Source organism: Xenopus laevis, chromosome 8S (assembly GCF_017654675.1).
Source record: "Xenopus laevis strain J_2021 chromosome 8S, Xenopus_laevis_v10.1, whole genome shotgun sequence".
NCBI classification, from domain to species: Eukaryota; Metazoa; Chordata; class Amphibia; order Anura; family Pipidae; genus Xenopus; species Xenopus laevis.
In genome coordinates this window covers 8,561,727-8,633,815 of record NC_054386.1, presented here as the reverse complement: position 1 = coordinate 8,633,815, position 72,089 = coordinate 8,561,727, and the positions used below count along the sequence as shown (strand labels likewise).

Here is a 72,089-nt window from a genome sequence, read left to right as displayed (position 1 = left end):
TGAAACATGAAACCGAAATTCTTTTTTCTTTAAAACATCCATACCTTTTATAAATTAATTTAAAAGTTTCAGCTGTCAATCATATATTGCCTGCCCCTCCTCTATGCCTCAGGCATAGAAGCAGGGCAGTCACTTCCTTTCACTTTCCATTCAGTACTTCCTAGATGTCACTATACTCCTTACATTGCCCCTCCCTCCTCACACTCTATAACTGTGTAGGGTACCATGCATTATGTCCCCAATTCTGGCACATACACAAGATTTTGGGGTGATAACCTGCCTTGTCACAAAATGGCACCTGCCTGCTTACTTTGATTGTGAATTCCAAGACTAAAGTAAACAAAATGTAAGCAATAAATATAGTGTGAGTGAACTTTATTTTGCTCAACTAACATGATAAAAAAACAGGGTGACAGCCCCCCTTTAACCTCAGGAGACAATAAAACAATGGCATAACAAAGCTATGAAATAAAGCATAAACAAACTTGCTTGAGAGTCCCCTCCTTGCAGGATTGAGAATCCCGTTCTTCAATGTAAGCATGGGTAAAATCCCTCTTAAAGCAGAGGAAAGTATATTTTTATGCCGAACATCTGACTTTCTTTTCTGTAGAATCAAGGAAGAGCGCTCTCATGATGCTTGTACTAGTGACTGTGTTCCCCATACCTGTACTGACTGAATGGAACAGTTCATTTTATTCTGCTAATAATGGTTCTGTACTAACTGATATACTGGAAACAATTTCTTTAAATTAGGAATATCAGGTGAGATACCTATGCCATTATGCAGCTAGTTCCAATAAGTAATAGCATTGCATAACAGAGAAGATGTGTTTGCAGAGGATTAAACATTTCAGAAGGAACAGCTAAGAGCATACTGTTATATGAAATATAAGCTCATTCATGGCCCCTTCCAGCTATTCTAGGCAGAAATCAATACTAGCAACATCTCATTTTACTTGTGCCTCTTATTATTTCATAAGGCTGGCTCGACAGTCTTTTCTGGGAATGCTTACTTTGGGTTGCACAGCAGTATGTATACATGCAATAGTAACTTCTGCTATAGCACCTACTACAAGATTGCTTGGTGCTTAAACCTTGTTGCTTTCTGCCAATATACTGCTAGGTGGGCCCTAAGAGATCAAATCTGACTCTACTCTGCTTTAGGGGGGTGGCAGATGAGGCTACTGAGGGAAATTAGTTGCCCAGCGACAAATTGCTTCTTCTTCAGGCGACTAATCTCCTCTAAATGTCTTGTAAATCGCCAGCGGGATGGAACTCGGAACGATTTGTTTTCTGAAGTAACCGAAGTTGCCTCACAAGGAAACTTTGGGCTGCTTCGGAAAACGAAGAGTTCCAAGTGCCATTGGCGATTTACATTCTACCCGGCTGGAAGGCTTTTCGGGGAGATTAGTCGACCAAGAAGAGATTTGTCGGAATCTTAGCGTGTCACCACCCTTATAGTAACCCTGTCCTGGTACAGCAATTAACAATTTTATTGCAGTGTAGGTAACTCCTCCATTCTGGGTATCGGTTATTTGTGCATGTTTGCCCAGGGCTAAATACAAGTTTACTGTTTACTTTATTGCTGGTGAGGGTCAAATTGAAAAATTGTAATGGTCTACCATTTTGCTATGCAGATAATAACATTGGGTTTGTGTAGTTGAGTGCCATTGGTAACTGGAGCTCAAAGACCTATACAGGTATGGGACGTATCATCCAGAATGCTCGGGACCTGGGGGTTCCCGGGTAAGGGATCTTTCTGTAATTTGAATCCTCATACAATAAGTCTACTCAAAATTAATTGAAACATCAAATCAATTAGATTTTTAATAAATGTATATTGGAAATTTGCCTAAAGAAATACAATTTTAATTCTAAGCAACATCTGAATAAACACTGAAGAGGTCCCCCGATTGTTATGTCATTTTTTCATTCACGTTATTTGTAAATAAAATCGCTATTAAAAGCAGTGTCTGTTTACATTCTCTGCACTCCCTGTTCTGACTCCTGTAACAATGTTGCAAGGCAGCTGATTAACCTGACTTCTGTTTTAAAAGAGGGATAACCTCTTTGCTTTGCCCCTTTAACTTTAAACTCATTCAAAATGAACGGATTCATTTGGAAACGATGCTTAGAATCAGGCCAAGTGTCACTTATGGCTTTATTTGCAATTCAATGTGTAGATTGGTTTGATTATATTACAGGTGCCTCATGCCCACACTGTAAATTGGACCTTTAAATTACATTTCATTCATTTCCATTGCTTTTCCTGAACATTAGCTCCCAGTATCCCCACACATAATGGCTTATTTGATTACAGTTATTACAGTCCTTCCCTACCAGCACCTTCTTATCCACACACAGTGGAGCTACAAACTGAAATCAGAGTTGCCAGTTTTCATTTTCAAAACCAGCCCAGAACTAGTCAAGAGATTTCAAAAGTGGCCCAAAAATAGCACAATATGTGCAATGAAAAAAAAGCTCTAAAAAATAAATGAATATATGTGAAAATACAACTTTTTCAGATTTTCACATGGGACAGATTCACCTATCACCAGGGGTGTAACTACAGAGGGGGGGCCCAGGAGGTATAGGGGCCCCATAAGGTCCTAATACATATACAATTTCAATAAATATTGGTGAAACCGGTGTAACCGGTAATAATATTGGTGTAACCACTAGTAGGGCTGTCACCTGGCTGGTACTTTACCGGCTTGGTGCCAAAGTTATTATTAGGAAAACACAGCAAGAATATAGGAAGGCTGGTATTTTTCTTTCCAGAAAAGGTGGAAACCCTAACCTTTAGACATTTTGGTGGCCAGCAGATTTTTGCCCCAAAATTGTTTGAAATTGAGGAAAGTCACTGGAAACTGCGAGAATGCTTAAGAGGGACGGGAGACTGGGGTACAGATAGGGTTGCCACCTTTTCTGGAAAAAAATACCGGCCTTCCTATATTCTTGCAGTTTTTTCCTATTAATAATATTGACATGAAGCATCATTTTTACCGTCCAGGTGGCAACCCTAGGTACACATGCCAAAATCTGGTAACTCCTGACTTCTACTAGGGTTGCCACCTGGCCGGTATTTTACCGGCCTGGCTGATAAAAATGATGGTTGATCTCAATGTTGTTAATAGGGAAAAAAGATAAATATACAGGAACAGGGTCAGACTGGGGGGCCCAGGGCCCACCGGGACTAATGTCCAGGGCCCCCTCTGAACCCCTATATGACATGCCGATCGCGCATGGATGAAGGCGCAGCGGCTCCTAAATCAACAGGTGCTGCGCACATGGGCAGATGGTGCTGCACGGCGCCTGGAAAAAACGTTTTTTTCCCCCGAATCTGATCAGGAGAGGGGACTGGCCCATTAAGGGTCGAGGCCCACCGGGTTTTTTCCCGGTGTCCCACCAGGCCAGTCCGACACTGTATAGGAAAAGGTGGCAACTCTACTTCTACTAGGGTTGGCAGCTTTTAAAAAAAAAAATTACCTGCCATAGAGGGGGGGCAGAAAAGAAAGGGGTGGGACGTGACACAAAAAGGGACGGGGCCGACGAGGAGTGTCACAAAGGGGGCGGAGCCATGTGGAGTAGTGTCACAAAAGGGGTGGGGCCACCGCCCGAAGCCAATGAAAATGTTTTCATCGGCGGGCAGGGGATTTTGTAAATGGTATTACAAATTACCAGCAGCTACATTGCCGGTAAATTTGTAATACCGGCCCCGGCAGGTGTTTTACCGGCTAGGCCAGTAAAATACTGGCCAGGTGGCAACCCTAGCTTCTACACAAGTCAGTCCCATTGAATGCTGGGTATTGTAGTCTTACATTAAACGTGTCAGTCTGCAAAGTGTAAAACAACACTACATTACCCAACATGCATTGGGAGACACAGGCTTGGCACAAAAAAAGAACCTTGGCTGGTACAAACCAGCCAAAGGGCCCATAAAGTAGCCCAAATCCTTACCTTGGCTAGTTTGCACTTTCAAAACCCCGCCTGGCCTTTAAATTAGTAGCCCAATTTGGCTGGAAACTAACAACCTTGACTGAAACCTATATCACGCCCTAGCAACCTGCTTTACTCAATCCCACATATTCCAGCGTCCCCTTGCTACTCCCGCCCACTCTTTCCATACGGGCATTTCCCTCAGCGTCCAATCCAATCTCCCTTCCCCACCGCTCTTGCGCTCTCAACCAACGCTGTTAGGCCTGAGCCTTTACCTTCCCTTCCACTGCCGTTGCTATTCCGCAGGAAGCCCAGTGTAGCCAATCAGAGCGCGGCTTCTCTCATTCGTCATCGAAGCCCGGGCGGGGCCAGGTGTAAGCAGGTTAGACAGTCTCTGTGTTGTGTGTGTGCCATGTAGATCTTTCAGTGTGGTTGGGCTAAATCCTAGTGGAAAAAGGTACAGTAATAGAAACTAGACAATTCAGTCAGACATCGCTATTTCCAAGTTGCTAATGGTACAAAGCTACTTTACAGATTAGGAAATAGATCTTTCACTATAGTTGGCCTAAATCCAAGTGGGCAAAGGTACAATAATAGAAACTAGACAATCCAGTCAGACATAGCTAGTTCCAAGTTGCTAATGGAACAATTTTCTAGTTGGAAAATGAATAGAAACTAGACAATATAGTGCATGTAAAATGCATCCCACTTATTTTTAGTGTTTGGAAGGACTTGTGGGTATGATTTAGCTCATTTATTTGAAAGGTATACTCTCCCTTTCACTCTATATAGTATATCATGGTTCTTATAGGATAATGTCAGCAACTAGGATTTAGTGTATTTTACACAAAGAGTCTATTTCCTAGTGGGAAACACAATATGATATGCTCTTAGTGGGTTCTCTGCTCCGCTCTACTGGTATATTATAAGACACTAGAATCTAGAGTATTTTGTATATTGCTTACATACATCTTTGCTTAGCAGGGATATTATCCACTAGGATCTAGTGTTTTCTAAATGAAGCGTCTATTTCCTAGTTGCTTATATATATATATATATATATATATATATATCTTTGTTTTACAGGGATATGATTATCCACTAGGATCCACTGTTTTCTAAATGAAGTGTCTATTTCCTAGTTGCTTATATATATATCTTTGCTTATCAGGGATACGATTATCCACTAGGATCTAGTGTTTTTAGTATGAAGCGTCTATTTCCTAGTTGTTATTTTTTTATCTTCAAGTAAAACCAGGACTATACATTATTAATGAATGCCTACAAAGTTAGATTCTGCAGAATTGTCAGGATCGAGGGTTTTGCAGATAACAGGTCTTTCTGCCATTTGGACATCCATACCTTATGTCTACTAAAAAAAAAATAATTTAAACTCCAACAGGATTGTTTTGCTTCCAGCGAGGATTCATTATATCTCAATTAGGACCAAATACAAGCTACTATTTTATTATTACAAAGAAAAACAAAAAGATGCTTAAACATTTGAATTACTTGAACGAAGTCTATGGGGTACATTCACTAAAATGCAAAGTTGCGCTCAGCGATGCGAAAGGTAGCGAAGTTGTGCTTGCAAATTCGTCAGGCAAAGCAAAGTTGCGCTAGAGAAGGGGAATTTGCATATGTTACAGCAAATATATAAAACTACACAAGCACAGGGAACCTTAATAACTGCAAATAGAGATGTTTTATTGCCCTACGCATGTGCCCAGTGTGCCATATATTATGAAAAGTAGGGGGGAAGCAGGGTGCCCAAAAAAAATTGTGTCCTTTGCAACCTATAACCCATGAAAATAGAAAAGACACCAGCATTTTTTGGGACTTAGAAAACATTTATTGCTTTACATCGCTTTTTTAAATGTTACTGTTCCTGTAACTGCAGGCGACTAATCTCCCTGTGTTCCATCAGCATTAGGGCAATAACACATTGAGTTACTACAGGCAGCTACTTGTTGTCCCTACAAAACACCAAATAAATACCCTGGCATAGACAAAACTAAGAATTACCTCTGCTAAAACACACAGCATTTTAGCAAATCCAATTATCACTAATTGTCTATTTTGTGTGCGCCATTGCCTTAAAGTGTTAAAAGTCCCTGCAGAAACATCCTTGTTAGGAAAATTCTTATACTAGGCACCTCTTGGCACCAGCAATCCCTAAGTATGTTTTAACCCTTTTAAGGGCCAGCAGAATTTTATATTTCAATTGTACTCAGTGCCAGAGGTTTTTTTGAACCTCTGGGGGGGATATGTAGTTTACATAGGAAAACTATACGTTGCTTTAATTTGGGAGATCCAGAGTTTTCTAAACCAGCCTCAGTTTGCATATTTCCGCAAACTAATTTAGAGCTCTTAATAACAAAACAAAAATGGAATGAATTACCATATTTCACAAAATAGGGATTTATACCAAATTTTATGTTATGAACAAAACTCAAACGGATTTGGTATTTGTAATATACCAAATATATGTTATAATAGGTAATTATGTCTCTCTACTTCAAATTACCATACTGCAAAGCAACGCTAAAGGCAAAACATTTCTGAAAAATCACCTAAAAATATTGCAATTGGCTGCGTTTATCTCACCCAATTTTTTACAAACAATTGTAAAACACCCTAAATATTGACACCAAGGGCCTATGGAACAGTTTGATGTCCAGTATGCATAGATAAACATATAATTAAAGAAAGAACACTAGGATTGGAGTCGTGCCCCCTGCTGCTGCAGGAGCAACGTGCCCCGCCCCTCTGCAACCCAGTTCAGAACACCAGCCCCAAAGTTCTATGTTATAAGGAATAATAAAATTTAACCTTTAATGTTGCCGTTAAAAATGTAAACACATAACACGTGAACCACCAAAACGCTCCACAACCCAAATAATAACAACAACAAAATCACTGCGTGTGATGACGCAATGCAAGACCGTGTCCTTAAAAAACAATTAATTAAAAACTCGCAAAGGTGGATGGACGGTGAGACATACATCCAGTAGCACAATAGTAGCTAAATTATCTCAATGGTTTGAGAGTAAAGTGGATGGAAGTTCACAAAAATGAGGCCCCCCTCCCTTCCATTCCCATGCAGATCACCTGCCTGTCTACGTAGGGAGTATGGGAGCTTGTCTCACCGTCCTCCACCTATGCCGCCTAGCCCTACGCGTTTCGCCGCGTGAACGGCTTCCTCAGGGGCATAAGTGAGTTGCCGTCGTGGAGTGACCGTTTAAATACCCTTTCGCCGGTATTTTCAGTGTATACTTCCGCCGTCTTACGTCATTTCCGGAAGATGCGGTTCAGCTTGGTCTATTCAAGTGCGCATGCGTATATTGCGTCATTTCCGGAAGATGCGGTTCAACTTGGTCTATTCAAGTGCGCATGCGTATATTACCGCTCTACTACGTCATTTCCGGTCATTGCGGTTCAGCCTGGCTACTCTTCCAATGCGCATGTCAGTGCTGCGCTGTATCGCCAATATCTATTTGCTAGGAGATCAGTAACGCATTTGTGCCTCCAGGGGGTATAGACAATATAAACAATACCCTGTAATCTTTTTGCTACAAAGTTGCATGCACCTGCGTATGTCCTCCAGATATGGGGGATAACTTTATATTATGGATCTAGGTCGTAACACCTTATAACATAAGATCCATGTTATGTGTTTAATGAGAAGTGTTCAGCTGAAGTAAATCAAATGTGAACACGTCATACCGTATCCTTATATCGATAAATGAGTAAAATAAAACAAAATAAATTAAATAAATCAATAGATGGGGAATACTGCAAACATGTATATATTTTTATAGGAGCCCCACAATATACTGCTCCCTATTGTTATAAAAATGGAGAGAAGGTGAAACCTTCATTGAGGCCATTTGGGGATTTGCTGTTCATGGTATAAATCCATCTGGCTTCTGCCTGTAATAGTTTATTATTTACATCCCCTATTCTCGAGGTCTGTTGTAACTGCTCCACGGCAAAGAACTGCATCACTTTAGTGACATGGCTATCATCGAAAATTAAGGGCTGCCACAGATGTGGGGACTGTTCAGCGTGCCCTTACGTGGTAAGAACATTAAGAGTTAACCAATCACGGGATTATATTGAATATACTATAAAGAACTATATCAACTGTAAGAGTACTTGCGTCATATACATAATGCAATGCACATGTGGAAAAATATATGTGGGTAAAACTCTACGCGAATTCCGGAGGAGAATCCTGGAACATGTGGGTGATGTTAAAAACAGGCGAAACACGTCTGTAGCAGTACATGTATATGAACAACATAGTGGTAACACTAAAGTGATGCAGTTCTTTGCCGTGGAGACAAAAATGCGTTACTGATCTCCTAGCAAATAGATATTGGCGATACAGCGCAGCACTGACATGCGCATTGGAAGAGTAGCCAGGCTGAACCGCAATGACCGGAAATGACGTAGTAGAGCGGTAATATACGCATGCGCACTTGAATAGACCAAGTTGAACCGCATCTTCCGGAAATGACGCAATATACGCATGCGCACTTGAATAGACCAAGCTGAACCGCATCTTCCGGAAATGACGTAAGACGGCGGAAGTATACACTGAAAATACCGGCGAAAGGGTATTTAAACGGTCACTCCACGACGGCAACTCACTTATGCCCCTGAGGAAGCCGTTCACGCGGCGAAACGCGTAGGGCTAGGCGGCATAGGTGGAGGACGGTGAGACAAGCTCCCATACTCCCTACGTAGACAGGCAGGTGATCTGCATGGGAATGGAAGGGAGGGGGGCCTCATTTTTGTGAACTTCCATCCACTTTACTCTCAAACCATTGAGATAATTTAGCTACTATTGTGCTACTGGATGTATGTCTCACCGTCCATCCACCTTTGCGAGTTTTTAATTAATTGTTTTTTAAGGACACGGTCTTGCATTGCGTCATCACACGCAGTGATTTTGTTGTTGTTATTATTTGGGTTGTGGAGCGTTTTGGTGGTTCACGTGTTATGTGTTTACATTTTTAACGGCAACATTAAAGGTTAAATTTTATTATTCCTTATAACATAGAACTTTGGGGCTGGTGTTCTGAACTGGGTTGCAGAGGGGCGGGGCACGTTGCTCCTGCAGCAGCAGGGGGCACGACTCCAATCCTAGTGTTCTTTCTTTAATTATATGTAAATCTATTTACAACCCTGCGGAACATATCCATCCTATAATAATTTTTGTTACATTGGTGATGCAGTTTTCTCACTTAAGTATCTATTAGAGTTTATTCTCTTTCCTTGGCATCCACGATTGTGGGGAATACAATAATCATGACGGGCTTCCTCTCTAATCCCTCCAACTTTAGCAAATGGAGAGAAGAGGCTGAACAATTATTCAATGAGGAGGGTGGGGAAGGTAATGCGGAGAGTATTAATCCAGAAATAGGTGACTTGTTTAAAACATTGAAACGTAACATGATCAAACAGACAAAATTGTGGTGGGAAATAACCACGTTGGATAAGTATTTAAAACTAGCCATAGTTCCACGAGGACTTAGGATAAAGTTAATCCCGGCTAGTCACTTAAATAATACGACGTTTTGTGACAAATGGTGTTCTATTCTGACAAAATGTTCACTAGAATTGATGGACCTCATCAAAGTAGAGGAGGAATCTCTTCTTAAACAGATAAACACAGAGGTGGAAGTGAATCTCAAAGCCATTGATAATTATAGAGAGCATGAATTGTTCTCACAATGGGAGAGCGATTTACAGACAAATATAAACAAGTTAGCAGGGGAGTTAAAACAGAGAAAATGGAATAAATTCTGTAGAGACAAAACAGACTTTGCGTCTGAAAATGTGTATAGAATGGAACCACATATATCAAATAAAAAGAGGGGGAAAATAAATCGCTCAATGTCAGATATTTTTAGCTCTGACAGTGAAATGAGTGATACTTCAGGTCCATCGTCAGCCTCAGCCCTCAGTCCAAAGCAGCTGAAAGAAAATAAGGGTAACAAACAATACAAGAGCAGCAAATCTAACATGAGTACCCCTGCACATGTGCAACCTTTTTTAGGACCACCTTGGGAGGGCCCAAGCAGGGGGCGTTTAAGAGACAGACAGAGGTGGGGCTACCGGCTGAACAGGTAGATAGATGTGGGGATTCGCTACAAGTATTTAACCTGTCACAATACATTCTAAACTCACAACAAAATAAAGCATTAAAAAAGGGACTGTCATTCGCCCCCACAAGCACCTTTAACACTTTTAACTGGATTAAGGACTTGCATTTATTTGGGAGAAAATTATTACTCTACAAACATTTCAATAAACAAAGTAAACATGAAGAATGGTCTAAGGAAGAGCAAAATGCCTTGGGGGACCTATGTTATCTCTTAGAGGACAATGAGCAATACAGAAGTGATATAAAAGGCCCTTTTTCCTCATTGAAACCAAAAAGTACCTTTACCCCACCGTTCTCTTTGTGTCCCAAAATAGAAGTCTTTATAGAGGCATGTACAGCAGAACTTAAAACACTTCATAATAAAAATAAATTTGGATCCAGGCCACTTAATAATCTCACATGGAAAGAACGGAAAGGGTTAAAAGATTTAGAGTCTAATACAGACATCATCATAAAACCAAGTGACAAGGGTGGCAACATTGTCATCCAAGACAGGAAAGCATATGTAGCAGAGTGCCTAAGACTTCTAAATGATAAGGATTGCTACAAGAAATTATCGGCGGACCCCACCACCAAATTCCAGTCAGACTTACTTAATATCTTGAAAAAGGGCAGGGACTTAGAAGTATTGAGTAATGAGGAATATAACTTCATGACAGTTAAACATCCGATAATACCTACCTTCTATACCATTCCCAAGATTCATAAAAATTCAAAATCTCCCCCAGGTCGCCCAATTGTTTCGGGCATTGGTAGTCTTACGGAAAATTCTAGTATTTATCTGGATGAAATTTTGAAACCTTTCGTGAATAGTTTGCCCTCGTTCGTACAAGATACAACAGATGCCATTCGCCATCTAGATGGCATCGTACTAGAAGAGTCCCAATTTTTGGCCTGTCTTGATGTAGAGTCCTTGTATACCAGTATATTACATATGAGTGGACTGGAATCAGTTAGGGACACCCTCAAACAGAGGGGCCAACAATACATCAAACACAATGCCTTTATTGTCGAATTACTAGAATTCGTACTAACGCATAATTATTTTACGTTCAATAACAAATATTATCATCAAATCAGGGGTACCGCGATGGGGAGTCCGTGCGCACCCACCTATGCCAATATATTTTTGGGTTGGTGGGAAAGGAATTTCGTATTCAACGAACAACTAGCTGAATACGCACAATTAATATCGTTATGGCTCCGCTATATAGATGACGTAGTCATCATATGGTCAGGTACCAAAGAACAATTCTTTGCATTTGTTGACAATCTCAACATCAATAATATCAATCTGAAGGTTACTGCACAGATACACAAAGATATGGTTAACTTCTTGGACATCAAGATTTTCCGGGATCAACAGGGTAACCTGGCCACTACACTATATAGGAAAGAGACGGCCACCAACAGTTTACTTCACGCACGCAGCCAACATCCCCATAGAACGGTTACTGGGATTCCAGTGGGACAATATTTAAGAATTAAACGTATATGCAGTAATCAAGAGGATTTTAAAAGAGAGGCTAAACAGCTATACGAACGCTTTCGTGAGAGGGGATATAGTCACAATTGCCTAAAAAAAGCGTACAAAAGGGCCCTGGAGACTGATAGACAATCCCTGTTAACCTCCAATAACACCTCCAATAAGAACCGAATTGGCAGGAATAAAACAAAACCCTTTAGATTAATTGGTGACTTCAGTGCTGAACAAGATAAAATCAAACTTATAATAAACAAACACTGGCACATATTGCAGCAAGACTCTCAGTTAAAGGAAGTGATTGGAGATACTCCGCTTATAACTTTTAGACGGAGTAAGAACTTGAGGGACACATTAACAAGGAGCCATTATACTCAAGCCACTAAAACAACATGGCTATCATCGAAAATTAAGGGCTGCCACAGATGTGGGGACTGTTCAGCGTGCCCTTACGTGGTAAGAACATTAAGAGTTAACCAATCACGGGATTATATTGAATATACTATAAAGAACTATATCAACTGTAAGAGTACTTGCGTCATATACATAATGCAATGCACATGTGGAAAAATATATGTGGGTAAAACTCTACGCGAATTCCGGAGGAGAATCCTGGAACATGTGGGTGATGTTAAAAACAGGCGAAACACGTCTGTAGCAGTACATGTAAATGAACAACATAGTGGTAACACTAAAGTGATGCAGTTCTTTGCCGTGGAGCAGTTACAACAGACCTCGAGAATAGGGGATGTAAATAATAAACTATTACAGGCAGAAGCCAGATGGATTTATACCATGAACAGCAAATCCCCAAATGGCCTCAATGAAGGTTTCACCTTCTCTCCATTTTTATAACAATAGGGAGCAGTATATTGTGGGGCTCCTATAAAAATATATACATGTTTGCAGTATTCCCCATCTATTGATTTATTTAATTTATTTTGTTTTATTTTACTCATTTATCGATATAAGGATACGGTATGACGTGTTCACATTTGATTTACTTCAGCTGAACACTTCTCATTAAACACATAACATGGATCTTATGTTATAAGGTGTTACGACCTAGATCCATAATATAAAGTTATCCCCCATATCTGGAGGACATACGCAGGTGCATGCAACTTTGTAGCAAAAAGATTACAGGGTATTGTTTATATTGTCTATACCCCCTGGAGGCACAAATGCGTTACTGATCTCCTAGCAAATAGATATTGGCGATACAGCGCAGCACTGACATGCGCATTGGAAGAGTAGCCAGGCTGAACCGCAATGACCGGAAATGACGTAGTAGAGCGGTAATATACGCATGCGCACTTGAATAGACCAAGTTGAACCGCATCTTCCGGAAATGACGCAATATACGCATGCGCACTTGAATAGACCAAGCTGAACCGCATCTTCCGGAAATGACGTAAGACGGCGGAAGTATACACTGAAAATACCGGCGAAAGGGTATTTAAACGGTCACTCCACGACGGCAACTCACTTATGCCCCTGAGGAAGCCGTTCACGCGGCGAAACGCGTAGGGCTAGGCGGCATAGGTGGAGGACGGTGAGACAAGCTCCCATACTCCCTACGTAGACAGGCAGGTGATCTGCATGGGAATGGAAGGGAGGGGGGCCTCATTTTTGTGAACTTCCATCCACTTTACTCTCAAACCATTGAGATAATTTAGCTACTATTGTGCTACTGGATGTATGTCTCACCGTCCATCCACCTTTGCGAGTTTTTAATTAATTGTTTTTTAAGGACACGGTCTTGCATTGCGTCATCACACGCAGTGATTTTGTTGTTGTTATTATTTGGGTTGTGGAGCGTTTTGGTGGTTCACGTGTTATGTGTTTACATTTTTAACGGCAACATTAAAGGTTAAATTTTATTATTCCTTATAACATAGAACTTTGGGGCTGGTGTTCTGAACTGGGTTGCAGAGGGGCGGGGCACGTTGCTCCTGCAGCAGCAGGGGGCACGACTCCAATCCTAGTGTTCTTTCTTTAATTATATGTAAATCTATTTACAACCCTGCGGAACATATCCATCCTATAATAATTTTTGTTACATTGGTGATGCAGTTTTCTCACTTATGCATAGATAAACCAAACAGCTGGCATGTGTGGACCCCAAATAAAAACAGTACATATGAATTTTCTCCGCTGCCTATCCGCCTTCTATGGCACACAGAGGGTGCATAGGGCAGGCAGGGAAGAGAGGGTGCAGAGGGCAGCCAGGGCATGGAACACGGAGGGGGCAGAGGGCAGGCATGGAACACAGAGGGGGCAGAGGGCAGGCAGGGCATGGAACACAGAGGGGGCATAGGGATGGCAGGGCATGGAACACGGAGGGGCAGAGGGCAGGCAGGGCATGGAACACAGAGGGGGCATAGGACAGGCATGGAACACAGAGGGGGCAGAGGGCAGGCAGGGCATGGAACACAGAGGGGGCATAGGGATGGCAGGGCATGGAACACGGAGGGGCAGAGGGCAAGGAACACAGAGGGGGTAGAGGGCAGGCAGGGCATGGAACACAGAGGGGGCATAGGACAGGCATGGAACACAGAGGGGGCAGAGGGCAGGCAGGGCATGGAACACAGAGGGGGCATAGGACAGGCAGGGCATGGAACACAGAGGGGGCATAGGGCAGGCAGGGCATGGAACACAGAGGGGGCAGAAGGCAGGCAGGGCATGGAACACAGAGGGGGCATAGGACAGGCAGGGCATGGAACACAGAATGGGCAGAGGGCAGGCAGGGCATGGAACACCGAGGGGGCAGAGGACAGGCAGGTGACACAGAAAGGGAGCATAGGGCAGGGAGGAAGTAAACAAAAGTCAACACCCTCCCTTAAAAAAAACCATAAAACTCATCAGCGCAACCACCCACAAATTAAATACACGTCACTGGCTGTATTAACCCCCTAATATTAGGAACACAACAAGCCACCAAGTATGTAAAAGATTAGCAGCCTGCACTGAATAGCAGACGCCCCCGTACGCCACAAGCGCCCCCATATTACAGTAATAGAGTAAAATCCTGCCCCAAGACAAAAAAAAAACCTAATGCTGCCCAGCTCAGCGCCATACTCATTCAGAGGAGCACTGTAGCAGGGTTCTTCTCCACCATTTGAAGATGGCGCCGAATATGCGTCGAATGTCACGTGACGGAGGCGTTGCCCGAGACGTTCGCGTGTGCGTGACGTCATCCACGGCCTGTTATCAACTTGGAACTAGCAGCTACCGTGTGCCATGGACTCAGCCCAGTGATATTGACAATAGAGAGAAAAAGGAAAGTGACCCGGGGGGAGGCCAGAGAGACCCGTTAGGAGCAGAGGTTTAGAGCCACCAGTATCTCTCCGAAAGACGCCGGCTCCCCCCTCACAACTCACACAACACAGTCCCTCCCTCCTCCTCCCGGTTCGCCGGGATATCCTTAGCCAAGGCCGCTTGGGGAATGTGAATGATTTGTGTATGTGAGAGAGATCTGAGGTAATTGCAAAGGGAACTTATCCCCAGACTCGCGGGAAAAAAAGGAACCGGTTGGGATCGGTGTGTGTAAGGCCTGTATTCCGCTCAGCATTCACTGGTCACCAGGGGAAAATACTCCACATCTCTAATCCCTCTAATCAGGAGCTGCAAGGTAATCCAGTCACATTAATTCCTTCCTCAGCTCGGCCTGAGCCACGAACACTCATTCTGTTGTATCCTCCTCTTTCTATTCTCTATTTAATGCTCATCTTTATACCTACACATCTGCATTTACTACTTGTTATTCTTTAGCATTATATTAGCCATGGCAGGCTCTCCAATATCTCCAAATCAGGCCTACCTCCTCCCACTCCTTTAAAGGAAAACTATACCCCTCACACAATATACGTCTCTATAAAAAGATATCGCATAAAACAGCTCATGTGTAAAACCCGGCTTCATGTAAATAAACCATTTTCATAACAATATACTTTTTTAGTAGTATGTGCCATTGGGTAATCATAAATAGAAAATTAACATTTTAAAAAATAAGGGCCGCCCCCTGGGATCGTACGATTCACGGTGCACACAAACAGACCAAACATGTTAGGTCACATGAGCCAATTAACAGACAGAGTTGTGTCTTTTGCTTCCACACTTCTTCCTGTTACAGTTAGAGCTGCAGTATTTCTGGTCAGGTGATCTCTGAGGCAGCACACAGACCATCATGATATGGGGGTTCAAGGCAAGAGATGTAAAAGGGCAATATTTACTTAAATATATATTCCAGTGTGATAAGATTCTTTAATATGTCACTAAATTTGATATAAACTATTTGTTGCTTTAATTATAAATAGTTTTCCTTTAATATGAATTGTACTACATATAATGATGTATATAAAGTGGTTGGAAGCAGGTTATGCACGTCTATATGTAATACAATTTAAATTTTAAATGGTGTGTGGGTACCCCTGAATTTCCTCAGTTTGATCCATATTTCCATTTGACCGGGTCTCAGAGCCCTTTAAAGGGGAAGGAAACCTAGTAGGCGCAAACCCCCCCTCCCATTTGTTGCCCACCCTCCCTCCTCCCCCCTGTCCTACCCATCCCGCTGGGCAAATGCCCCTAACTTGTTACTTACCCTTCTGCGCAGGTCCAGTCCAGGGAGTTCACAGACGACATCTTCTTCCACGCGATCTTCTTCCTGCTTTGAACGGCGTTTTGGCGCATGCGCAGTAGGATCATTTCGCCGGTACGGATCTACTGCGCATGCGCCAAAAGTCATGCCTATGCGCAGTAGATCGTACCGGCGAAATGATCCTACTGCGCATGCGCCGTTCAAAGCAGGAAGAAGATCGCGTGGAAGAAGATGTCGTCTGTGAACTCCCTGGACTGGACCTGCGCAGAAGGGTAAGTAACAAGTTAGGGGCATTCGCCCAGCGGGACGGGTGGGCAACAAACGGGAGGGGGGTGGGGGGTTTGCGCCGACTAGGTTTCCTTCCCCTTTAAGCACCCAAACTGCAAGCCACTTGGAGGCTGTGAGTGAGAAATGTTTCTATGTATCACTAACCTAGGGGCAGATTTATCACGGGTCGAAGTGAATTAGAGGAATTTTCAAAGTAAAAAAACTTCCAATTTCAAAGTAATTTTTTGGATGCGCGACCATCGAATAGGCTACTACGAGTTCGAATTCTATTCGAAGTAAAAATACTTGGATTATTCGACCATTCAACAGTCGAAGTACTGTCTCTTTAAAAAACGTTTACTTCAATGCTTCGCCAAATGAAACCTGCCGAAGTGCTATGTTAGCCTATGGGGACCTTCTAGAGCATTTTTCTACGTTTTTTGTAGTCTAAGTAAAATCGATCGCTTCAACCCTTCGAATCGTTTGAATCTAAGGATTTAATCATTCCGTCGAACGATTTTACTTCGACCGCAGGATAGCCAAATTCGATGGGAAAAAAACTTCGACTTCGATAGTCGAAGTATTTTAATTCGATGGTCGAATTTCGAAGTATAGTCGGGTTTGCGCCGACTAGGTTTCCTTCCCCTTTAAGCACCCAAACTGCAAGCCACTTGGAGGCTGTGAGTGAGAAATGTTTCTACGTATCACTAACCTAGGGGCAGATTTATCAAGGGTCGAAGTGAATTAGAGGAATTTTCGGAGTAAAAAAACTTCAAATTCTGAAGTAATTTTTTGGATGCTGCGACCATCGAATAGGCAACTACGAGTTCAACTTCGATTCGAAGTAAAAATACTTCTATTATTTGACAATTGAAGTACTGTCTCTTTAAAAAACCTTGACTTCAATGCTTCGCCAAATGAAACCTGCCGAAGTGCTATGTTAGCCTATGGGGACCTTCTAGAGCATTTTTCTACGTTTTTTGTAGTCTAAGTAAAATCGTTCGATCGATCGCTTCAACCCTTCGAATCATTTGAATCTAAGGATTTAATCGTTCCATCGAACGATTTTACTTCGACCGCAGGATAGCCAAATTCGATGGGAAAAAAACTTCGACTTCGATAGTCGAAGTATTTTAATTCGATGGTCGAATTTCGAAGTATTTTTATCTTCGAAATTCGACCCTTGATAAATCTGCCCCGTAGTGTCCTATCTTTCATTGTTATGTTTAATATGCCCTGATGACATAATTGGATTAACTAGTATGTCAGTCACTTTGTTTCCATGCCTTGTCACTTTAAAGCAGGGGGTGTCCAACCTTTTGGCTTCTCTGGGCCACATTGGAAAAAGACAAATTGTATGGGGCCACACATGAAATACACAAACACTTTTGATTTGTAAACGTAAAGAAAATACACAGAATAACTACAATACCAGTTGGATAACCAGACGGAGCTATACATTGGAATATGGAACACCTGGATATTAAACAGACTTATTATATTATTATTATTACTAACTTGGCACTGGGCAGAGTCCCCCATCCTTCATACTCCATAGGTCACCACATTGTAACAACCTGGCTTAGTAAGCCTGTTCCTAACAAGACTGAGGTGGTTAATGTGTCTGGACTTAGAGAACCCAAAGTGTTATTTCACTCTCGTTTTCTCTGTATTTCCATACATTTATTTCTTAATTTCTTACTTTTTTTTTCCCCCTTGTCTTCCTTTTATCTCTCCTTCAAGCTGGGCCGCAGGTTGGACACCCCTGCTTTAAAGGGTTGTTCACCTTTGAGTTAACGGTTAGTATGATGTAGATTGGGATTTTCTGAGACAATTTGCTATTGGTTTTTATTTTTTAATATTTGTGGTTTTTGAGTTATTTCGCTTTTTATGCAACAGCTCTCCCGTTTGCAATTTTATCAGTCTGCTTTCTAGCTTCCAAAGTAACCTAGCAAACCATGCATTGATTTCAATATCAGACTGGAATATGAATAGGAGAGGACTGAATAGAAAGAGGAGTAATAAAACGTAGCAATAACAATAGATTTGCAGGCTTAGCGAGCATTTGTTTTTTAGATGGCGTCGGTGACCCCTATTTGAAAGCTGATGAAGAAGGCACATAATTAAAAAATGACACAAAATAAAAAATGAAGATCAATTGAAAGTTTGCTTAGAATTAGCCATTCTATTACATACTAAAAGTTAACTTTAAGGTGAACCACCCCTTTAATTACCAAAGTTTTTTGTTTTTTCAAATATGAATATGTCTCAGAATGTACACATCATATAGCCCTTTAAATTGTGTTCAGCTTCCAGGCCAACTTTGCTGTAGACAGGTTTCTGGTAGATCAGCAGCAGCAGCTAGATGGGCCCAGATTGGAATTCTCGGATAGGAATCTTTGCTTTAAAGCGGAGACGTTTAACCTGCGACTGTTAAAGTGCAATTCCCAGAGAACCTCATCATAGTGGGAGTCATAATTGTATGCCTGCAGAGCAATATGAAGAGGAACCCCGATATGGTCATGGAATATTTTATCAGCATTTGATTTTCTTTAGTCATACAAGATTTGCTATAGTTCTTATGTTTGCATTATACTGGTTAAAATGAATGATCTATGTATTATTTCCGTCTATGCCGCTTACCTGTTAAAGGGGAACTATCGCGAAAATTTAATATAAGCTTCATCATACTGAAATAAGAAACACAATCAATTAAATATTCTGCATTGTTTTTGAAATAATCAAGTTTATCTTCACTATTCCTCTCTCAGCATCTGTTTCTCTTCATTCTCTCTTCATGCAGCAGTTGGCTGTCAGATATTCATTGACAGTTAGATCCAATGTATCTTATGGGGGGGGCTCCTTTCCTAGCAGATGTATTAGCACTCACTCAAATAACTGATTCCAGTACAAACAAAAAACATCAAAATAACTGCCTTTTGCACAAATTCTGCATGTAGAGAGACAGGATTTCTGGTGATTTTAATATTGATCTCTAATGCATCTTCCAGGCAAAAGGATCCCCTCTCCTTCTATTTTGGACTGTTATAGAATACAATATTTCAGAATTTTTGGGAGCAGACTGTTTGTTTTAGTAAGTAAAACTTACAGATTACATAGGCAGCTTCTTCTAGATTTCTGCATATTTCTTAAAAAAATACAGATGATGGAAAGGAGTCTACCATAGTTATAATTCATAAAGAGACTGGTGTGATTCGATATATTTGTGTTGTGTCAGTAAGTTTGGCTAGATCAGGGGTGTCCAAAAGGTAGATCAGTAGACCTTTAGCTGATGATCAGCAGATCTCAAGACACTGTCAACAAACAGCTTGTCTAAAATCACCCTACTGTTTCATGCTTTACATTCAGATAATTATTCTGTTAAGGTTACATAAGATTAGGGTCGCCACCCGGCCGGTATTTTACCGGCCTAGCCGGTAAAATACCTGCCAAGGCCGGTATTACAAATTTACCGGCTATGTAGCTGCCGGTAAATTTGTAATACGATTAAAAGGAGCCCTCGGCCTGCCCCCAATCCCCTGGAACTTACATTTTCTTATGCTTCTTCTAGCGTCCGTGGCGCGGCCCCGCCCCTTTTGACGTCACGGCGCTGCCATTTTGACGTCACAGCCCGCTCCTTTGTGTTCCCGCCCCCCACCAGCCGGTAAAGCATTTTAAAAAAGGTGGCAACCCTACATAAGATATGTAAGATAGATTGCTAAATATAGCAATATAAATTTCCCATTAATCAGTATTTGTTATATTTTCCATACAACAGAATGCTAACAATACTTTCATGGATTAAGATTGTAATGGGACGACGTCACTTAAAGTAGACCTCACTATGGGCACTCCTGGGCTAGATCGATCACTAATGCATCCGTTCAGTTTGAGATTCAGATAATTACACTGTGATTACACCGACTGACCCTGAGTTATGTCTAAGGGGCAAATTCACTAACCTCCGAAAATTCGCCAGCAATGGCTTCGATCGCATTGCGAAAATTTGCCAGGACAACGATAATTCACTAAAATGCGAAGTTGCGTCCAGGGCGCTGAACGATGTAGAATTTTCTCTAGCATTAATTTGGCAAGCAAAGCTAAGTTGCGCTAGCGTTGGCTAATTTGCATACGTCGGGAAGTTAAATTTAAATTGACGTATATGTTGCAGGAAATATATGCACTACATAAGCCCAGGGAACCTTAATAAAATAAAATAAAGTTGTTATATTGCCCTACACATGAGCCCAGTGTATAGTTTATGTTCCATATGTTAGGAAATGTAGGGGAGAAGCCGGGTACCCCAGAAAAAATTTACTCTCTTTTGCTGCCCCTCACCCTGAAAAACTGAAAAGTCGGCAGCGCTTTATGGGAATTCCTATCTACTCTTTTCCACTTCGCCTGGTCTGAGGTGTGAAGCCAAGTCTGGCGCAAGAGTTAATGTTCAATTAGATCCGCATCTTAGTGAATTTGCGTAGTTGCGTCCATTCGCCAGAGTGAAACTTCGCCTGGTGTAAGAGTGCGAAGTAGCGCTATAGTCTATCTCCTTCGCTAGCGATTTTACGCCAGCGCCCGTTCGTAAATCGGCGAAGTACTGAAATTACGTAACACTGGCGAATTTTTGCCAGCTTTAGTCACCTATCCCTTAAGTTAATTTTCCCCTTAATTGTTAATCCGTACCTGATCATAGCCCTCCTGCTCCCAACCCATGCCAGCTTATTGGGCAAGAGCTGTACCTAATTTAGGCATTAATACAATCAAAGTCAAATTGCTTCCACTAAACCTGCTCTTTTTGTAGCATCGGGTGCAATCTGCTTTCCCACTGCCAAGGGAACCAATTACTGTAGAAAAATCCACGCTGCAGCATTCTGAAAAGGTTAAATTCTGTGTTTATTAGTGCCAAAGATTAGGCAACGTTTCGGGCTTCTGCCCTTTCTCAAGCAATTTTGGGTTTTAGGGGGAGCTTTTATCTGTCCTTTAAGCTTTTTATGTCCGCTTTCATGCTACTGCTCGTGAACATTGAAATTTGTTTAATTCAAAATTTGCAAAATACTTTGATTTATTCATTTTTTTTATGTAGAGGGAATTGGTTTTGGAAGTTGTGAACAATTCTTACAATTCTGTACTGATAGTGGTGTATTTATAATATATAGTGAATAAAGTACCCCCTCTTGTAAAATATAAGGATATTATTAATTACCGAGGAGTTTCATGACCATATAAAAACACGAGGCCGAAGGCCGAGTGTTTTTATACAGGTCATGGAACTCCAAGGTAACTTCTAATATCCTTATATTTTACAACTGGGGGTACTTTATTTATTATAATACACAAATTTTAGTAAGTCATGTGACAGAAATGACATCACTACTCTCCGTTTATAACTGATGACATCACTACTCACCGTTTATAAGGATATAATTTACAGGATATTCATGGCTTTTGTGTATTATATTAATATAATAATTAGACAGTGTTGTAAATGGCCTTTATGCGAGTATATCGGATGAAATAGATTGGTAACATTTGAGTTTAGTTTATTTTTTTGAACCCTGTACAAAGACATGGATAAACATAGCTTGTAATGATGTAAAGGTTATCACTTCCTATTTTTTGATTTCTGTAAATGTCGCATTTGTAGATATATTGTAAGGTAATGTAAAGTTACGAGAGAAATACTTAAACCTCTAGTCCCAGTGTCACAACCTATAATAGGTGGTTGTCAGACCATTTTAGTTCAAGTCCTTTGTCCAAGACCTTCCTTAACTATTAAAAAAATAACAAACATGAGAATACATAGATTTATTAGACCTAGTTCCAGGACTGTCTAGAACACATATTTATTTACAGTTATATCTGGAAAACGGAGGAATTCTTCCCATATAGCAATCCAACGTACCTTTCAGACGGAGCCCCACCAGTAGGGATAGGCCCACATTTAGGGAGCCTCTGCCTAAAAGGATAAATACAGCTCATTTGAAAATTAAAAGTATTACAGGTATGGGACCCGTTATCCAGAATGCTCGGGACTTGGGGTTTTCCGGATAATGGATCTTTCCGTAATTTGGGTCTTCATGCCTTAAGTCTACTAGAAATTCATTTAAACATTAAATAAACCCAATAGGCTGGATTTGCTTCCAATAAGGATTATTTATATCTCAGTTGGGATCAAGTACAAGCTACTGTTTTATTATTACAGCGAAAAATTAAATAATTTTAAAAAATTTGGATAAAATGGAGTCTATTTGGTGCTTTCTGGATATCTGGTTTCCAGATAAGGGATCCTATACCTGTACAGTGAAACCTCACTTAATTTTTTTCTTGGAACAACAAAAACTCAATGTGCTGTACTACAAAAAAATCAACGTAATATCTAGGGACGTTCTGTTAAAGTGGGCTCCCACTGTACTTGTATAATAATTGTATATATAAATATGGAGAGCTACTGCACCCCAAAAATGCATCAAATGGGAAGGGCATATGTGGGCTTTTGGTAATGTTTAAATGCACTGCATACTTTACCAATGAAAAATAAAGTCTTCAATGAAGCAGTGCCCCAGGGCCAAATAATCTTATCCCTGGCAGATCATCATTTTGCCATTAGTCTTGTTTTTGAGTGTCCAATCAAGCAAGCCTAGCTATCTTAAAGGGGTGGTTCACCTTTGAGTTAACTTTTAGTGTGTTCTACAATGGCAAATTCTAAGCAACCTTTCATTTGGTCTTCATTAATTATTTATTTTTATATCGTTTCTTTTAAATATCTGACTCTTTCCAGCTTTCAAATGGGGGTCACTGACCCCTTCTAAAAACAAATGCTCTGTAAAGCTACAAATATTTTGTTATTGTTACTATATATTACGCCTATGTCTATTCAGGCCCTCTTTTATTCATGCTCCAGTCTCTTGTTCAAATCAGTGCAGGGTTGCTAGGGTAATTTGGACCCTAGCAACTAAATTGCTGAAACTGCAAACTGGAGAACTGCTGAATAAAAAGCTAAATAACTCAAAAAACCACAGATAACAAAAATGAGGACCAATTGCAAATAGTCTCCGAAGATCACTCGCTACATCATATTAAAAAGGTTCACAACCCCTTTAACTGTAACAGCGTATTCAACATTTACACTGATGATCCCATTTTGTTTATGGGTTATTTGTAAGTTGATGTACCATACTGAGAAGTATATATGGAGTCTGGCAATAAAAATGCATGATGCATTTTGTCGCCTGTGATTATCTATGTACGACTGCGGGCAACAAGTCTCCCAAAAACGCGTCTCCACTGGAACCAACTGAAATCACTGGCGGTAAAACCAAACACATTGCTTCATTCTTCCAAGGTTTCCCCGGGAGAAAACTTTAGGCGACTTTGGGATATGAAGGTTAACGGGTGGCAATTTCTGTTATTTCCAATGGAGACGCATTTTCGGGAGACTTGTTGCCCGCAGTCGTGCATAGATAATCACAGGCGACAAATCTCCCCGTCGGCCACTGCTGTTTACAAATATAATTTATAGTTGTTCATTACAGCCGTTATATGTTTGTAGCTAGCAAATGAGTAGGAAGTCTTCCTGATATAACATCCAGTCATTTTGTTGTCAGTAAAGCATTGTATACACAAAATATTTCTTCATATTGGCTTTTATAAATGAGTTTGAACTGCAATATTGCTAGTGGAAGTATATAACCAGATCAACATGCATATAACAAATGCGCTTCAGTAATTATTGCATATGCTAACATCTTGCTTATCTCGTATCTTTCTCTTCAGGGATATGTCCTCAGCACCAACCACTCCTCCATCAGTGGATAAAGTAGACGGATTTTCTCGGAAGTCCGTCAGAAAAGCCAGGCAGAAGAGGTCACAAAGCTCTTCCCAGTTCAGATCTCAGGGCAAGCCAATAGAGCTAACACCTCTGCCGCTGCTTAAAGGTAACAACTGAATACCACGCTGTGTTGAAGGCATTGGTAAAACATGGCAGCATTGTACTGTTTAACTTTCTTTTACAGAACAAGCAGATTTAGTAGGCAACACCCAGGGAATATAATCACTAACCTTAGACTTCGGCACCCCTCTTCCCTGAAAAATGCACTGACCTGAGGAAACTTGAATTTCAAACTGAACTGCTGGCAAAAAAAAAAAGTCTTATCCATGTGATGCTGTGTTTTTTTTTTAATTATTATTGAATTTCATCATGGCATATTTGCAATTCAAAGCAGTATTTGTTTATCCCTTTCTGGTTCTGACAAAAAAAATGAGAAATCTGTTCTCCTCCAGGTCTGTTAATAAGCTGGCTTCTCATATATTGTTGCACAAATCAGAACCAGCAGTGCATAAAATATAGTCAGCCAGGCTGATACTACTAGTATTTGCATTCACAAAGCTTTGAAATTGCTTTTTCTTTCATTATGCAAAAATCCGTTTTTGTGTGGACACGCCTTGCCCTTTTTATTTTAATTTCTGAAAAGTGTAAAATTCAGTTTTCAGGTGTAACATCTCGGCCTTTTGGCTAAGATCAAGTGTAGAACCTTTGGAAACACTTGGTGCTCTGGCTGGCAAGATCAAGGAGGAGTATCTGTTCTTATGATCCTATGTGAAGAACGGAGAAACACTTGGTCCTCTGGACTAGGCTAGCAAGCGGAAGCTTGATGAAAGCTGGGTTGCTGTGCTCCCATGAGGGAGGCACCTGATTTGCTTTTGAGTCAGGGGCAATGCACATGCACCTATGCCTAATCATGCTTCACTTCCTTTGCCCCGGCCATTAGGCTGGCTGGAAGTTTTTTCTTTTTCCAGCTGCCAGCTGGAGCCTTACTAAAGGCGATCAATGGCCTTGCACCGCACACTCCAGCACCTTTTTTTGTGTTTGGTTTGAGCACTCTGGATGGGGTCATAGTCCTTTGGCTGGACCCCAGGCCATGACACGCCCTGAGGGAAGCTTCAGCAGAACCCAGGGTAGACGGGACTCCCCCTAGCTTCGGCAAACAACTTGACAAAGGGCTCCGCCCGAAACATGTTGTGTAACTCTACCTCCCAATAAAGAGTATTGCAGTCAACTTGCTGCCTTGGGTTTGTTCCACAACTAACTGCATTATTGATACATTGATTTGGGATATCGAACACAGGATAACCCGTGGAATTAAACCAACAAAGACTTTTGGTGAGCCGCACCCATTCCTTTATTTGAAAGAGTCCAAACGACCCCAAACCCCTTCGGGGGGGGCGAAATGGTGGGCCCTCCCTAGCTTCGGCGAAGGGGGACCCATCCGTCCAAGCTGTCCGCGGGCGGTAGCCTGGGACACTTGGGCAACTGAACCCATGCCTTCGGGTAGGACTCGGAAGAATGATTCAATATCATAATTTTTTTTCTGTTGTATGAGACTTGCCATGGTTTGTGTAGACAGGACCATAAAGGCAATAAACGTCAACTTTTATTATGGTATAGGCAACTACCTGTATAAGTTCCTGAACTGTGGGAAGGTTGAGAAGCAGTGGTCTGCGTGATGCTTGCTTTTAGGAATAAAATAATAATTTGTAATATTACATCCAGGAGTAACCAGGGGCTTAATTCTTAAGGGATACTGTCATGGGAATGTTTTGTTTTTGTTTTTTTTGTTTTTTTCAAAACGCATCAGTTAATAGTGCTTCTCCAGCAGAATTCTGCACTGAAAAGAGCAAACTGATTTTTTTTTTATACTTAATTTTAAAATCTGACATGGGGCTTGACATATTGTCAGTTTCCCGGCTGTCCCCAGTCAAGTGACTTGTGCTACTGATAAATTTCAGTCACTCTTTACTGCTGTACTGCAAGTTGGAGTGATATCACCCCCTCCCCAATATAATAATCTGACAGTGGCAGCAGAAGGGAGTCCGGTAGGTCTGTTCAACCAAAAGGCAATGATATGCTGCCCACTGCAATAACAAAAATATGTTTGATTTCCCAAAATACCCTAAAAGTATCCTGGATCTTCAATGTGCAGTTAAGACATAGATGAGACAATATTGCATTTATTACATTTTATTTAGCATTGAACAGATGGCGATGTCTTTGGTGATGAGCTAACACTAGTGAAATGGAAATTCTAACATTTTAATGACAACTGAGTCATTTTGCCTGGTCATGTGCTTTCAGAAAGAGCCAGCACTTTAAGATGTAAGAAGTGTAGAAGCAAAAGACACAACTCTGTCTGTTAATTGGCTGATGTGACCTAACAGAAGACGACCCTTATTTTTTAAAATGGCAATTTTCTATTTAGGATTGCCCAATGGCACATACTACTAAAAAAAAAAATGATTTATTTACATGAAGCAGCGTTTTACACATGAGCTGTTTTATGCAATATATTTTTATATAGACCCACATTGTTTGAGGGGTATAGTTTTCCTTTAAATGGATTTGCAAACTTTCATTACTTGTTTGTTACTGTGGCTGGTATAGTGGCATTTGTCAGGCAGTGCATTTCTTCTGCAGCCAGAAGTGGATGAAAAGTCTTTATTGCTATTGGATAACAGCGATCGAAATGCTCAAGACCTGTTTGTAGTTCTACATTTCAAAGATGTTAGTGTTGTGTATGGACATTAGTACAAGGGAACACAACCATAAAACTATTAGGCTTGCAGTGACATTCTGACAAGAAGTCTGAAGAAGTGATGGCTAAGACACACTGAGGGGCACATTTACTAAGCTCGAGTGAAGGATTCAAAGTAAAAAAACTTTGAATTTCGAAGTATTTTTTTGGGTACTTCGACCATCGAATAGGCTACTACGACCTTCGACTTCGATTCAAACTAAAAATCGCTCGACCATTCGATAGTCGAAGTACTGTCTCTTTAAAAAAAACTTCGACTACATACTTCGGCAGTATAAACCTACCGAGGTGCAATGTTAGCCTATGGGGACCTTCCCCATCAGTTTTCTAAGGTTTTTTTGATCTAAGAAAAATCCTTCGATCGATTGATTAAAATCCTTTGAATCATTCACACGATTGCAGGATTTGCAGTAAATCCTTCGAATTCGATATTCGAATTCGTAGGATTTTACTTCGAGGGTCGAATTTGAGGCTTTATTAACCCTCAATATTCGACCCTTAGTAAATGTGCCCCCAAGAGTGTTCTATATTTTACATTACATTTTAACATGTTAGGCAGTGACAGGCATGTTTTGACCACTGCTGTTTTTTCCCTCATAGAGCAGCACCGGTTAACACGATGGGGGAAATTCGTAAAAGTGGTGGTAAACTGCTGTAAAATACTTTCTCCATATTCACAAACCAAAATCCGCCTAAATTCCGATTTGACTGCCACATTCGATTTTTAAGTGAAAGAAAGACAGTTTACAGACACTTATATGAATTTGTCTTTCAAAACTACATTTTAAACGACATTTTAAAAATGGAGTAAAGCTTCAGCCAATCTTCATTTCACACCTCTTGTAGGTGCCCAGGGAGTAGCATTTTAAAGTCGGGGCACAAGTTTCTGTCTAACGCTATACAGGTGTAAAAGCTTCATTAATAAAACAAGTAAAACGCTGATTAAATTAAAAAATAGTGTATTTTATACAATTTTATATGTAAAGCTTTTTAACACACACTTGCGATTTTTTTTTTTTTAGTCGTTTCAGCTTAATGAATGTGGCAATATTTGCAATTTGAATGACTATATATCATAAAAATCTAAAGGAAAAGTAAAGTTTCCCACCCCAATTTTTTAGTTTTAGCAGCAGAGACACTTGACTTAAAGGAGAAGGAAAGCCCCAGGGCGCAAAACCCCTCCCCCCCTCCCCTGTGTTGCCCCCCTCCCTCCTCCCCCCTGGCCTACCTGTCCCCCTGGGCAAATGCCCCTAACTTGTTACTCACCCCTCTGCGCAGGTCCTGTCCACGGAGTTCACAGTCGCCATCTTCTCCCACGCGTGTCTTCTTCCTGCTCTGACCGGCGTCTTCTGGCGCATGCGCAGTAGGAACAGGTACCGGTACAGCTCTATTGCGCATGCGCCGAATGTCACGAAGTGAAATCGGAAAACTTCGGGACATTCGGCGCATGCGCAGTAGAGCTGTACCGGTACCTGTTCCTACTGCGCATGCGCCAGAAGACGCCGGTCAGAGCAGGAAGAAGACGCGCGTGGGAGAAGATGGCGACTGTGAACTCCGTGGACAGGACCTGCGCAGAGGGGTGAGTAACAAGTTAGGGGCATTTGCCCAGGGGGACAGGTAGGCCAGGGGGGAGGAGGGAGGGGGGGCAACACAGGGGGGAGGGGTTTTGCATCCTGGGGCTTTCCTTCTCCTTTAAGATCATAAAACATATTTCTGAGACAAATCCCTTTATTATGTGTGTTTTGTATTTTGTCCCTTCTATCTTGTTACAGAAGGGAAATGAGACAAACATGCAGATTTAGAAAGCCCAGGTTATACTGAAAAAAAAATTATGTATAATTTTCCTAGGTAAAATAAACCCCCTCCCTGGAAATTGCAATTTGATGGCTGACTGACTGGTTTAGTAATTGCTAAAGACAAATTCAGAAGCAATGTTGTGAAAAAGACAAAATGTGAAAAAAGTTTAAAAAACAAATTCACAAAAGTGGAGATAGAGATTCTTTAATTTGGTGTGAAATCCCACATTTATATTTCCACGTTTATTTTGTCTTAATATCGCCACTTTAGTGAATTCCCCACGTGTCATACACTAAGTACTGGAGATGCATTACAGCATATTCTTGATGCATATGCAGTGGGAAGAAATGTTTGCATCCTAAAGAGAAATAGAATGCCTTGAGTGTATGTCGCCTTGCTGAACGAGCAGTGTCACGAGAAGGATTTAGCCTTGCATGACACCACGACACCACATCGAAAAATAAAACCCTTGTAAAATGTTGAAGTGGGTGCAGTATGTCAAATCTTGGCACAAATCACTTTCTTCTTTTTCAACAATTCAGTCGTGATTAGAATTCTAGATGAACAGGGAATTCATCCATGTACTTATGCCTGTATATTCTCATTAATTAAAGGAAACCTGTCGCCCAAAAAAAAAAAATATTCCAAATCCTATTTAATCACATTTGTCAAGCAAGATACATTTTAATTACACTGTATAAATTATTTGAATCTTTTCCATCAGTCTGGGAACTCATAATTAAAGCAAGTAGGCAGGAGCCATGTTGTGGACACTGTTATTAAGACAAGACTTGTATCATCTCAGAATCTTGTTTGTGCACCAGAATGGGGGACCTGATGTCCATCCCCATGCCCTGGATACACAATTAAATGGTGAAGAGTACTGGGGGAAAGTGGGGAGAGCAGTGACATGTAGGAAGTGCTGAATGGAAAGTGAAAGTAATTGCCTAAGGCATAGAGGAGGGGCAGACAATATTTGATTGACAGCTGAGATTTTTAAATTAGATTACAACAGCTATGAATGCTTTAATAAAAAAAAAAGAATTTGGATTTCATGTTTAACTTGAAAAGGACTTTTATTATACAGCTTTTTATGTCTGGGCGACAGATCTGCTTTAATATGACTGTGTTACTTGTAGCCCTCGGCTCAATGGCTGATCACTGCAGAATGAGCCCTGGAATCTAGGAGCAGATTGGCCTGGCACCTAAAGTGACACGGCAAAACATGCTGACTGCCAGCTCTTCTGTGCAGCTTTGTGTTTTTCAGGCTGCTACTGGCAAAAGGCAGTTTTTGTGAAAGGTAAAAGGCACAGTACAGGACCCAAACTGGTGTGATTATGGGGCCGATTCACTAACTCGAGTGAAGGATTCGAAGTAAAAAAACTTCGAATTTCGAAGTGTTTTTTAGGCTACTTCGACTATCGAATGGGCTACTACGACCTTCGACTACGACTTCGAATCGAACTATTCGAACTAAAAATCGTTCGACCATTCGATAGTCGAAGTACTGTCTCTTTAAGAAAAAACTTCGACCCCCTAGTTCGCCATCTAAAAGCTACCGAACTCAATGTTAGCCTATGGGGAAGGTCCCCATAGGCTTGGCAAACTTTTTTTGATCGAAGGATATTCCTTCGATCGTTGGATTAAAATCCTTTGAATTGTTCGATTCGAAGGATTTTATCGTTCGATCGAAGGAATAATCGTTCGATCGCACTATTTGCACTATAATCCTTCGACTTCGATATTCAAAGTTGAAGGATTTTAATTCCCAGTCGAATATCGAGGGTTAATTAACCCTCGATATTCGACCCTTTGTGAATCGGCCCCCATGTGTCAAAGCCAAACTATTTCCTTAACTAAATCTGTGTAACCAAGTATTCCTAAATAATTACATATACAGGTATGAAATCCCTTATCCGGAAACCCATTATCCAGAAAGCTCCGAATTACGGAATGGCTGTCTCCATTTTATCCAAATAATCCACATTTTCAAAAATGATTTTCTTTTTCTCTGTATTAATAAAACCATATCTTGTAATTGATCCCAGCTAAGATTTAATTAATCCTTATTGGAAACAATGGCTTTATTTAATGTTTAAATTCTTTTTCAGTAGGCTATGGAACCCCTTATCTGGAAAACCCCAGGTCCCAAGCATTCTGGATAACAGTTCCCATACCTGAACTTTACTGCCCACTTGTGTTTTATAGGAACCAGTTTGTCAAACCTTGAATGACTTTACATTGAAGTTAAAAAATAAAGGGCAAGTCTAACCATAAAAAAGACGTTTTTGCATAACCAAAGAGTAATTCTAAGCCACTTTAATATATATATATATATATATATATATATATATATATATATATATATATATATATATATTCAAAATCAATAGTTGTAGTTGTTTGTAAATAAATTTGCAATTCAACAGTTTATATCCATATATATCCAAGAACAAAACCATTAATTAACCCCAGTTAGAATAACATTTCCTTCATTAGAGTGAATTCTAATTGTGAATGTGTACAACATACTAAATTACAAATGAAAATGTTTCTTTTTCTGAATTACTGATAAAATTCTGCTTTGGCAGACATGTTTTGTATTCCCCAAGTAAAAATTACTTTTGATTTTTTCATTTTAACCTCCAAAAGTATCTGTAAATTGTAAACATGAATGCTTTATAGGCCATTTTTGTCCACTGATTTTTAATATAATTAAGGGATGTATGGAATCCAGGATTTGGTTCGGGATTAGGCCTTTTTCAGCAGGATTCGAATTCTGTGTAATCCTTCTGCCGAGCCGAATCGAATCTGAATCCTCATTTGCATATGCAAATTAGGGACAGGGAGGGAATTTGCGTGACTTTTTGATCATGCTTGAAAAAGTGCTTTCCTTTAAAGGAAATAACTTGAATAAGCCTGTTGCCTGTATGTATTTTTTTGTACCCCTTTTAAAGGAACAGTAACACCAAAAAATGAAAATGTTTTAAAGTAATGAAAATATAATGTACTGTTGTATGGCACTGGTAAAAACTGGTGTGTTTGTTTCAGAAACTCTGCTACAGTTTATATAAACAAACTGCAGACAGGCAGCTGTTAGACTTGATACAATAGTTGCTAATACTCCACAGATGCTGCTGAGAAATGGATCAACTAAATGTTGCAAAATTTTAACATTTTAGAGTCTGCGCCTGAATTACTGAGCTGCCAGACTGAAACACCAGAGACACGAACATCCAACTTTAAACTTTTGGGAAAAACAGTAAAACATAAAAGATGGAAAGTAATTGAAAAAAAAGTCTTTATTTCTGGGGAACAACCTAAAAACAACTGAATTAAAAAAAAGCGTTTGGAAGGTGAACATTCCCTTTAAGCAAGCACACCTGTTTTAGCAATGCAGGGCAATAATACATTATATCCTCATTTCTTGAAAACACTTTCATTTTTTGGTATTACTGTTCCTTTAAACACAGTGACTAAGGTGATTGTGTATATGTAGAAGCATTGTGACAAAAGCACACCCTTCTCAAAGCTCTCCCTTTTGTCTCCAACAAGAATATTAATTTTTAGGGGTTTTTTTTGCTCGTCTTTTTGAATACTAATGTGTTGATCATCTAACAAGCTGTTGGTTGGCTTCTTTCATTACAGTGCTGATATACTGGTTAACCCGGTTATAACTAGCTATGCAGAAATAAGCCCGAGAGAAACAAGCAACCTGTATTTCCAAAACTGCCGCCACCAAAAACAATTAGTAGTGAGTGTAGTAATGGCTCATGTGTGGCTTTTGTATGACATTCCCCTTCTCAGTGTGTGCGCTCTCGAGGCACTACATGGAGTACCCATTTCTCTCTCTGTCTCTTTCTCTCTGTGTCTCTCTGTCTGTCTGTCTGTCTCTGTCTGTCTGTCTCTCTCTCTCTCTCTCTCTCTCTCTCTCTCTCTCATATATTTTTTTCTCTTAATTCAGGTGTATTGCTATGTTTGCCAAGCAGCTATTGTGGTGCATGGGAGCTACAGTGGCTTTATTTATTAACAAGGTGCACTAATCTAGCAGTCAGCATGTGTTACTGATCGCTAAAACACTGCAGCAGTAAAACATCCAATAAATAATGCACACATCATTGTACAGTTGGACTGACTTTGGCTTCGTATTGAGAATCCGCTGACCTCTTGGACTTTCTTGTTCAGATTCCAAGAATTTAATGCTGCCTGATGTTTTGTAACGGATTGCCGAACTGGCCTTTCACTGAAAGTGAAATAAAGTGTAGATAATTAATACACAGCTGTTATGTGTTCCAGAGGCAGAAAACAAATTACAAACCACTAGTCGTTTAAATGTTTTACTACTGGTGATTATTTTAATCCGTTCGTATCTCAACAGGTGCTGAAGTAGTGGGAAACTGCCAGAAAAAGTTTTACTTATCAATATAGGATGGACAAGTAGCACTTTTAGTGCATAAACTACTTCCCATGTGGTTTCAAACTATACCTTTATTTTCACATAAACACTTGGATCTAAGAGATTATTGCAAAAAAATACACAAGCTGTACATTTTAAAGGAATTGTTCAGTATAAAAACTGGGTAAATAGGCTGTGCAAAATAAAATAAAAAAATTCTAATTATACTTAGTTAGCCAAAAATGTAATTTATAAAGGCTGGAGTGACTGGACGTGTAACAGAACAGATCACTACTTCCTGCTTTTCAGCTCTCTTGGTTTCTTGATAGAGTGGAGGGGTGATATCACTGATGCAACAGTAAAGAGAGACTGAATTTTATCACAGCATAAAGGTGGCCATACATGGATAGATCCGCTCGTTTGGCGATGTCGCCAAACGAGCGGATATCCCTCCGATATGCCCACCTTGAGGTGGGCAATATTGGGCAGATCCGATCGTGGTCCCTAGGGCCCAACGATCGGATCCTAGCATTCGGCAAACGGGCGGTCGGATCGCGGGACCGCATAAACGAACAGATGCGGCCGCGATCCGACGGGATTTTTAAACCCATCCGATCGAGATCTGGCCGACTTTCGGCCAGATCTCGATCGGGGAAGCCGTCGGGGGCCCCCATACACGGGCCAATAAGCTGCCGACACAGTCTGTCTGCAGCTTTTATCGGCCTGTGTATGGCCACCTTAAGTCACATGACTGGGAGCATCTGGGAAACTGACCATATGTGTAGCCCCATGTCAGATTTCAAAATTAAATAATAAAAAAGAAAATCTGTTTGCTCTTTTGAAAAATGGATTTCAATACAGAAGTCTGCTGTAGCAGCATTATTAACTGGGAAAAAAAAACTATGTTCTGATGACCGTATCGCTTTAAAGGTGAATCACCCCTTAAAAAAAAAACCCAACTGGAGTTCAAGCTCTATTAGTCCGCACCTTTGGTAGGAAAAATATTTTACGGCAACAGGTGCCCTTTAATCATAGACTGCGATAGTTAAGTACTCTTACCATAAAACTTGTAGGGCCATCTGATGTTTTTTCAGTAAATATTTTTTCTGCTTTATTTGACCTAAATGTAGAGATCACGAGTCCTCACCTCTGTTTTTACTTAATGCAACGTTACGTTTTCCCAAAGATGAAATTTAAAAAGGATGCCTGCATGATCTGAGCTATGACATGGTAGAAACAAGTTCCACGGGGTTTTTATTCTGCAACTAGCAATATGAAGGAGCATAAAATAAACCACATTTACTGTTTTCTCTTGCAGACGTCCCAACCTTAGAGCAACCTGAGCTGTTCCTAAAAAAGCTTCAACAGTGCGGTGTCATTTTTGATTTCATGGATACACTGTCTGATCTTAAAATGAAAGAATACAAGCGCTCTACTCTGAATGAACTGGTGGATTACGTAGCAATAAGCAGAGGATGCTTGACAGAACAGACTTATCCTGAAGCAGTTAGAATGGTGAGTTTCCCAAATGCATTCTCCACTGTATTTGAAGATTTTGTTATTCTGCAGTGTAATTATGAATTCTGTGGCTACTAAAGCAAATAAAGCTCTGTCTTGCATAAAAAATTAGGGATGCACCGCATCCACTATTTTGGATTCGGCCGAATCCCTGACTCTTTTGCAAAAGATTCGGCCGAATCCCAATTTGCATTTGCAAATCAGGGGTGGAAAGGGGAAAACATTTTTTGCTTCATTGTTTGGTGACACAAAGTTACATATGCAAATTAGGATTCAAGTTCGGCCGGGCAAAAATATTCAGCTAAATCTGAATCCTGCTGACATAAGTTTGGTTTTTTTATAGGTCCCTGGTTAGACCTCACCTGGAATATGTTAGTGCAGGTTTGGGCTCCAGTCCTTAATGGAACAGTAACAGCAAAAAATAAAATATCATTCAGTGTTGCTCTGCACTAGTAAAACTGCTGTGTTTGCTTCAGAAACACTACTATTGTTTATATAAATACAGTGGTGTGAAAAACTATTTGCCCCCTTCCTGATTTCTTATTCTTTTGCATGTTTGTCACACTTAAATGTTTCTGCTCATCAAAAACCGTTAACTATTAGTCAAAGATAAGATAATTGAACACAAAATGCAGTTTTTAAATGAAGGTTTACATTATTAAGGGAGAAAAAAAACTCCAAATCTACATGGGCCTGTGTGAAAAAGTGATTGCCCCCCTTGTTAAAAAATAACTTAACTGTGGTTTATCACACCTGAGTTCAATTTCAAAGGTTATAAAGCCATTTCTAAAGCTTTGGGACTCCAGCGAACCACAGTGAGAGCCATTATCCACAAATGGCAAAAACATGGAACAGTGGTGAACCTTCCCAGGAGTGGCCGGCCGACCAAAATGACCCCAAGAGCGCAGAGACAACTCATCCGAGAGGCCACAAAAGACTCCAGGACAACATCTAAAGAACTGCAGGCCTCACTTGCCTCAATTAAGGTCAGTGTTCACGACTCCACCATAAGAAAGAGACTGGGCAAAAACGGCCTGCATGGCAGATTTCCAAGGCGCAAACCACTTTTAAGCAAAAAGAACATTAAGGCTCGTCTCAATTTTGCTAAAAAACATCTCAATGATTGCCAAGACTTTTGGGAAAATACCTTGTGGACCGACGAGACAAAAGTTGAACTTTTTGGAAGGTGCGCGTCCCGTTACATCTGGCGTAAAAGTAACACAGCATTTCAGAAAAAGAACATCATACCAACAGTAAAATATGGTGGTGGTAGTGTGATGGTCTGGGGTTGTTTTGCTGCTTCAGGACCTGGAAGACTTGCTGTGATAGATGGAACCATGAATTCTACTGTCTACCAAAAATCCTGAAGGAGAATGTCCGGCCATCTGTTCGTCAACTCAAGCTGAAGCGATCTTGGGTGCTGCAGCAGGACAATGACCCAAAACACACCAGCAAATCCACCTCTGAATGGCTGAAGAAAAACAAAATGAAGACTTTGGAGTGGCCTAGTCAAAGTCCTGACCTGAATCCTATTGAGATGTTGTAGCATGACCTTAAAAAGGCGGTTCATGCTAGAAAACCCTCAAATAAAGCTGAATTACAACAATTCTGCAAAGATGAGTGGGCCAAAATTCCTCCAGAGCGCTGTAAAAGACTCGTTGCAAGTTATCGTAAACGCTTGATTGCAGTTATTGCTGCTAAGGGTGGCCCAACCAGTTATTAGGTTCAGGGGCAATTACTTTTTCACACAGGTTTGGATTTCTTTTCTCCCTAAATAATAAAAACCCTCATTTAAAAACTGCATTTTGTGTTTACTTGTGTTATCTTTGACTAATAGTTAAATGTGTTTGATGATCAGAAACATTTTGTGTGACAAACATGCAAAAGAATAAGAAATCAGGAAGAGGGCAAATAGTTTTTCACACCACTGTAAGCTGCTGTGTAGCAATGGGGGCAGCCATTCAAAGGAGAAAAGGCTCGCGTTACACAGCAGATAGTAGATAAGCTCTGAAGAACACAATGGTGTTATCCACTATTTAGGGTAAGGGCACATGCTAAGTTTCTGGGGGAGATGTAGTCGCCCGGCGACAAATCGCCGCTTCTTGGGGCGACTAGTCTCCCTGAAAAGCCTTCCCGCCGGCTAGAATCAAAATAACTGGCGGGCTGGCACTTCGCTTTCCTAAGTTGCCCGAATTTTCCTCGTCATCCTTGATCCCATCTAAAAAAACAAATGCTCTGTAAGGCTACAATTGTATTGTTATTGCTACCTCTTATTTAGACCCTCTCCTATATTCCAGTCTCTTTAGGTCTGTGTATGGTTGCTAGGGTAATGTGGACCATAGCAACCAGATTGCTGAAATTGCGAACTGGAGAGCTGCTAAATATATCAAAGCCTGTAAATAAAAAAAAAATAAAACTAATTGCAAATTGTCTCAGAATATCACTGTACATCATACTAAAAGGTCAACAACCCCTTTTAAGAGCAGCTAATGGCTTTTTTTTTTTTTTTCAGTGATGTGATAGTTGACTGTTCTCTCCGTAACAGACACTAAGCGGCACATTTATCAAAGGTTGAATTTCGAATTCATGAGTATTTAAAAACTCCCATAAACTCTAAATTCAACCAACAGAAATTTATTTAAAAAATCAAATTTTTTTTAAACTCAGATGAATGGAATCGACTCAAAAACTCGAATCGAATTACAATCAAAGTCGATTCGAATTTTAAAAACGATTCAAGTTTTTTTTTATCCATAAAAAACCTCAATTATCAGGAAGGCTGCAAACAACTCAAAATTGATCCCTGGGCCACTCTTATTGACTTAAACAGCAATTCGGCAGGTTTTATATGGCGAATAGTCAAAGTCGAGTTCTTAAAGGGCCAGAGTATGATAAATATCTAAAATCTAATTTGAATAACTCCCTAGTTGAATTTGACAGTTTTGACCATAAAAAAAAAACCTTGAATTTTTGAATTTCGAATTTGAATTTTCAATTCATGCCACCCTTCCCTCAAGTAGGCGCGCATGCGCACGAGGAACAAGACTCCAGACCCGACTGAGATAGGCAGCAGTTAGGGTCAGGGCACACGCTCAAATTCGGGGAGATTAGTCGCCCTGCGACAAATCTCCACTTCTTCGGGGCAACTAATCTCCCCAAACTGCCTCCCGCCGGCTAGAATGTAAATTGCCAGCGGGATGGCACTTGGAGCGATTCGTTTTTGTCCAACTTCGGAAAACGAATCGCCCTGAGTGCCATCCCGACGGGAGGCAGTTCAGGGAGATTATTCACCATCAAATTTAACTGAACTGGAGATATTTTGTATGGACGAATGGCCAAAAATACAACCATCCAGAATCCAGACACTCATCAAAGGCTATAGGAGGCGTTATATTTGCAAAAGGAGCTCAATTAAGTATTGATGTAACATCTCTATTGGGGTGCCCAAATTTATGCACCTGTCTAATTTTAAGATGCATGTTGCATATTTTGTGTTAATCCAATAAACTTTGTCACTAATGAAATACTAATGTTTCCATAAGGCATGTTATATATTAAAAGGAAAGCTCAGCCAATGATAAACAAAACTCCAAAGAATTAAGAGGGGTTCCCAAACTTTTTCATATGACTGTACACCCACTCGAGATTTGTGTGGACTTACATATTGTTTGAATGCCAGTGGTTTCACATCCTCACTCAAATGAAAGCTTCTATGTGAAGGCTATATGCCTATGAATTCCTTTATTATACTTACAAAGAATAATTATGTCCATTTGCAAGTGCCTCCACAGAAAACAACCCCAACTTTTATTTCCTCATAGTTTAGTTGTTCCATTCCCTTTACTAGTTTAGTTTCACGTCTCTACAATATTTCTGCCTTACTAATACCTGGAGCTCAAAATGGCACTGAAGGAAAGGATTGTTTGTTCTCATAAACATAATAGTTTTCATTGCTTTTGTTCATAGCCTTTTGTTATGTAACATATATACTTTTAGTAGCCACTGACTGACACTGCCTACAATTATACAGTCTGTTATCCACAAAAAACCCAAACTTTATGAATTTAGAAGGATGCCCACGGCACTACTAATTAGTGTGTTTCTAGCAATTCTGCCTTAATATGTATTTTGTATCTTTTATTTTTGTTGATTGGTTGCTTTAGGTAAATAGACCTGTAGTAAATTTCTTTTTTTACATAACCCTTTTGCAATTATTTTTTTCCCCAGCAGGGCTGTAGAGGTTTATGTACATAACCTACGGGCAAATGTCCCTGGTTGTTTAACTGCACACCAAACTTAAAGGTGTAGTACACCAATTTCTTCAACATGAGTGTAATGGCTAGGGCTTGTGCTGATCATAATTTTCGCCTTTTTTTTAATCATGGAAAAGGTATAGTTTTTGTTATTTTTGGAGCCAAACCCGTGCAAAAGGGGAAACCTGAAACTACTCAGTGTTTGGTGCTTGAAAGGTAGATAATTAGATTCCCAAAGCACAGACAATCCCCTGCATAATGGATTCCTGAATTAATATGAGTTCATTTGTACTTTTGCTGCTACAATAAATGCTAATATGTTCTTTTATACTCTAGGTATCCTGCAATATATTTAGAACCCTTCCCCCAAGTGACAGCAATGAATTTGATCCTGAGGAAGATGAACCCACGCTTGAAGCATCATGGCCACACTTACAGGTACTGTTGTGCATTCATTTGTCCACTCCATTATCCATAGATATGCTGTGCACTCAGGATAATAGTTGTAATGCTATTTGGGTAAGTTTAGTCTAAAAATAGTAGCATACCTCCCAACATTTTGGAAATAAAGAGGGACAACAATTTTTTCACACGTAGCGCAGCAAAAATTTTTGACCACGCCCTTTGTGTGACCACACCCCCTAATTAACATGTTCATTTTACAAAATTTGGCAGGTTATGAAAGTTTGAAAATAATTCTCCTTATCCAAACTGTTTTTTTGTGTCTCAAAATTGTTACAAAGTATCTTATTTGCACCTGGTGGCTGTTCTGGGCTCTCTGCCAAAAGCCAATTAAGTTAGAAACTTTGTTTCTTTTTCTGGCTGTTCAGTGCAGAGAAAATAGGGACTTTCCAGTACAAATGAGGGACTGCGGGTTGAGCTGTCAAAAGTGGGACTGTCCCTCCGAAAAAGGGACAGTTGAGAGGTATGATAGTAGGGATGCACCGAATCCAGGATTCCTTCTGGCCGAACCGAATCCGAATCCTAATTTGCATATGCAAATTAGTTGCTGGGAGGGAAATTTTGACTTTTTGTCACAAAACTAGGAAGTAAAAAAAATGTTTTCCCCCTTCCCACCCCTAATTTGCATATGCAAATTAGGATTCTGTTTGGTATTCGTCCGAATCTTTCGAGAAGGATTCGGGGGCTCAGCCGAATCCAAAATAGAGGATTCGGTGCATCCCTAAAAAATAGTCTTGGCGCTCCCACTTATGGCAACCGATTTTGCTGTTTTAGAAACAGATTGTTGGAACTTTGAATTGAAATGTTGTTTTGTATATTCACCGCCAAAAGTAGTAGTCATGACAAGTTGAAACGTAATTATAAAGTTTACTGCTCAATGTGAGTATCTTAGCTAGCACAAAAGTGACTGGAATCTCCCCTTGCCTTCTGAAAGTGCATAAAACTAGGTTTTTAAAGTAATTTCAGGCTAAAAAGAGCAAGGTGAGACGAATTAGAAGACTGAAATCGAGAGTTTCCAATGTAAATTCATACTGTGGTGGTTTTATTTCCCTATATTACTGACTTCGCTTCTTGTCCTATACAAGTACCTCCTAAAGGGCAAATCAACCTCAAAATAAAAATTTTCCTAATAAAAAGAAAACCCATAATTCTAAGAACTTTAAAATATACATTCATTGCAAATTTTCAGTGTTTTTAAAGTTATTTGTAAAACCAATTTATATTAAACGCAGCATTTGCTTAACTTCCAGTTGCTACTTTTTAAACAATGCTGCAACAGTCTTGGTTCCCCAGCAAAGTCAGGTCTGTTAATCAGCTGCCTTATCTTACATTGTATCAACAGTCTTAGGGTCAGGCCACACTGGGTGTTTTGGGGAGATTTGGCCGCCTGGTGACTAATCGCCTTGTTTTTGCCGCGACCAATCTCCCCAAACGCCTTCCTTCACTCTGCGCCGGCTAAAATGAAAAAAAAAACAAAAAAAACGCAGCGCTAATCACACACCGCGATTAGTTTTCCGAAGTTGCCCTTTAAATGAAAGTGTAATATAAACTTTAGCTTGCTGGAATAAGAAACTTTCTAAACTTTATACATACAATCAATAAAATATTCTGCATCGTTTCTGAAATAATCAAGTTGATCTTCCCTATCCCTCTCTCGGCATCTGTTTCTCTTCATTCTCTCTTCATGCAGCAGTTGGGTGTCAGATATTCATTGACAGTTAGATCAAATATATCCTATAAGGGAGCGTCCTTTTCCTAGCAGAGCTCATTCAAATAATGGATTCCAGTACAAATAAAGTCTAACAAAATAACTGCCTTTTGCACAAATTCTGCATGTAGAGAGACATAATTTCAGGTGATTTTAATAGAGTGAGCTCTAATACATCTTCTAATTCAAAAAGAGCCCCCCTATAAGATATCTTGGATCTAACTGTCAATGAATATCTGACACCCAACTGCTGCATGAAGACAGAATGAAGAGAAACAGATTCTGAGAGAGGAATAGTGAAGATTAACTTGATTATTTCAGAAACGCTGAAAATGTTTTAATTGGTTGTATTTAGAAAGTTTATTATTGCAATATGCTGAATCTAATATTACATTTTTTTCTTGCTATAGTTCCCCTTTAAGTTTGAAGTTTATAAGAGAGTTTTTTTTTGTGGAGACTGATTCATATGCCAAAGGTTCTGTAATGAAATGCACATAGCTGTACAGGTACAGTGTTTCTGAAAATTACAGACATGATGATAATGGTTCCCCCTCCATCGCTGTCACCTGATGATGTTGCTTTCTGACTTGAACTTGTTCTGCACTAGTGGGAATGATTTTTGCTTTCTCCTCTAATACACATGCAAAGCACTAGACCACACCTTGACCTGTCAAGTTTTCAGCTCTGAGATGGTCACTGAAATCAATTAAGGTGTCAGGATCACTTAAACTGTGATCTTGTTGACTATTTATGTCCATGTCCTGGAAAGTAGTACACTGTATTACTATGTGCTACATAGTAGTACAGGAAGTAGTATACAACATATTTAAAGGGAAACTAAAGCCGAGAAGTAGCTAGAAATGTTGTACATTATGTTTTGTGCTTCTGTACCAGCCCAAGGCAACCACAGTCCTTTAGCAGTAAAGATCTGTGTCTCCAAAGATGCCCCAGTAGCTCCCCATCTTCTTTTCTGCTGATTCACTGCACATGCCCTGTGCTGCTGTCACTTACTGAGCTTAGGGAGCCACTCACAATATGCAGTACACATAGAATAGAAATGTCACAATATAAGGCTTATTATTAGTAATTAATACAGATAATTACTACATGGCAGCACAGAAACCAGTGCATTTAGCATCAGAATTTAATAATCAGCAAACCTGTAGCATCAGCTTATATTACAGGGGAAGCTCATTTTCTGCTGGATAATTAGTGACGAGCCCTAAGCTTAGCTTCTCAACAGCTGCTCAGAGCCCACTGAGCATGTGAGTGTCACAGACACTTTCCAAGATGGTGACCCCCTGTGACAAGTTTGAAGTCCTGGATCATTGCTGCTATTGACAAGCTGAAACTTTAGCCTCGTGCAATAAGTTCACTATATAAAATATGGCATTTTTAGCCACATTCATTTTTAAGGTTTAGTTCTCCTTTAATGTTGGGCTTTAAAACATTGGTAAGTTGAATTATTTTACCAAAAAATATCGAAACTGGGCACCCTACACTCGCAGGGTCTGCTTCCTTTGTACGTTTGCCCCTAGGAGTAAGATCAGTGGAGCGGAACTGCTCTTGTTAATTTACTAATGTGGGTTCAGGTTTGTCAAAGCTATTCTTGTAAAGTGTATATTCATGGCTTGAAACACGTCTCCTTGTTCATCTGTCTTTCAGCTTATATATGAATTTTTCATACGATTTTTGGAAAGTCAAGAATTTCAACCCAGTATTGCCAAAAAGTATATAGATCAAAAATTTGTATTACAGGTAAGCATAAACATTTTAAACATTTTCTATAAAATGACTTTAGTGTCTGAAAAATATCAATCCTTGCACTATAGCGTAAATTATAGTATGGGATACGTTATCCAGAAAGTTCCGAATTACAGAAATGCTGTCTCCCATAGACCAAATAATTATAAAATAATCCAGATTTTTAAAAATGATTTCCTTTTTCTCTGTAATAATAAAAGAGTACCTTATACTTAAAGGGGTTGTTCACCTTTGAGAAGCTTTAGTATGACGTAGAGAGCGATATTCTGAGACAATTTGCAATTGGTTTTCATTTTTTATTATTGAAGGTTTTTGAGTTATTTAGCTTTTTATTCAGCAGATCTTCAGTTTGCATCTTAACCAATCTGGTAACTAGGGTCCAATTTACCCTAGCAACCATGCATTGATTTGAATAAGAGACTGGAATATAAATAGGAGATCAGGATCAGTATTAAAAAGTAACAATAACAATAAATTTGTAGCTTAAGGGTAGGACTACATGGACGTTTTTGGCGCGATCCGAAGCGCTGCAACAAAACGCCGGCGTCAAATCGTATGCGACGGAAATAAGGTAAGTAATGGAAGTGTAGGATGAAGTCGCAGCGTTGATCCGACACAACGCGACTGTCGGATGCAGATGCGGCGTCCTACCCGTACAGAGCATTTGTTTTTTGGAAAGGAGACGGGGACGCCCATTTGAAAGCTCAGAAGAAAAAGGAAAATAATAATTATAAAACAAATAAATAATGAAATCCAATTGAAAAGTTGCTTAGAATTGGTCGTTCTATGACATAATAAAAGTTACCTTAAAGGTTAACCACCCCTTTAATCCAAACTAAGATATAATTAATCCTTATTGGAAGCAAAACCAGCCTATTGGGCTAATTTAATATTTACATGATTTTCTAGTAGATTTAAGGTATGAAGAACCAAATTACGGAAAGATCCGTTACCAGGAAAACCCCAGGTCTGGAGAATTCTGGATTACAGGTCCTATACCTGTACCTACATATGAACACTGATACTTCCACTGTACAAATTGAGCCTGAAGACATAAAAAGTGAAATACATCCACTTAGACTTTAATATCTGCAGGCTCTCTTGTAATTTTTGTAACGTGGGACCCTAATTGTGTGTGTCTCTCTCACTCTCACTCTCTCTCTCTCTCTCTCTCTCTCTCTCTCTCTCTCTCTCTCTCTCTCTCTCTCTCTCTCTCTCTCTCTCTCTCTCTCTCTCTCTCTCTCTCTCTCTCTCTCTCTCTCTCTCTCTCTCTCTCATATATGCTAGAAGTGTTTAATTAAAATGTTGAAAATTAAGGAACCTACGATTAATACATTTATAAATAGAATCCAATATAAATGGCTCTCGTGCTGTGCATATTTATATTTACACTTGTTTCACTTGACGGGTTTTTACTGTAATAAGAGAAACCAGTCCTTTTCTTTGCAGTGTCTCCCTGCTATTAAATAACTGTTTTGCTTTCTCTTGTAAGTTTTCGTGTAGATTTTAAAAGTGCTGCAGCTTACTGTGCCTCCACCTTTCTCTTAACAGAATGTTCTATAAATGGCATGTAAGTTATGCAGATGCCTCAGCCAACATTAGAAACAATAATCTTTCCATGAATATTTAACTTGAGTTTTCTCTACACTGGCTCCCCTGATTCGTTAAAAACAAAACATGAAAGATTGTGGTAGTAGGACTTGTCCATGCCTCATTCGTAAATGCCTGACCAGTTGCTGATGTTTTAGTACTGCATATTGTTATTGGGGATGCACCGAATCCACTATTTTGGATTCGGCCGTACCCCCGTATCCGTCACAAAATATATACCCAATATAATGGGGTATATTTATCACAGAGTGACGTTAGAGGTCACCACAGTCCTCTAGAGTGAAATTCCGCCACTCTATTCATTCCTTTGGGATTTGTAAAAGAGTATTTATTAGTAGGTGAAATAAATATGCCTTTCTAAATCCCATAGAAATGAATGGAGAGTGGCGGAATTTCACTCAAAAGGACCTAACTTCACTCTTTGATAAATATACCCTATTGAGTTAAAAAAACAAAAAAAAAAGCCAAAAAGACATTTCTTACAAAGTGGTACTGATGGTGCTAAAGAGTGGCTTCACAGATCAGCATTGCAAGCATATCCAATATCGTGTACAATTGGCTCCCTCTAAATTTGACGTGCGTCAACAATTTTTTGCAGCCCGTCAAAATGTTTTTGACGCCCATAGACTTTTATGGCCACCGGCGTCATTTCGCCAGCGTCAATTTTTGATGAAACGCGTCTAATTCGCCCAAGCCTAGTTATGTCCTGTAGATTCCATTTCAAACAAATAATTCACATATACAAAATGATTTCCTTTTTTCTGTAATAATACAACAGCACCATGTACAGGTATGGGCTCCGTTATCCAGAAACCCGTTATCCCAGTATTGCCCAGTATTCTAAAGATTCCTCTTTGTATGCATTCAGTTACTCCCTTTCATCTCTTGTATTCTGGTTTCAACACTAAGAAATATTGTCTGGTTCCATTTATACTAGAGCAAGGGTCCCCAACCTTTGTTACCCGTGAGCCACATTCAAGGATAAAAAAAGTTAGGGAGCAACACAGGCATTTAAAAACTTTCTGGCAAACCAAAAAAGGGCTGTGATTGGCTATTTGGTAGCCCCTATGTGGACTGGCAGCCTATAGGAGGCTCGAATTTAAAAATAAGCTCCTGCTTTGAGGCCACTGGGAGCAACATGCAAGGGGTTGGTGAGCAACATGTTACTCACGAGCTACTGGTTGGGGATCACTGTACTAGAGCAATAAATTGCTGCATTGTAACTAGATCAGTCTGCTTTGTATTTATTTATTAATTTTGGAATAGAATGTAGCAGATATGAAATTCTTCAATGCCCTAACTGCCTCTACAAATACATTCCATTATCAACCACTAGATGTTACTGATCCTATTCTGTGCTAGGCATGTGATGATGGTCTGTGCATTGTCTGAATAGCTTAATACATTCCATGAATATTTAAAGCTGATAACGTAATCACCAATCAGCCACTGTAAGGCTACACATGGGGGGTAAATTTACTAAGCGGCGAAAATTCGCCGGTGATGACTTCGCAGGCATCGCAACACTTCGCCAGGCAAAAATTAGCTCAGACAACGCTAATTTACTAAAATGCGAAGTTGCATCCAGGGCGCCAAACGCTGGCGAATTTTCGTTAGTGTTACTTCAAATGAAGTCGCGCTAGCGTTCAATTATGCCTAGCGCAACTTTGTTGGATGTCTTCGCTCAGGCTAATTTGCAAACGGCGAAAAATTATTAAGTTTGAATGGAGGTATATGTTATAGCAAATACATTACATTACACAAGTCCAGGGAACCTTAATAAAGACAATAGAGTTGTTATATTGCCCTACACATGAGCCCACTGTATAGTTAATGTGCCATATATTAGAAAATGTATGGGGGAACCCGGTTACACAAAAAAAATTTCAAGGGCTTTTGCAGCCTATCCCTCTTGAAAAATTAAAAAAACGCCAGTGCTTTTTGGGCCTTTTTTTGGGAAACTTTTTCCACTAAAAATATGATGTAAGTAACAGAAGATTGAGGAATATCTATGCACTACACTTGGTCTGAGCTGGCGAAGGCGAGTTTGGTGAAAGAGAAGAACGTTCAGTAAAATCAGCATCTTAGTGAATTTGCGGAGTAACGTCCATTCGCCAGAGTGAAAATTCGGCCTGGTGTTAAGAGTGCGAAGCAACGATAGCGTCTATCTCCTTCGATAGCGCAGTTATGCCCGAGCCCGTTAGTAAATCGGCCTGAAAGCAGTAACGCTGGCGAATTGTCGCCAGCGATAGGGTAAAACTCCACCGGTGATTTCAACGTGATCCGACGCATTGCGCTAAAAAGCAGGCATCAGGTCGGATGCAACGAAAGTAAGGTAAGAGATGGAAATGTCGGATGAAATCTCAGCGTTCATCCGGCGCAACATGACTGTTGGATGCAGACGCAGCACACAGCGTCTGCTTCAGACAGTCGTGACGCGTAGGACAAACGCTGCGACACCATCCGACGTTCCTGTTGCTTACCTTATTTCCGTCGCATCCGACTTGACATCTGCGTTTTTGCACAGCGTGTTGGATCGCGTCGAAATTGTCCGTGGAGTTCCTCCCTTAGTCACTTCGCCTTTAGTATATCTGCCCCTTGGTTCTAATGCCTGTTGAAATTTGGTGAATTTGATGCTGCCGTCAAAGTTAATTTTATTTCTTTAGAAATATTGACTTGATTTGGTCATACTTTCACTGAAGCAATTCTAGAACAAATTAGTAATGATTCTTATTCCCCTTTTTTTAGCTTTTAGAGCTATTTGACAGTGAAGACCCTCGTGAAAGGGACTATTTAAAAACAGTCTTACACAGAATTTATGGCAAGTTTCTGGGACTCCGAGCATTTATTCGAAAACAGATTAACAATATTTTTCTACGGTAAGTAGATCTTTACTGTATAAATATGTAATACATAAGTGTGCAAATATGACTGAAGATTAAGTGCTTCAGTAAAGGCCTCATTGGACATCAATCTGTGTGCCTTATGAAAGATGTTTTTTGGTAACTTTAGTGTGAAAGAAATATGTAGTGTATCCTAAATTTACCAACAAACCTCTTTAATAAAAGTATGGCTGATCACCTAATGACCGTTAATTCAAAAATACTGTCTAGAAGCGTGCAGACTAACTATTAAGTGGCTATATACTGTTCTGTTTTCTGACCCCTTTTCTTATTTTTTATTTTAATTTTCTAGATTTGTTTATGAAACTGAACACTTTAATGGAGTAGCAGAATTGCTGGAAATATTAGGAAGGTAAGCTGTAATAATGTATGGAATGTGGGTGGGAAAACATTGTGGCCTTACATGATAACTAAATTAAAGTGAATTATATTGTTCCTGTGGCTAAAAAGTGTTATAATAATGATATTACCATCCCCTCATTCGTATCATACTTTATGCTTGAGGCCACAGACTGGAAAGTTCTTTACACCTGAGCTCAGACTGACCAGCAGTCATATTAAAGGACCAGTAACAGCAAAAAGCAAAAAAATTCTAAAAAAAAAAATCGTTATTTTGCTACAAAAAAAAAAATTCCAACACATATTAAACTTTAAAATCGCTAAAACTTTATTAAAGGGATACTGTCATGGGAAAAAAAAATGTTTACAAAATGAATCAGTTAATAGTGCTGCTCCAGCAGAATTCTGCACTGAAATCCATTTCTCAAAAGAGCAAACAGATTTTTTGATATTCAGTTTTGAAATCTGACATGGGGCTAGACATATTGTCTATTTCCCAGCTGCCCCAAGTCATGTGACTTGTGCTCTGATAAACTTCAATCACTCTGTAGTGCTGTACTGCAAGTTGGAGTGATATCACCCCCCTCCCTTTTCCCCCCAGCAGCCAAACAAAAGAACAATGGGAAGGTAACCAGATAGCAGCTCCCTAACACAAGATAACGGCTGCCTGGTAGATCTAAGAACAACACTCAATAGTAAAAACCCATGTCCCACTGAGACACATTCAGTTACATTGAGAAGGAAAAACAGCAGCCTGCCGCAAAGCATTTCTCTCCTAAAGTGCAGGCACAAGTCACATGACCAGGTGCAGCTGGGAAATTGACAAAATGTCTAGCCCCATGCCAGATTTCAAAATTGAATATAAAAAAATCTGTTTGCTCTTTTGAGAAATGGATTTCAGTGCAGAATTCTGCTGGAGTAGCACTATTAACACTCATTTTGAAAAAAAAAAATTTCCCATGACAGTATCCCTTTAAAAAATAACTTGTCGAAACTTCGCTTGCGCTCCTCTTCAGAAACGGCTGCAGGGCGACGATCCATTGTGCAGCACTCGATTTCTCCTACCTGGCTGGCTATCTCCTATAAGGAAGGCAGGGAGGAGAAATGGAGAGCCGCATGATGGATCACCTTTTCTGAAGAGGAGCGCAAGCGGAGTTTTGGTAATTTATTTCTTAATAAGGACTTAGCGACTTTAAAATTTAATATGTGTTGGTGTCTTTTTTTCGTAGCATACCAACTAATTTTTTTTTTCTGTTACTGGTCCTTTAAAGATGTCATATTTTGTATCTCTCTAATCACAAATAGCATATGATCTGTGAACAAAACCCGGTAATAAAGTTTTAATGAGAATTATGTTTCTGTTTTATTTTTGTTTTCCAGTATTATCAATGGCTTTGCATTGCCTCTCAAAGCAGAGCATAAACAGTTTCTTGTTAAGGTGCTGATACCTCTGCATACTGTACGGAGCTTATCCCTCTTCCATGCACAGGTAAGCTTTCTGAAAACTAAACCATCAGTCTAAATTACAAAAGCAATTAAGCTGCTGTCATGGGGCCAAAATTGCTGGTGAGAAAAGCACAGCTGAGCACAGCAATATTCCAGTGGAGATCACGGATTGCCAATAGGGTATGAAGTGATTTTATTACTTTTTAGAAATCCTTAGTTACCTTTGTACACATTTGAAAATGGAAATTCATCCATCACTATTAGCAAGTACAGTTAGGCCTATAAATCTTTGGACAGAGACAACTTTTTTCTAATTTGGGTTCTGTACATGACCACAATGAATTCTAAATGAAACAACTCTGATGCAGTTGAACTGCAGACTTTCAGCTTTAATTCAGTGGGTTGAACAAAAAGATTGCATAAAAATATGAGGAACCAAAGCCTTTTTTTAAGACAATCGCTTCATTTCAGGGGCTCAAAAGTAATTGGACAATTGACTCAAAGGCTATTTCATGGGCAGGTGGGGGCAATTCCTTCGTTATGTCATTATCAATGAAGCAGATAAAAGCCCTGGAGTTGATTTGAGGGGGGGGGGGTGCTTGTATGTGAAACAGACAACATGTGGTCAAAGGAGCTCTCTATGCAGGTGAAACAAGCCATCCTTAAGCTGCAAAAACAGAAAAAAACCCATCCCAGAAATTGCTACAATATTAGAAGTGGCAAAATCTACAGTTTGGTACAACCTGAGAAAGAAAGAGAAATCACTGGTGAACTCAGCAACGCAAAAAGACCTGGATGTCCACGGAAGACAACAGTGATGGATGATCTCAGAATCATTTCCATGGTGAAGAGAAACCCCTTCACAACAGCCAAACAAGTGAACAACAGTCTCCAGGAGGTAGAGTCTCCATATCCAAGTCTACCATAAAGAGAAGACTGCATGAAAGTAAATACAGAGGGTGCACTGCAAGGTACACGCCACTCATAAGCATCAAGAATAGAAAGACTAGATTGGACTTTGCTAAAAAAACATCTAAAAAAAGTCAGCACAGTTCTGGAAAAATATTCTTTGGACAGATGAAACCAAGATCAACCTCTACCAGAATGATGGCAAGAAAAAAGTATGGAGAAGACGTGGAACAGCTCATGATCCAAAGCATAGCATGTGATGTATAAAACATTTGGGGGGCAGTGTGATGGCTTGGGCGTGCGTGGCTGCCAGTGGCACTGGGACACTAGTGTTTATCCATCATGTGACACAGGACAGAAGCACAAGAATGAATTGTCAGCTGTTCAGAGACACTGCTCAAATCCAGCTAAATGCAGTCACATTGATTGGGAGGTGTTTCATAATGACCCAAAACATACAGCCAAAGCAACCCAGGAGTTTATTAAAGCAAAGAAGTGGAATATTCTTGAATAACCAAGTCAGTCACCTGATCTGAACCCAATTGAGCTGCATTTCACTTGTTGATGACTAAACTTGGGCCAGAAAGGCCACAAACAAACAGCAAGTGAAAGCCGCTGCAGTAAAGGCCTGGCAGAGGATTAAACAGGAGGAAACCCAGAATGTGGTGATGGCCATGAGTTCAAGACTTCAGGCTGTCATTGCCAGCAAAGGAGTTTCAAGTATAAGAAATGAACATTTTATTTCCAGTTTTTTAATTTGTCCATTTACTTTTGAGCCCCTGAAATGAAGTGATTGTGTTAAAAAAGGCTTTAGTTCCTCACATTTTTATGCAATCTTTTTGTTCAACCCACTGAATTAAAGCTGAAAATCTGCAGTTCAACTGCACCTGAGTTGTTTTATTTCAAATTCATTGTCTCTGTCCAAAGATTTATGGGCCTAACTGTATTACCAATTAAGAATCCCTGGAGATTGATTTGTTGGCATAGGTGCCTAATTGCAATATTGCAGATACCCAAGCTATCGGCAATTCATTTGGATTAGTCTGTTAGCGTTTAGACATACAGGTATGGGACCTGTTATCCAGAATGCTCGGGACCTGGGGATTTCCGGATAACGGATCTTTCCGTAATTTGGGTCTTCATGTTTAAGTCTACTAGAAATGAATTTAAACATTAAATAAACCAAGGATTAATTATATCTTGGTTGAGATCAAGTACAAGCTACTGTTTTATTATTACAGAGAAAAAGGAAATCATTTTTAAAAATTTGGATTATTTGGATAAAATGGAGTCTATGGGAGAAAGCCATTTCGTAATTCGGAGCTTTCTGGATATCGGGTTTCCAGATAAGGGATCCTATACCTGTAGAAGCAAACATCTGATAATTTGCTATGGCCAAATTCATGAGTGCTGTTTTGCCGGTATTTTCATACAATACCCCAGTATATGACTATGGAATTTAAAACTGTATAGCATTCCCATTTATAATTGTTTTTTTTTCCCTTTATTACTTTTGTTAGCTGGCATATTGTATAGTACAGTTTCTGGAGAAAGATCCTACACTCACAGAACCAGTAAGTGCTGCCAATCAATTTAGAACTAGAATGTTTTGTCTGTATTTGCGCTGAAGGGTGAGAGTAAAAAAAAATTTGCATTTTCAACTTTCAATAGGTCATTAGAGGGCTGATGAAATTTTGGCCGAAAACATGCAGCCAGAAAGAGGTAAGCAGCTTGATGAAATGTAATTGTGAATCACTGTAAAACACTAGGGGCTTTGCATGAAACCTTTATAGATGTCCTTGTAAGATAATAAAAATATTTTCCTGTAACCTTTTGAATCCCAGTTTCTGTGTGTAGTTGGAACGTGCTGTGTGATTCACAGATAAATAACGGAGAGTTGCATTAGCAGTAGGGATCCACCGAATCCATTATTTTGGTTCGGCCGAACCCCCGAATCCTTCATGAAAGATTCAGCCGAATACCGAACCGAATCCTGGATTTGGGGCATCTCTAATTAGCAGGTTAATTAGATTCCTGGTTAAAAAGTGATGAGTAATGCTCATGTGCATTTTACATTCATTTCTATTGTTGTTTATAGCCAATTAATATTGCCACAAAGTTGTACGGCTTAAAGGAACAGTAACACCCAAAAATTTGTGTTTTAAAGTAATTAAAATATCATGTAGTGTTGCCCTGCACTGGTAAAACTGATGTTTGGTTCAGAAACACTACTATAGTTCATAAACAAGCTGCTGTGTAGCAATGGTGGAATTTGAAAAAAGGTTAAATGGCACAGGTTAAATAGTGGATAACAGATAACTCCATTATGTTCTATGGAGCTTATCTGCTGTCACCTGAACCTTTTCTCCTTTGGCTACACAGCAGTTTATTTATATAAACAATAGAAGTATTTCTGAAGCAAACACAGCAGTTTTACCAGTGCAGGGCAACACTGCATTCTATTTTTATTCCTTAAAACACTTTCATTTTCTAAGTTACTGTTCCTTTAATCACAAAACCAGACCAACCAATGAGCTTGATTTGGCACAAAAATACACAGATCTCGTTTTCCCCACCCACTCAACCACGTGATATTGGCTCATGGGCTGATGTGTCGGATCTAGGGATGCAACAAATCCAAGATTCGGTTCCGGATTCAGCCAGAATTTGGCCGAATCCTTCTGCCAGGCCGACCCGAATCCTAATTTGCATATGTAAATTAGGGCCGGGTATGAAAATCATGTGACCATCACAAAAGTCTTTTTCCACTTTTTCCTTTCCTACCCTTAATTTGCATATGCAGTTCAGTATTCAGCTGAATCTTTCACCAAGGATTCGGTAATTCGGCCGAATCCCAATTAGTGGATTCGGTGCATCCCTAGTCAGATCAGAGCAGTTTGGTCTTTCATGTTTTAGCCACATTTCTGTAATGTCTGCCAATTCACCAGGCTCTATAAATTACTCATGAATATCCTGCTCTGTTCTATTGCTCAATTTGACAGGAGCTGTTGAACTGAACAGGAAAGCGTCAGGACTTCCTCCTGCGTCAATACATTATGTTTTACATTCTGTCCAGCTCCCACCTGTAGAGAACAAGTTGCATCTGTTACACATTGATGATATTTGCAATTTAATTGCAGAAGTGCTCATAAGAGTGCTCTGACTTATGCCCCCTTTATGGCATATGGCACAGGAAGCATTTTGACGGGTGATGACATCGCAACGGGGAAAAAAGGGGTGGTCAAAACACTCGTGTCCATCACCACTCCTAATTTAATGGAAAGCGCCCAGGCTGCTGAACACTGCTCCATGTTAAATAACATTAGGAGCGGTGACATGATGGGTTTTGTCCTCCGCTACTGCAACTGCTTTCCACTGGATGGCAATGGCATTCAAAATGCTTCATGAGCCAATAAACTTAAAGGGATACTGTAATGGGAAAAATGCTGCTCCAGCATAATTCTGCACTGAAATCCATTTCTCAAAAGAGCAAACAGATTTTTTTATATTCAATTTTGAAATCTGACACGGGGCTAGACATATTGTCAATTTTTCAGCTGCCCCAAGTCATGTGACTTGTGCTCTGATAAACTTCAATCACTCTTTACTGCTGTACTGCAAGTTGGAGTGATTATCACCCCCTCCCTTTTCCCCCCCAGCAGCCAAACAAAAGAACAATGGGAAGGTAACCAGATAGCAGCTCCCTAACACAAGATAACAGCTGCCTGGTAGATCTAAGAACAACACTCACTAGTAAAAACCCATGTCCCACTGAGACACATTCAGTTACATTGAGAAGGAAAAACCGCAGCCTGCCAGAAAGCATTTCTCTCCTAAAGTGCAGGCACAAGTCACATGACCAGGGGCAGCTGGGAAATTGACAAAATGTCTAGCCCCATGTCAGAATTCAGAATTGAATATAAAATAATCTGTTTGCTCTTTTGAGAAATGGATTTCTGTGCAGTATTCTGCTGGAGTAGCACTATTAACTGATGCATTTTGGGGAAAAAAACATGTTTTCTGATGACAAGATCCCTTTAACGTAATCTTACAATCAACTGTTTGGATTAAACATGACTTTATTGGAAAGCACTATATATGCTTCCAAGTGTTTGAGGATGTTAAATAAAGCTAAATAATTGCTAATAATGATATTTTTAGAGATTTTATTGGTGCGTGTGGGTTCTTTTGCTTTATTGCAATGTGTTTAGGAACCAGAGCTTGCCAATTTCTCATATATGTGCCTAAAAGACAGTTTAAAGGACCAGTAACTTTTTTTTTTTTTTTTTAAATGTTAGTATACAAGGAAAAAAACAAAAACAAACCACAGACAAATGAAACCTTGAAATCGCTAAGTCTTTATTAAGAAATAACTTACTGAAACTCTTCGGAAAAGGCGATCCATCATGTGGCGCTCGATTTCTTCTCCCTGCCTTCCTTATAGGAGATAGCCAGGGAGGAGAAATCAAGTGCCGCACGATGGATCATCACCTTTTCTGAAGAGGAGCGCAAGCGGAGTTTCGGTAAGTTATTTCTTAATAAAGACTTGCCGATTTCAAAGTTTCATTTATCTTTTTTTCGTTGCATACTAACAAATTTTTTTTTTTTTTTTTTTTTTTTTTTTAAATTGCCTACATTCTGAATTGTTCAAAAATTTCTGCTTTATTTTGCTTCAGGTTATGTTCCTAGGAGAGTTAGAGGAGATTCTCGATGTGATTGAACCCTCACAATTTGTTAAAATTCAGGAACCTTTGTTTAAACAGATTTCCAAGTGTGTATCAAGCCCTCACTTCCAGGTGAGTGATTGTGTGAGTGACAGCTGAACGCCAGTGCTAATATTATGTGATTGCCAGTAAAGAAGTATGTTGTAGTGAGTGATATTCTGAGACAATTTGCAATTCGTTTTCATTTTATTGTGGTTTTTGTGTTATTTAGCTTTTTATTCAACAGCTCTCCAGTTTCAACAGTCTGGTTGGTAGGGTACAAATGATATAGTGGTAGGGTTTGTGCCAATGCCACACAGAAAAGTATGTAAATAAATATAATAGGTACTACTCAAAAATGAATCAAATATAGTTCAAATATTAAATCTAAGAGGATTTACTCGCAGTTCACCCCAGTCCCAGGGTGCAAAACCAAGTCAACATTTCAAAAAAAGATGTGAGGACCTCCAATAATAATGAAACAATCAGTTAAAAGTATTAGGACATAAAAAAACCTAACGCGTTTCATGCCTGTTGGGGCACTTACTCATAGGCTGATAAGTGCCCCAACAGGCACGAAACGCGTTAGGTTTTTTTTATGTCCTAATACATTTTTTAACTGATTGTTTCATTATTATTGGAGGTCCTCACATCTTTTTTTTTTTTTTTTTTGAAAGGGTACAAATTACCCTAGCAACCTTACACTGATATAAATAAGAGACTCTGATATGAATAGGAGAGACCTAAATAGAAAGATGAGTAATAAAAGGTAGTAATAACAATAAATATGTAGCCTTACAGAGCATTTGCTTTTATATGGGGTCAATTTTAAAGCTGGAAAGAATCAGAAGGAGAAGGCATATATTCATAAACTATAAGAAATAAACAATGAAAACCAATTGATAAGCCATTAAGCATTCTGTAACATACTAAAAGTAAGTTAAAGGTGAACCACCCCTTTAAGTTACTTGGGTTAGTGAGCAGGAGCATTGGTCAGTAGTTTCAGATAAAGGATTATAGTCACTGGACGGGATCTTAACATTTAAAAATCCCTTCTCCTTTAAAAGCCTTAAATAGCCTTCTGCTGTTGTGCTAACTGAATAAAACAGGTTTTAAATTCCTGTCCAATTCTTATCATTTGAATGGTGGATAGGCATATTATACATGTTATATTACGCCAAGTATGCACACGATTTCCACTTGCCTGCCTCAGGAGTGTAGCAGTTTATGGAAGGTGGAGCTGAAGGATTCTCATTGTATAAATTCTTAAAGGAGAATTCAACCCGTAATAAAAAAAAAAACCCTGCCCCCCCCCTAAAGTTTCAGCTTGTCAATAGCAGCAATGATCCAGGACTTCAAACTTGTCACAGGGGGTCACCATCTTGGAAAGTGTCTGTGACACTCACATGCTCAGTGGGCTCTGATTGGCTGTTGAGAAGCTAAGCTTAGGGGTCGTCACTAATTATCCAGCAGAAAATGAGCTTCCCCTGTAATATAAGCTGATGCTACAGGTTTGCTGATTATTAAATTCTGATGCTAATTGCACTGGTTTCTGTGCTGCCATGTAGTAATTATGTATATTAATTACTAATCGGCCTTATATTGTGACATTTCAATTCTATGTGTACTGAATATTGTGAGTGGGTCCCTAACTCAGTAAGTGACAGCAGCACAGAGCATGTGCAGTGAATCCACAGAAAAAAAGATGGGGAGCTACTGGGGCATCTTTGGAGACACAGATCTTTACTGCTTAAGGGATTTGGTTGCCTTGGGCTGGTACAGAAGCACAAAACATAATGTACAACATTTCTAGCTACTTCTTTAGTTTAACTTTCCTTGTCCTTTAAACCAGTTTCCGGACATAAACCTGAACATTCCACTTGCTTGGTATTAAAAGGACCAGTGACATCAAAAAATGTAAAAAAAACAATTGTTGGTATACATTGAAAAAAAAAAACACCAAGACAGTAATTAAACTTTAAAATCGTAAAGTCTTTATTAAGAAATAACTTACCAAAACTCTGCTTCCGCTTCTCTTCAGAAAAGGCGACAGGGCGACATTCCATCATGCAGCGCTCGATTTCTCCTCCCTGGCTATTTCCTATAAGGAAGGCAGGGAGGAGAAATCGAGCGCTGCATGATGGATCACTTTCTCAAAAGGAGCACAAGCGGAATTTCGGTAAGTTATTTCTCAATAAAGACTTTGCTATTTTAAAGTTTAATTTGGCTTAGTGGGTTTTTTTTCCCAGTGTATGCTAATGAATTTAAAAGAATTTGATGTTACTGGTCCTTTAAACGACCTGTAACATAAAAATTTCGTTGCTACATAACGAAAAATACACAAAGGCACATTTAACTTTAAATTTGCAAAGTCTTTATTAAGAAATAACTCACCGATACTTCGCTTGCGCTCCTCTTCAGAAAAGGTGACAGGGCGACAATCCATTATGCGTAGCTCGATTTCTCCTCCCTTCCTTGTATTGGAGATAGCCAGGGAGGAGAAATCGAGTGCCGCACGATGGATCGTCACCCTGTCGCCTTTTCTGAAGAGGAGCGCAAGCAAAGTATCTAAGTTTTTTCTTAATAAAGACTGTGAATTCAAAGTTAAAGGAGAAGGAAAGGTTAAAACTAAGTAAGCTTTATCAGAAAGGTCTATATAAATATACCAGTAAACCCTCAAAGAAATGCTGCTCTGAGTCCTCTGTCAAAATAAACAGCACATTTCTTTCCTTCTATTGTGTACTCATGGGCTTCTCTATCAGACTTCCTGTTTTCATCTTAAACCTCCAGGGCTAGGGCTTGACCATGCTCAGTTTGCTTCTCTCTCCCCTCTCCTCTCTGCTGTAATCTAAACCCAGAGCTATGTGTAAGCAGGGAGAGACTCCGGAAGGAAGTGATGTCACAATAAGCTAATGTGGCAGCTAATATCCAAAAAAAACCAAGAGCTTCTAGAGCTGTTTACTCGGGTATGGTAAAACATTCTACAGAATAAATATAGTGTTATAGCTTGCACTATTGTGGCTAATCTATTGGCAATAAACTGGTTTGGTAGCTTTCCTTCTCCTTTTTTCCGTTATGTAGAAATGAATTTAAAAAAAAATTACTAGTCCTTTAAGGGCTTTTACGAACGGGCACAAGTATACAAATGCTGCTGCTTTTATCCCCCTGAATTTTCATTTTGAATTGGCAAATATGACCTGAAACTGTTTTTCTCTCGTAAGTGCAGTTTGTATGGTGGAAAGTTCACAAGGCGCTGTCTGTCGGGGGGAGGTCAGGAATAGCTGTGGTCCGCACAGAAAGTTTTTCATGTTAACTTCGCCTTTGAAAGATATAAATTATTGAATTTAAATCTTTAGTTGGTTATAGTTATTTTATTATTTTTTTTCTTTAAATGTTTTTTTTCTTTCTGTTCAAGGTGGCCGAACGAGCGCTTTACTATTGGAACAATGAATACATCATGAGCCTAATAGAGGAGAATTCAAACGTCGTCCTTCCCATAATGTTTGCAAGTCTGTACAGGATTTCCAAAGAACACTGGAATCCGTAAGTGTAAATTTAAGCTGCTGTTCTTATTCCCGCTCCCTGATGTGCAGCGTTTGCTGTCGTTGTCTGACCTCTGCTGGATACAGCACAACCGTACAAACATATCCAACAGTGTAGTTACGTCAATTTCGTTGCCAGCATGAAATATAAAAATTCTGTCCTGTTTAGCCCAATAAGAATAAACATAGGTAGATATTTGGTTTTTTTTAATTCAATTGGCTAGTGGTTTCTCTACACTGCCCCAACTTCCTTAGGGCAGGGCAGATTCGGGGAGATTTAGTCGCCTGGCGACTAATCGCCTCTTCTGCGGGGTGACAATCTCCCCGAACTGCCTTCTGTCTGCACTTCAATTTCCGAAGTCGCCCGAAGTTTCCTGAGGCAACTTTGGGCGACTCCGGAAATCGAAGTGCTGCGAGTGACATTGCTCTGGCATTTTCTCATTGTATCAGGGGGAAGGCAGTTCAAGGAAATTGTCGCCCCGCAGAAGAGGCGATTAGTCGACAGGCGACTAAATCTCCCCGAATCTGCCCGTGTGCCCCTGCCCTTATATCACTGAGTGATCATCAGTTGTTATCTCCTGATGCCAGTCTATTATTTAGCAGTTATTTATCTAATGCTGCTGTTACTACAGTTGGCAACAGCTAATAGATGTATTTGTCAGCTGGGAATTGTAGTTTGGCAGTGTTTAAAGGAGAACTAAACCCTAAAGTTAAAAAAACTCCTCCCCAGCCTAGCTGTTACCCCTGGTTAATGCCCCTAAGTCTTTACTTACCCCTCTGTGCAGATTTTGTGCAGCGGAGTTCACAGCAACCATCTTCTTCTCTTCAGTAATCTTCAGAATGAGATCGGCGCATGCGCAGTTGGAGCAATTTTCTGTTTCATAACAACTGCGCATGCGCCTGAACTCACGAAAATTGCCGAAGCGCCAGTCTCATTCCATGAACTCCGCTGGGCAGAATCTGCACGGTAAGAATCTGCACTGCTAAGTAAAGACTTAGGGGCATTTGCCGGGGCTAGCAGCTAGGCTGGGGGCCAGTAGGGAGGCGGGTCTATGTAGGGTAGAAGGGTAGGGTTTTTCTAACTTTCGGGTTTAGTTTTCCTTAATTTAACACACATACTAGTTAATCTGCTCATTGGGTGAAAAATTATGATTATATTATTATAGGTATGGGATCAGTTGTTCCGAAATCCTTTGTCCAGAAAGCGGAAAGGCCGTCTCCCATAGACTCTATTTAATCCAAATAATCCAGATTTTTCTCTGCTATAATAAAACAGTATCTTGTACTTGATCAAAACTAAGATAAAATGAATCCTTATTGGAGGCAAAACCAGCCTATTTGGTTTATTTAATGTTTATATGATTTTCTAGTAGACTTAAGGTATGAAGATCCAAATTACGGAAAGATCAGTTATCCGGGAAAACCCCAGGTCCTGAGCATTCTGAATAACAGGTCCTATACCTGTACTATCATTTTTATACTTAGGTTTAGGGATCCACTATTTTGGATTCGGCAGAACCCCCGAATCCTTCACGAAAGATTTGGCCAAATACCAATCCGAATCCTAATTTGCATATGCAAATTAGGGGTGGGAAGGGCAAAACTTTTTTACTTTCTTTTGTGACAAAAAGTCACGCAATTTCCCTCCCTGAGCCTAATTTGCATATGCAAATTCGGATTCAGTTAGGCCGGGCAGAAGGATTCGTCCGAATCAGAATCCTGCTGAAAAAGCCCGAATCCCGAACTGAATCCTGGATTCTGTTCATCACTACTTAGGTTCAATGGAATGAAGTGCTAAAATCACTGAAAGTAGTTACTTTAGGTCCCTTATGGACCAATAATTAGACATTTAACCAGTTGATGTGCAGGTATCATCCCAGACTGACTCCCATTTCTCTTCTTTTCGTCCCTCCAGGGCAATCGTGGCTCTCGTGTACAACGTATTGAAGGCCTTCATGGAGATGAACAGCACATTATTCGATGAGCTGACAGCCACTTACAAGTCAGATCGCCAGCGGTAACTCTTAATAGTTTGTTTTGTTTTCGGGCAGCAGTTTGGAAAGCTTCTAACTGGCTTCCTTGGCTGTGACGTCGTCCCTTGCTGCTTCGACCTCTACTGCACTTTTATTGTATTGTTATATTATGCATAGACATTGCTCTGCTTTCATTTAGCAAACAGGAACAATTATTGTTTAATCTGAATTAAAGCAGGGGGATACATTAGATAGCTTTATGCTTAAAGGGATACTGTCATGGGGAAAAAATGCATAAGTTAATAGGGCTGCTCCAGCAGAATTCTACACTGAAATCAGTTTCTCAAAAGAGCAAACCGAAGTATGTAAGAACTTATAACATCTTCAACAATACAACAACTCAAAAATAAATTAAATTCGATCCTTATTGATGAGAAATAAACAAGTATTTTACAAGACACACAAATACAACTTCAAAAAACCTGGCACCCATGGATACAATATACCACCCCATCTGGCACAGCCATGCAATCCTCTCCAGCTGAATAGTTCGACTAAAATGGGTGCTACAAAAACACAGGCATGAGAAGGTGACAAGACATAAATGTTCAATGAGAAGGAAAAGAAAGGTTATAGGGCAAAAGAGAAGGCAAACTAAGAATCAACAAATACATAGACAAACGTCATACCTACCATATATAGTAGAGCCAGGGGTAGAGTTCAAGGAGGCACTATTTTGTTTAATTTTGTTTGGTTTTGGCATGCATAGATCCATAACTGGTAGAATTGAGGAACATGCATTAACATAACATTCTGTTATGTACAAATGACCTTAAATAAAAAAAACAACTATAAAAAAGAGCAAACAGATTTTTTGATATCTAATCTTGGAATCTGACATGGGGCTAGACATATTGTCAGTTTCCCAGCTGCCCAAAGTTATGTGACTTGTGCTCTTATAAACTTCACTCTTTACTGCTGTACTGCAAGTTGGAGTGTTACCACCCCCTCCCTTTCCCCCAGCAGTTGTAACAACAGAACAATAGGAAGGTAACCAGATAGCAGCTCCCTAACACAAGATAACGGCTCCCTGTAGATCTAAGAACAGCACTCAATAGTAAAATCCAGGTCCCACTGAGACACATTCAGTTAGATTGAGTAGGAGAAACAACAGCCTGTCAGAAAGCAATTCCATCCTAAAGTGCTGGCTTTTTCTGAAATGACCTGAGATGCACCTATACACCAATATTGTAACTAAATAAAATACACTTGCTGGTTCAGGAATGAAATTTTATATTGTATTGAGTGAATTATTATTGGCAGTGTAATTTAGAAATGAAAGCAACATCATAAAAAATCATGACAGAATCCCTTTAAGTATAGGATCAGAACATATGTCTCCTGTCTTTGTCAGGATAAGTTGCCCTTTTTATGATTGCCTCTTCCACGGGCCACAAAGTGTCTGAAAATCCATTGAATGCAGAAGAATGGGGAAAGCCACATTGGGCAATCAGGCCTAATCACTGGTTAAATGTGGACTTTGTAACAAAATTTGCCTCCCAGTACATATCAAAATGGCTATGAAGATTTTCATTCATCCAGGTCATGGTATATCTAATATAAGTAATTCAAAAAACAACTGGACTTGCTGAGTAATCATTGAAGATGTTTCACTACTCATCCGAGCAGCTTCTTCAGTTCAACTGACTGGTGTGGGAAGTTCTCGTCATATAAACTCTTCCACTAATCCAATCACAATGGCACATTGTAACTCTGAATTTGATTCTGTGTAGTTACTGTGATGGGATTATCCAATTTTTCCCCTTGATAAAGCTAATCAGCGAAACGCGCGTTGGTGAATCTATAGCATATCTTTGTTTTATACCTAATTTATCCTTTTAAGATTAATCCGTTATGGTCTAATTGCAGATGGGGGGGTTCTAGTGACCGGTTTGCTCTTCTCAATCCTTTTTCTTCTCGAAATACTTCTTTCCTTTATAAGGGACAGAGGACTTGTGTTTTTTCATTATAGTTCAGCCTCTCTTCAGAATAGGGCAAGTTAAATTACGAGACCACAGTCCCGGTTACCCTGCCTACTCCAACCTTTGTGATGTCCCAGGTCTTGAAAATAAGTAGGCAGCTAGTTTTTGGGACAACTCCACCATCTGACATTTCCTATTTCTCTGAATCCTTATCTATGAACTTGAGCATAATGTCATATAATTAATCCTATTTATTGGTCTTATCCTAATAATTTATAGCCTTTTAAATCAAATCAACTGATCATTGCATCACTCATTAATTCGCTAATTATTTAATGTTTATTGCACTGCACTTTTATCTATTCTATCCTTATTAATTCATGAATTGTGGATGAATTCATTACTATTTCTAAAGATAATGAATTGATTTGAAATTAAAGTAGCACTTTATTAATATAGAACACTTGAGTGTTTAATCAGCTATTAATATTTATCAATTGGAGTATAAGCACTGCACTTTACTTTTAATTATCAGGGAATTAGAATTCGAGGCTGTATTCATTTGACATAGAGACTAATTGATTATATTTTTGGCTACAAGCGGGCTACTTTTATCTCTTAACAAATCAGGATTATCCAATGTGTCATGCAACTCCTAGAAACGGGTGTTACTTGTGAGAGTTGCATGGTTGTGTGAACTGTTCTGAAACTTCGGGGTACAGACCAGCATTGTATGTAGCAGACAGGTGGTGTCGAAGGCCCCCGCCTCTGTTTAGGGATGGTTTCTCCACCTTGAGAATCGCCTCTTTCAAACCAACGGTCTTCTTGATCCAAGATGTTGACATTACTATCTTCAAAGGCATAGGAGGGCGAACTCTACAGGGCAAGACTTGTCTGTCATTCTACACAAGGGACACTCCTTTGAAGATTGCAATGTCCAAATCTTGGATAAAGAAGACGCTGGTTTGAACGAGGCGTGAAAGAGGTGATTCATGTCAAGGTGGAGAAACCATCCCTGAACAGAGGCGGGGACCTTCAACACCACCTGTCTGCTACATACAATGCTGTTCTAACATCTGTACCCCGGCGGATTCAGAACACTTCACACATCCATTCATGCAACTCTCACAAGTAACACCTGTTTCTAGGAGTTCCATGACACATTGGATAATCCTATCACAGTAACTACACAGAATCAACACCTCTGTGAATTTCAGATGTCACCTCTTTGAAGAGTTACAATGTGCCATTGTGATTGGATTAGTGGAAGAGTTTATATGTCGAGAACTTCCCACACCAGTCAGTTGAACTGAAGAAGCTGCTCGGATGAGTAGTGAAACATCTTCATTGATTACTCAGCAAGTCCAGTTGTTTTTTTGAATTACTTATATTAGATATAAGTTATAGCAAGCTTTTATTTACTGAGAATATAAATCTGGTTTCCAATTCTATCAGGTCTTTGGTATATACACAACCAAGATACACCATCTAGTGTTAAGTCTGTTATTGTTTTATATAAAGCCAGAAATTTTCCACTGATGCTCAGGCTCCTACTGAATTTGAGTTGAAATAGCGTGATTTTTATTACTACTCTGTATCATCAAAAAGTATTTTAGGCTTTTAAAGTATGATAGAAATAAATATTTGCTATATATACAGTATAGGCTTCGATTAATGTATACTGACTTGTGTAGGCTGGTTAACCACAACCTTTATCACCTCCCTGGAACTTGGGTATCAAATGGCTTTTTCCCTTTAAAAGTAAATATTAAAGAAGGATCCATTCTGTACCCACGTCCCCCGCTTTTCTATTCATATTTCTTTTACGTTGTATCTTCTAGACTGTAAACTCAAAGCATTTATAGAAAATAAGTTATTTGTTTGATGTTAACCATTTACTTTCTATTCATTAGTGAGAAGAAGAAGGAAAAGGAAAGAGAAGAACTATGGAAGAAACTTGAGGACCTGGAATTAAAGAGAGGTCTTAGGAGTGATGGAATTATCCCAACTTAACAGAGGGACCATCTTCACCCTTCCCTGTGGAGTCCCATTTATGTAGTAGAAGATGGAGCAACAGTTTCTGTATTGTGCAACTTTACAGTAGATCACATTTGTTTCATTATTACAGCGGCACTGTATATACTGTAACTGTCTAAAAAGAAAAATTATACGGACTTCAATCCAAAGTTTGGACAGTAGACAAACTCTTCAGAACTTTGCAAGCATAATACATTGTTTTAAACTTTCTTTAAACCTCTGGATTTCTTGATAAAAAAACAAAACAAATTGACAGTTTCGAATTCCCATTTTAAGGCACTTGGGTATGTATCTATGGCTTGAAGTATGTCGGCGTTTCTGATCAGGCGTTAAAATTAATGTCTCTTTCTGCTCAACAGGTTAAATATATTTGTATAGAAACAAACCCACAAACATTTAATAGCTGAGTCCTCTTCTGGAAAAAAAGAAAAAAAACATTCTCCTTGTTCTCCATGACTTTCTTTGCACATCTTCAAGAGCTGAATGTCTGCAGAACTGTTCCTGGCAATGGTTTTGTATGCTGGTGTTTGTTTTTTTGGCAATGCCAGTGTAGCTCTGGTGCTTTTTTTTTTAATTGCAGATTGGGCATGTAAGAGAAGTGTATGGATAGGTGGAGATGAATATAAGATTGCATCCCATGTACAAGTGTATCTCACTACAGACCACAAGTACCCAACCAGTATTAGTATTTGCACCATCCTTAAGACATAGGGCAGTTTTAGGAACTCCTATATTTTAGCAATTATTATCCTTTGACATTTTATTGGAACATTTTGAAATAAAGAGTTTTTAAAAAAAAAAAGAAATAAAAAAAAAAACACTAAACATTAAGAACAGGATGAGTCCTTAAGTGGATAGGATTGTATTCAGAGAAGGCAAAAGGAAACGGTTTACACTGTTTGGGGGCAATGCCTTATTTTGGAGCATAATAAGCTTGAGAACACTCGCATGTAGGGAGGTTCTGCAGTACCCGTTTAGTGGCTTCCCGTCGACTGGACTCTGCTCCAGCCCAAATCAGTAGCATTCAATAGAGTAGGGCAGGGGTCCCCAACCTTTTCCACCCGTGAGCAAAATTCAGATGTAAAAAGAGTTGGGGAGCAACACAAGCATCAAAAATGTTCCTGGGTGGTGCCAAATAAGGGTTGTGATTGACTATTGGTAGCCCCTATGTGGACTGGTAGCCTACAGGAGGCTCTGTTTGGCAGTACATCTGGTTTTTATGCAACCAAAACTTGCCTCCAAGCCTGGAATTAAAAAATAAGCACCTTCTTTGAGGCCACTGGGAGCAACATCCAAGGGGTTGGAGAGCAACATGTTGCTCACGAGCTACTGGTTGGGGATCACTGGAGTAGGGGATAGACTGGAGCCTTGCCAAACCACTGGTAAAGTTCGAAGAAAAAACTTTATTATATAAAGTTAACATTAAAAACATGAACAGGTATCCATCTTGAGACCTTTAATTAAACCATGACGTGTCTAGTCACTTGACGCGTTCCATTCTGAAGTGCCAGAATGAGGCATGAAACGCGTCCGGTTTCATTAACGGTCTCAAGATGGATACCTGTTCATGTTTTTAATGTTAACTTGGCAATAAAGTTTTTTCATTGAACTATACAAGTGGTTTGGCAGGGCTCCTGTCTATCTACTACTCTATTGAATGCACATAATATGCTGTCACCAAGTATTCCCACAAAAACATAGGAAGGTGCGGAGGTATAGTTTCTGAAAACCCGTAACCTTGTTTCTGTGGCTCTAGAGCTTCTCTCACCTCACAGTGCCAGCCCTCCGGGAAGGGTCCTCCATCGCACCCGTCTCCATTCTCACCTGGATGCACAGTCTTTACTACTGTATTTATCACCGAAAGTGGTTCTGCAAATGCTACTGACCGAAATCCTGGAATTCCTGTTGTCCTGAGTATTAATAATAAAGTTTAAAAATGCTTTTATATCAAAGGTGCATTGTGACCAAATTGTTTAAAACAAGAGAGAGGGATCTGCAATAATTCATCTTTCATTCTGCATTGGACAAAGGAGAAGGAAAAAAACACACACATATCATCTTGGTGGGTAAAGTGCCGTCCACATTTGTCTACAGAATATATAAATATGTATATTTTGCTGATGTTGTCATGGTATATACCTTTGGGTATGTCGCTCGAGATTTTCGTAATTTCAGGATGCTATTAGAAACTAGTCTTAATATGTCTGTACATCTATATAACTATATACAGTAGATCTATAGATATACAGTTAGGTCCATAAATATTTGACAGCTTTTTTTTCCCTAATTCTGGTTCTGTACATTACCACAATGACCTTTAAATAAAACAGTTGCAGTTGAACTGCAGACTTTCAGCTTTAATTCAGTGAGTGGAACAAAACGATTGCATAAAAATGTGAGGAATTCAAACTTTTTTTTTTTTAACACAATCCCTTCATTTAAGGCGCTAAAAAATTAATCGGACAAATAAAAAAACTGAAAATATAATGTTAATTTCTAATACTTGGTTGAAAAGCCTTTGCTGGCAATGACAGCCTGAAGTCTTGAACTCATGGACATCACCAGATTCTGGGTTTCCTCCTGTTTAATGCTCTGCCAGGCCTTTACTGCAGCCGCTTTCATTTGCTGTTTGTTTGTGGCCTTTCTGCCCCAAGTTTTGTCTTCAACAAGTGAAATGCAGCTCAATTGGGTTCAGATCAGCTGACTGACTTGGCCATTCAACAATATTCCACTTCTTTGCTTTAATAAACAACTTTGTTGCTTTGGGTCATTATGAAACACCTCCCAATCAATGTGACTGCATTTAGCTGGATTTGAGCAGACAGTGTCTCTGAAGAGCTCACAATTCATTCTTGTGCTTCTGTCCTGTGTCACATGATAAACACTAGTGTCCCAGTGTCACTGGCAGCCATGCACGCCCAAGCCATCACACTGCCCCCCAAATGTTTTATACATCACATGCTATGCTTTGGATCATGAGCTGTTCCACTCCTTCTCCATACTTTTTTCTTGCCATCATTCTGGTAGAGGTTGATCTTGGTTTCATCTGTCCAAAGAATGTTTTTCCAGAACTGTGCTGGCTTTTTTTAGATGTTTTTTTTAGCAAAGTCCAATCTAGTCTTTCTATTCTTGATGCTTATGAGTGGCGTGTACCTTGCAGTGCACCCTCTGTATTTACTTTCATGCAGTCTTCTCTTTATGGTAGACTTGGATATGGAGACTCTACCTCCTGGAGACTGTTGTTCACTTGTTTGGCTGTTGTGAAGGGGTTTCTCTTCACTGGAAATGATTCTGAGATCATCCACCACTGTTGTCTTCCGTGGACATCCAGGTCTTTTTGCGTTGCTGAGTTCACCAGTGATTTCTCTTTCTCAGGATGTACCAAACTGTAGATTCTGCCTCTTCTAATATTGTAGCAATTTCTCTGTGTTTTTTTTTTTGGTTTTTGCAGCTTAAGGATGGCTTGTTTCACCTGCATGGAGAGCTCCTTTGACCACATGTTGTCTGTTCCACATACAAGCACCCCCCCCCCCCCCCTCAAATCAACTCCAGGGCTTTTATCTGCTTCATTGATAATGACATAACGAAGGAATTGCCCCCACCTGCCCATGAAATAGCCTTTGAGTCAATTGTCCAATTGCTCTTGAGCCCCTGAAATGAAGCGATTGTGTTAAAAAAAGGCTTTAGTTCCTCACATTTTTATGCAATGTTTTTGTTCAACCCACTGAATTAAAGCTGAAAGTCTGCAGTTCAACTGCATCTGAGTTGTTTCATTTAGAATTCATTGTGGTCATGTACAGAACCCAAATTAGAAAAAAGTGATCTCTATCCATACATTTATGGACCTAACTGTAAATACAGGCATATCAGTGATATTGATAATCCTTCAGACCAACACATTTTACGTCTAATTGGACTGTCATAATCCAAGACATTTTAATAGGCCTCTTGTATTTGTGAATGGTTTTCCTTTATATGTTTAGAAGCATTCGACTGATTCCGCCCTTTACATTATTCCACATTATAAATACCTAGATCTCTTTCTTTAGTGTTCCAGGATTATCCGCTCGCCCTCTTTGTTCTATTTTACTTTTAGAAATGCAAATTGTAAGATATACTATGTACATAGCTCTGTTTATTCTGGAAACAGCAGCTGTAAGCAGAAAATCTAAGCATACACCTAATGTATGGACTAATATAAAGATGCTTTTATAAGTAAAGTATAGATCTTTCTGCAGCCATATTGGCCTTGGTTTAAAGTGAATGAACTATAGTTTGTTTTGTAGGATATCTGTCATGAAGAAAGGATTTTGTGCATGCGACATCAATGCTTGCAACTGTGCAGCTCTTATCAACTGCCACTTTTAGCTTGGTGACAGTAGGAGTCAACAAGAGCTGCAGAGGTGACTGTTTTAAACCCTTTTGATAGGCTACTGACATATGGAACATTTTACCACCTATAATAATCATACTTGGTGGGTGGGCAGCAAACACCTGGAAATGTTTTGTCACCTACAATTTCTGTATCCCACCCTGTACAGTTGTGTTATCACTCAACAAATGCTCACTGCTGTATTTTCCATCAATAATGCAACTGCTCTGGCGAAATACAGCAATAATCATGCTATTAGATTGGTATTTGCAGGTGCTTTGTTGCATGTCCACATAGGGGATCCAATACCCCATTTGTCATAACCCGTAGAGCAATAAATTTTAGATTCCATAAAAATTAGAAGCCAATTAGCGAAAAGGTTTGTTTCTGCAGAGGCTCTATGACTTGTTCGGCTCTCTTAATTACAGAATTCTCCCCAAATGAAGTACGATGGTAGGGAATTCTTAAATGAGTGCTTAGGAATTGTTGTTACCCATTTGTAAAATTACTAAAAACAACCTCAGATGCTCTTCCTACACAGATCTCCTGAAGCAGACTTTTAGGAATGTATTGCAGTGGCGTAAAGGTGGCCATAGACTTGACAATTAAAAAAAAAAAATAGACATTGCAAGATATATCGTCCCGTAAATGTCAGATATTGTCCCATCGCAAAAATTAGCTGCGTGATATTTTAATAAAAAAAAATGTACATTCAAAACGTGTTGTGCCTAAAAATACAAATGTGATGTTTTCTTTTGAGATTTTCAGCTGTTTTATGGGTGAATTGTTGGTCAATATAGTTATCACAAAGCCCCATGGAATTAACAGAGAAGTGAAAGATGTGCAGGACGTTAGTCTTGAGACTGTACAAAACCCGATGTCTTCTGTCTACTGAAGGCTCCTTAACTGGACTAAAGATGAACATTACTGAAAACTATAACTAGATGCTTTTTCATAGTTGTGGATTTCAAAGAAACATTGCAATATGCACATCACTTTATTACACAGGGCGGTTTATGAAATAACATGCATCCAAAGCGACTCCCAATGTAAAGAACTTTATATGCAAATACAAGTCCATATTTTTGCAAACAATCGTTTTTTTTATTATTTTATTTTTGCACACTTTATCTAGGCAAAGTCATACGTCCGCACAGTTACAGAGGAAGCGCAGTGCCTTCATATAATGTGTATAGAAGAATAAAGATATATTAGAGCAATAACAGATCCGGATAGCTTTTTTACATGAGGGATAGGGTATCTAATGCATGTAGCCTAACATTTAGTTCCTGGGATAAAAAAAACAAATACAGTAGAACCCCCATTTTACGTTTTTCAGGAGACCAGAAAAAAATGGTGTAAAATCCAGGAAAATGTCAAATCAGAGAAATGTATTATGCATTAGAGTACTGCGCGGGTCCATTTTTTGGGACCCATACCCGCAACCTGCATTCTTACCCGCATGGACCCGACCCGCAAGTACCTTATCCCAGACCCACTGACTATCAAGAATCAGGAAGTGCTGTCATTGTAAACCGGAAGTGACGTCATCAGAAGTAGACGTGACCAGAAAAAAGGAACAAAACGGGAAGTGCTATCGTAAACCGGAAGTGACATCATCAGAAGTAGTTGTGATCAGAAAAAAGGAGTAAATCAGGATGTGCTATCATTGTAAACCGGAAGTGACGTCATCAGAAGTAGACGTGACCAGAAAAAAGGAGTAATTATTGCTATTGAGAAGACCGGCGGCCCAACCCGTGGCGCACAAAACCTCCGACCCGTGTCTATACCTGCACCCAGAACTTCTATCCGCAACCCGCAGGGTACCCGACCCGCTGCAGGACTCTATTATGCATAATATATAGGTGGGAACACAAAACAGCACTGCATACCATTGTGGTATCAATGTTTATGGTAAAAGTTATTGGAGAGTATGTTTGACGTGATTTATTAAAGTTTTATACAATAATTAGTATGTTATAACCATATCGTAATACCCGAGTATGTGCACTCAAGATCATCCTGTGCAGTTCTCCTGTGTGTGGATCCAAAAGTCCAGACATTCCCCAATGGAAGACGAGCAAGACCGTTCCCAGAATGGGAATCTCTGGGAAAAAAAGCAGTGTTCTCTTTCATCTGCACCACACTTGAATACATCATGCTTTTTGGAGGTCATGTATTATTTGTGTATTGCCAAGAGCGACTCATGAACGACACAGATGTTTTTGTAGGCTTGCCTTCTCCAAACAAAACTGAAGCGGAAGTTTTACCCACTAAATCAGAATGGATTTTACATTTCCACCTCCCTGAGTTCATGGGAAATAAATATTACCACTATGGTGTTTTAAAAGGCCAAGCTATAGAATAGAAATTATTCATGATGTCCTCCTTGATTTAATGTGGCTTTTCTGTCTCTTTTGAACCTTGTTTCCTTCAGTCTGGGAATTCATAATTCTAACAAGCAGGCAGGATTCATTTTGTGGGCACTGTTATTAAGACAAGTCTTGTATCATCTCAGAATCTTGTTTGTGCACCAGAATGGGGGACCTGATGTCCATCCCCATGTCCTGACTACACAATTAAATGGTGAAGAGAACTGGGGGAATGTGGGGAGAGCAGTGACATGTAGGAAGTGCTGAATGGAAAGTGAAAGTAACATCATTTGCATGAATTTGCATAGACATGTGTATGTGATTGTCAAATAGTCATGGCAATTTATTTATTTATTTTATTGCAAACTCAATAAAAAGAATTTGCAAAGAAAGGAAAGTGAAAGCAATTGCTTGCCTCGCTTCTATGCCTGAAGGTGGCCATACACGGGCAAATGAAAGCTGCAGACAGGCCGAGTCAGCAGCTTATTGGCCCATTTCTGGGGTCCTCCGACAGGCTTCCCTGATCAATATCTGGCCGAAAGTCGGGCAAATGTCAATCGGGCAAGATTAAAAATCCCATCAGTTTGTGGACCGCATCTGTTCGTTGATGCAGTCCCGCAATGCGCCCGCCCGTAGTCCTGCATTATGATCCGATTGTTGGGCCCTAGGGCCCACGATCGGATCAGTCCGATATCGTCCATGTCAAGGTGGACATAGGGAGAGATCCGCTCGTTTGGCGGATCCGTGTTGCCAAACGAGCGGATCTCTCTGTGTATGGGCATAGAGGAGGGGCAGTACATATTTGATTGACAGCTGAATTTTTTAAATGAGTTAACAACAGCTATGAATACTAGAATAAAAAAAATTGGGTTTTCATGTTTGAAAATTTGAAAGGGACATTTATTACAGCATTTACAGCTTTTTATGTCTGGGTGACAGGTCCACTTTAATA

The 72,089-nt window shown here is 39.7% G+C and overlaps 1 protein-coding gene across 3 annotated transcripts; it reads left to right on the top strand.

The window, feature by feature from the left end:
* The first annotated feature begins 14,769 nt into the window (after positions 1 to 14,769).
* Positions 14,770 to 66,345, top strand: ppp2r5e.S (protein phosphatase 2 regulatory subunit B', epsilon). 3 transcript variants are annotated; one of them, XM_018232065.2, is made up of 14 exons: positions 14,770 to 15,080; positions 24,235 to 24,395; positions 34,562 to 34,758; positions 39,351 to 39,452; positions 42,850 to 42,942; positions 47,308 to 47,438; positions 47,755 to 47,814; positions 49,182 to 49,290; positions 51,677 to 51,730; positions 51,828 to 51,878; positions 54,833 to 54,952; positions 58,275 to 58,402; positions 60,317 to 60,403; positions 64,270 to 66,345. In XM_018232065.2, the coding sequence occupies exons 1-14, from the start codon at positions 15,052 to 15,054 to the stop codon at positions 64,367 to 64,369; spliced, it is 1,422 nt and encodes a 473-aa protein (XP_018087554.1). In that variant the 5' UTR covers positions 14,770 to 15,051; the 3' UTR covers positions 64,370 to 66,345.
* Positions 66,346 to 72,089: the final 5,744 nt, after the last annotated feature.

Coding starts and splice junctions, on each gene's coding strand:
- ppp2r5e.S (XM_018232064.2), top strand. CDS start 15,052: ATGATTTGTGTATGTGAGAGAGATCTGAG. Junction 15,081..24,234: donor GTATGTGAGAGAGATCTGAG/GTAATTGCAAAG, acceptor CTTTCTCTTCAG/GGATATGTCCTCAGCACCAA. Junction 42,943..47,307: donor ATCAAAAATTTGTATTACAG/GTAAGCATAAAC, acceptor CCCTTTTTTTAG/CTTTTAGAGCTATTTGACAG.